Source organism: Eptatretus burgeri, chromosome 14 (assembly GCF_056783735.1).
Source record: "Eptatretus burgeri isolate ZD-2024b chromosome 14, Ebu_testis_v1, whole genome shotgun sequence".
Lineage (NCBI taxonomy): Eukaryota > Metazoa > Chordata > Myxini > Myxiniformes > Myxinidae > Eptatretus > Eptatretus burgeri.
The window spans coordinates 54,407,405-54,467,994 of NC_140974.1; the positions used below are offsets into that span (position 1 = coordinate 54,407,405).

General features: G+C 42.5%; 2 protein-coding genes across 13 annotated transcripts; both read right to left on the minus strand.

Annotated features, from left to right (window-relative positions):
• Positions 1–3,912: 3,912 nt before the first annotated feature.
• On the minus strand, positions 3,913–24,890 carry LOC147013232 (stathmin-2-like). Of its 5 annotated transcripts, XR_015051239.1 has the most exons (6): positions 24,699–24,890; positions 10,366–10,461; positions 7,136–7,305; positions 5,645–5,836; positions 4,755–4,872; positions 3,913–4,462 (listed from the first exon to the last, which is right to left on the minus strand). XR_015051239.1 is itself a non-coding variant. In XM_085854890.1 (5 exons), the coding sequence occupies exons 1-5, from the start codon at positions 24,724–24,726 to the stop codon at positions 4,816–4,818; spliced, it is 543 nt and encodes a 180-aa protein (XP_085711016.1). In that variant the 5' UTR covers positions 24,727–24,889; the 3' UTR covers positions 3,913–4,815. The 5 variants fall into 5 exon arrangements, 4 of the variants coding, with proteins under 4 accessions (XP_085711016.1, XP_085711019.1, XP_085711018.1 ...); XM_085854890.1 differs by having other exon boundaries at positions 3,913–4,872; positions 24,699–24,889; XM_085854893.1 differs by lacking the exon at positions 10,366–10,461 and having other exon boundaries at positions 3,913–4,872; positions 24,699–24,853.
• Positions 24,891–44,617: 19,727 nt separating this feature from the next.
• On the minus strand, positions 44,618–58,544 carry LOC147013233 (uncharacterized). Of its 8 annotated transcripts, none has more exons than XM_085854898.1 (8): positions 58,324–58,531; positions 54,218–54,369; positions 52,730–52,919; positions 46,316–46,381; positions 46,148–46,198; positions 45,912–45,929; positions 45,613–45,789; positions 44,618–45,006 (listed from the first exon to the last, which is right to left on the minus strand). In XM_085854898.1, the coding sequence occupies exons 3-7, from the start codon at positions 52,917–52,919 to the stop codon at positions 45,671–45,673; spliced, it is 444 nt and encodes a 147-aa protein (XP_085711024.1). In that variant the 5' UTR covers positions 54,218–54,369; positions 58,324–58,531; the 3' UTR covers positions 44,618–45,006; positions 45,613–45,670. The 8 variants fall into 8 exon arrangements, 7 of the variants coding, with proteins under 7 accessions (XP_085711024.1, XP_085711020.1, XP_085711026.1 ...); XM_085854894.1 differs by having other exon boundaries at positions 45,613–45,810; positions 58,324–58,525; XM_085854896.1 differs by lacking the exon at positions 44,618–45,006 and adding an exon at positions 45,020–45,425 and having other exon boundaries at positions 45,613–45,810; positions 58,324–58,544.
• Between the last annotated feature and the right edge of the window lie 2,046 nt (positions 58,545–60,590).

A 60,590-nucleotide genomic window follows, 5' to 3' on the forward strand; every position in this document is an offset into this window, starting at 1 on the left:
TGGTTGGTATGAGCTGCTGGGCGAGGGTGATTTCCATGATGTATTGCGTGTAATTTAGAAAAAAAAAAAACATCATAGCGTTTTTTTCACCTTTTGTGCGATCGGTTTTCAAGAGTAAACTTATCATTGTAACTACAACACTTTCCTTTATCTCTTCCTTTTCACAATAAAGTTCAAGAACAAATATTGTTCATTTGAAAGCGTGAATAACTTGGACCATGTAAATGAAAGTTACAAAGACCAAGTCTGCTCTGTTTATTTCACAGTTTTGTTTTTGATCAAAATTGAAAACATCAATTACCTGTCATTTTTTTTTATTACATACCAAAATGATGCAAACCGAAGTGATTTGTATCTGTTAGGGTAAGCTGTTAGATGAAAACAAAAGGAACAGTAAAAAGAGAGGGAACACACCCACAGCAGGGTTGAGGGACAAAATAGAGGAAGACTCAGAGAAATAAGGGGTGTGGGGACGAATGAGGGCAAAGGGAGGACACAGGGAGTAAACAAGATGGATTGTGACACAGGGACACAGGGAGTAAACAAGATGGCAAGGTTGAGAAACAAGATGAACCCTAACAGACCATGGTCACTGCAAACTTTCATGAACGATTGAAAAGTCGTTTTTAAAATTACTTAGTAAATTATACTGGCATGTACAAACATGTGAAGATACTTTATGACATCACAGCTATTAGATGCATTTCTTTGCATTTAACAGTGACTGTTTTATTAAATCAATTTTCAAAAAACACTTGAAGGAAGCCCCAAATAGAGAAAATTAGAATTTTTCAGGGCCATTTTGCACCCTGCAGATTTTCATGTTGACCTAAACTGGTGAATGAATACTCGAGCTAGAAATGGTTGCAATTTGGGCCCCACTGGTGGATCCGTTTGTGTGACATCCCAATTTGTGGACACTGGCTGTATTTGTGGATGGACAAATGTTTCAACATGACGCAAATGCCCTCTAGTGGCACAAACTCCATGTAACGCACAAAAACAGGTTATTTGTTACTTGCTAAACTCAAAACTTCTCAAATGATGCACCTGCCCTCTGCCGGATCATGTGTACATCGACTGCTGATCATCTCTCTCCTGGTGCGAACCTGTGGAAGTTTCAATTTCGATCAGAGTTAATGTCAGTGTTCCAATAGGGGGGGGGGGGGTTATAATCAATTCCAAGAATAACAATTCACATCACAATCAAAATCATTATCTGTCTAAAAAAATAAATAATAGTAATAATAATAATAATAATAATAATAATAATGGACTGCATGAACATTTTCAAACGGTCTCTCGTGGCCAACAGCAGATGTGCGGTACCCCACACCACGACCACTCCATCCCACCGACCCATCCCTTGAAGGGTACTTAAGATCACATGCCTACAGAATCAATCACCTGCTGACCAAGACCATATCAATTTCCTGGTTAACTTCACCGATTATTCTGAACACATCTGAAATGAAATTTTATTACATAGGTCAATTTATTACATACGCATATTCAAACTCTTAATATCTCACAACTCAATCCATTTATCTGAAGAAGAAAAATAATCTACACTTTGTTGCATCTTTTACCCTGACGATGTAGATGTAACGATGAAGGAAAGTGGTTTCAGGGCGTTTTCCTTCACATCAATATTGAGATTCCAATGAGAATCACCAGGCACAGCAAGTCATGTCCAGCCCATATTACTTCAATACACCATCACAAATCACTGCGATCTCACGAACCAAGCATGAAAATTGAGCTCAATTGAGATGAACAAGACTTGCATACAAGTAGCGCAGGCCCAGATGAAGACACCATCGACTTGTGCAGGTAGGGAGGTAGGCCCATTTTAAGAATGTAGCACAATCCCATGTACTTTGGTATCGTCTTTCGAGACATTCACATAACAGGGAAAGAATTAATAATAAAAAAACATCTCCAGCTTCTTAGGACGATTTTTACATTGGGTATAGGTGAGAAGAATCCTGAACTGATTTCACACGTGCAACTGAAAACATTCATTAAAAGCAAATCAACTTTGAAATAAACCAATGTCACCCGCAGGGTGACCCGCATCTTGCCAAAAGGTGACCACGTGTGACTTCTTTAAGGTCACACTGAGGTGAACAGAGCTGCTATCCACCAGGAGCGACTCCTTGAGGAATATCTGCCTACGAGAGATTCCGATGAGAATCGTTCTACAGAGTAACCATGAAAAATATGCTTTTGCCTCATAACGTCACCAAATGACGTCATAATGTCTCAAACTTGACATATCTAGAAAGCACTCATCGAGGTGTTCAATTTGAGGTACTACACGATATGGTTCCTAAAACTTGAAAATTTGACCTTGGGGTCAAATATGTTTGACCTTCGGCGCTAACCATGAAGGTCAAGGCCAATCGCCACCAAAAATTAATCAGCTGAGCGCCAGACCATGAACTATATTCCCATGAAGTTTGAAGACGATCCGATCAAAATTACTCAAAAAATAAGGGTTTCGTCGACTCCCCTGATTTGCAACAAAGTGACCTTGACCTTCAAAATTTTGTGTACTGAAAGGGACCTCTATAGGCCTCTGATATGCGAAGTTACAAAAATTTCCAATGATAACTGTGCTCTGCAGAATTTTTTATACATGATTACAGACAAACAAACAAATAAACAAACAAAAAAAATTAAAATAAAAAACATACAAGCTGACTAACATATCTTGCAAAAACTTCGTTTTGGCAAGATAACCAGCCCTACTCATGGAAACGAACAGGTTATGATCAATATAAAACCCAGTTGGCACACTAACGACCCTTTCGGGAAAAGAGAAATAATCTTCACACGTCATACTATTCAAGGTTTGACTTTAAGAACAAATCGATTTGGGTTTGGAGCAAGATCGCCATTTTCAAAAGTCAACAACCACTTGATATTCAGCAATTTCGATTGAAACAAAATCGTCGTTTCTTGATTTCCTAAGCAGAGATCGATTTGGAACAAGAGCATTTTGACAGCCATTTCAGTTTAGATATAATCAGTCCAGGGTACTGGAAAAACCGATTGGCAAAAAAGAAAATCATTTCATCAAAATGGATAAAACGATACCATGTACCGAGGCCTCAACCCCTCAAGTTGCATTATTAAACACCTACGGCGGAGCAGCAGCGTACAAGCCGAACAACTTGACAGGACCGAACTACAAAGGCACGCAGTAGAGTGCATACCTCTGCCAGGCTGAACAATTTACGTTTTGTAACCCACTCAGGCCGGATCTGAACCAAAATCTCATTGGTTTGTTCTCGTCACCGAAGCAACTCATCCAAGTTTTGTCACAACTCCTTTGGAAATATCGAGCTATATATCGTTTTTAAGCAACTTTCTCAATAGTGAGGCATCACAATTTTTTTTTTTTAATTCTTGCATCCAGAATTGGATCTTTACCAAAATCGAATCAATTTGTCCTCATCACACACCGAACCTGTCCACACGTTTTTGAGATATCCTGCGAACTGTCATGGGTGAAATCATAACATACATCCACCTTCGGTGGCATAATAATAATACTCTGTTGTTGTGGTAGTATAGCCCGACAGTTCTCTCGAGCAGGCCTGTGGCACAAATACAGCCGATCAATCTCTCAGGAGCAATCCTGAGATACTCCACATCCAAGGTGGTGCACCCCCACCTTTGTGAAGCCAGGGTCACGAGAGTTAGATACAAGAGGGAGTGATTTGTGCTGGCAAATCCAGGCAGCAGGGAAGACGTGGCTCCAACTTGTGTTAAGGGGGGGGGAGGGGGAGGAAGGCAGGGTTGAGCTATTGCTGAAAGGTATCTTCACTGACGACATATTACTGTTTATTCCAAAGGTATAAAGGCTTTAATAACTCAGGCCAGGCCTGAAATGAATAAAGAGGAAACAACTTCAAAAATTTTATTAACCCATGGAAGGAATAAATAAATAAATAAATAAAAACAGCAGCAATAACATCAACATCAACAACAACAACAACAACAACAAATTAACAACAGGGCAGTTGGAAAACGGTGAGACCAGAACCCAAAATTAACAAGCCCAATGGTTACTGCATACGTTCAAGACCAAGGACCACCAACCGACCCAGACACCCCCGAGGCGGTACATCTCAGGTCTTATGGAACACATGGCCAGTTTTCTCTGCAAGGAGAGATCGAGCATTTTCAAAATGGCTTCTGTTAAAACTTCAGCAGTTCGTGGGCCGAGGATCCTGTTCAGCAGAGAAAATGGTAAATACCACTGCAGGATATGGTGGCCGAAGGTCCATGCTCTCCTCGGGAGTTTGTGCCAAGTCATCACGGTTCAACTAGTGACTATAATGATAGTCTCAACTCAGGGCCTTCACTGTGATGCTCCAACCAACAGTACAAAGCACGACATTTCAGAAAGGATCAACGACCCGATCACATACTTGAGCCAACAGTTTGCATTCTGGGCGAAATGTGACAACATGCAGGCAAACGGAGGGAAGAAGTGATTAGAGCACCGACTTGGTGGAAATGGGATTAACCACTGCTGTACGATATATGTGGACATTCTGATTGCATGTCATGTTTTGACAAAAACAAATACAGCATTGCAAAGCCATTTAGTTTGTAACAAAACAAACCGCTTATCATAGCGACGCTAAATCAGCCACGTCGGTTTCAAAATTACCAACAACCACAAAACCCTTGGGTTCATAACAATTGGTGCAACAACCCCCCCTCTGAAGGAAACCAACCATTTAAACGGTAATCCAAACACAAAAAGGTTGATTAGGAGCCCAAGCCAGTCCGTTTGGCTCACTCCAAAATATCCTTCTGTCCTTTGTTCTTGCGTACCTCTTCAGCATGTTTCTCCTGCAAGAAAAAATTTTGGTTTTTCACAGATCATCAGAATCGTACCAAAGTGGCTCAAGATAAATAAATAATAAATAAATAAATCAGGGGGCAGTGGGTGGAGGGCATACTTGTTTAGCTTTAGGGTAAATAAGTACTTGCACTACTACTTTAACCAGCCCAATTAATCCCATATTCTCGTGGGTCCAGTTGAGGGAAGTTTTTGACTTCCCCAGCTGGACCTCCAAGAACTAGCAGGTTAGGCCTCATGTTCAGTGATTTGAGCAGCAATTTGTAATTTGTTCTCGGGTGCCGGCGATAAATTGCCTACTCTTCCCGAGAGACAGTGGGATATTTAAAGTCAACCAACTAATGCTAGCAAATGATAAAGCCAACAATGTCCCTCCATTCGAGGGACGGCACACACTCTGGGATTTCTCACTGCCTGTGAAGCACAAATCCTGCAGTTTAAAGTCGGGTGGAGGATTTAAACCCAGACTAGACAGCTCGAAGGTAAGTGCTCCACATCCGCACCACGATGATAGATAAACTAAGCGACGCATAGCAGGAAGACACAACAAAAGGTGAGGGGTAGGGGAGATTAGGCACCAACATTTAAAGGATCAAAGCAGATCACACTTTGCTCAGGTCAGGACAAGGTGCAGAGCATCGTCAAATTAAATATTTGACGTTTAAGCAAGTACAATTTAAGGTTGCCAAAGTTACACAAGGTATTTAAACAATCCCTTCAATGACAGCCAGGCACAGATATCTGACAAGTTAGATTTCTCACTTTCTCATGAAGGCGATTACGCAATGCAGCCAAATGTGCCTCACGGTTCTCTTTAATTATCTGCATCTTCATATTGAGCTTCTCCTCAGCCATTCGACTGAAGTTGTTGTTCTCTTCCTGCACCTTCTGGATCACCTCACGCTCGTGCTCACGTCGCTCAGCCATGCCCTGCAGCACCACAGCTTCCTGACTCTGAGGGAGAGTGTCACAGCAGTTCGGATTATTACTGCAACAAAAATCAACCATGAGTCAAAGCTGAAGCAATCTGAAAATAATAAAATAAAACGCACAACCACATTACATCAGACAATGTACAATGTTTCATCCCCACAAACTTCCAAACAAATAATTAACATTAAAAAAAAATAATAAAGCAAACAATAATTCAAATGAGAGTGAGTCCAGGAGGAAATTTATCAATCGAGACGTGACAAAATAAATAATTGTAATAGTAAAGCAAATACACTTTCAAGGGATTTCCATGAACTCTTAACCCTTGGAGTACAGTCAAAACAATCATTACAAAGTGGAAGGAGTATTGTAACACCAAGACCTAGCCAAGATCTGGCCATCCTGCAAAACATGATGACCAAACATTCCCCATGAGGAGTACTTGCTATGTGCCAAGTTTCAATTTTTCTTCCTTGGTGCAGTTTCGGAGATAGAGGTCCACAGTTTTTCCAATATGGCTTCCACACATGACCGACAACGTCATAATTATAATCAAAACATTCTGCATGAGTCGCCACTCCTAATGGTAAAATTTTTGCCTCAATCTGACAAGCGGTTGCGAAGAAAAACACAAGAGTTGTGTGTGGACAAAGACAAATAAACAAAACAAGCAGTCATGGACTGGTACTTACGAAATCGTCAACTTGACCTCTGACCTTGTCTAATAAAAGCTGCCTCTAGAGAAGGTAGCGATGCAAACCAGAAGTTCCTACGATGATTCTGTACCAAACCATCAAAAATAGAATGTTTGACCTCACTGTGACCTTGACCTTTGACCGATTTTGACCAAAATCTAATCAGCACTAGCCATCACCCTCCTGAATCACGTGGTGTAATTTGACATTGGTATCTTCCTCCGTTCGAGTTATCGTGCCTACAAACAAACAAACAAACACACACACACACACACACACACACACACACACACACACACACACACACACACACACACACACACACACATATATACACACACACACACACACACACACACACACACACACACACACACACACACACACACACACACACACACACACACACACACACACACACACACGACAGAAGTCATCAATATACTTACAAAATCTTTAGATTTCGTAAGTAATAAAACGGACCCAAAAGCAATACCCTCTCCTTTGGCGAGGGTAACAAAGTACTTCTCTTTTTAAAAAGAGAAACAAACAAATGGATTTGTACAACGCAACAAATAAGGAAGCATTAGACGCCTTTAAAAATGGACACACAACCCAATCACACCTTGCGTCTCTCCTCGGCAGCTTCCAATTTGTTATTTATCTCTTCCAGAGACAACAACTTGCGTGGGGGTGAAAAGGGGATGTCGGAGGTCACATCACCAGTTGGACCCTTGAGTATGACCTCAAACGCATGCCCCGATGTCCGCTTGTTCAGTTCTTTCACCTCAATGTCTGAGATACATTACACAAGAACATGTCATGCCTTGCATTTCCAGTTACATTCACAGTCTCATGCAAACAATGAGGTTTTAAAGAGGCAGGCAGGAAGTCTCATGCAAACAATGAGGTTTTAAAATGAGCATATAATAGGCAACTGAGTGCTGTGCAGGATGGCAGGCAGATACCATTCCGATATTCGAGAAGTGAGGGGAGGAGGGTTAAGCTTTCATGCTCTATCCTGTTATGAAACAAGTTATTAATTAAAAACATGAAGCTACAGCTTATATAACCATTGCAATCGCCATAATGGGGTCTTCACAACCAGTAGTTTGTAAATAATCATGATAATCTCACATCAAGCCTAAAGCAAAGTCTGAAAAATGATCAAATGTTATTTGCCATGGTGCTGATGGTTTTGGATATCATGTCATGGCAATTTGCATCCCAACATGCTTTTTACTCAGAAGTCTCAAACCACAGTCGTAAGTGTCCAAAGGTCCTCAAAGTGAGCATTTCGGCCTTTTTAAAGGAGTCGTAAAATTGTTCAATTTATAGAATTGCAATTAAATTGAAACAATAGTGAAAATAAAAATATAAGAACTCACTTTGCTTTTCAATTCTGTGGTGTGTGTTCATTCCACAAAAGGTTCCATACAGTACAACCTGCCATGCAATGCCTCTGCATGCAGCTGCTTTGTCGTGTAAAAAGTCTCCCAGTCTTTCCAAAAAAAAGTTGTGCGAGTGGTCTTGGTGTGGTCAGTAAATCCATCGTTGAGGGCCCTAGTGATGCACTCAAGGATAGCATCTCATTTCCTTTCCACTTCAAATGATTAGACTCAAAGTATTGCGCAAAGATCCAAAACGTGCCACCAGTCTCCAACATCCTTGTCTGACACAGCATTCCTCCAAGCTCCTCCATAAACCTTAAATCCCTTACAATCACCATTTTACATCAATATTGTACTATTTATGCTCATTTTGGAAGAATGATAATACCACCCCTACCCACACAACCCAGAGTAAGAAAGGAAAATTTGATAAAAAAAAAAAATACATCGAGCCACAAGCGTTGCGGCCACTTTGCAGGTCAGTCATCACCAACCCCAGAAAGCAAGGTTCCCCCACGATCACCGCCCCCCCCCCCACCAAAGGAACAACAGCAGATCAAATCACCAGTAAAAGCACAATCAATGTGAACTTCGGTCAAACACCATCATGCTGTTTGATCAAATTGAATCACAGTGTTCAAGCCATTTTATTTTCCCAGCCAATCAATTAAACCCCATCACTAATATTAGAGACAATCAGGGTCATTGTTAACATTTAACCATTCAATGGTATGCTCGTATTAACGAGCTATTAAACATGCACACTATTCCATGCACTTATTTCACCATTTTCCAATCCTGTAAGCAGACATCGGCTTTTTCGTTCAACTCGTGCTGCCTCAGAATTAACTGCCACAAAACATCACCAGATGCATCAAGAATACCACAAACAATGAACTTTTCAATTGTGGTAGTAACATGTTTCAATGTTGGGAAATCCTATTCAATCATTGCACCTCCATTAAGACCAAAACACCTGCCCTAAAAATGATAGATATTTTTTCTGTAAGAAACAATATCATCAAGTGCACTTTGTGGAACTCCTCAGGCTAACCTTCAGTCACCTGTCCTCATGGGTCAACCATATCTCCAAATTGGCCTCAAAAAATTGACACACCCTTGGAATATTCTGTCAAGTCAAGAAATTCCTGGAAAAGAGCTCATCTCATCATGGTGTACAAGGCATTTATCTGCAGCAATACAGAGTATTTCTCCCAACTATTCACTGGTGCTGCTGCATCCTACTTGGACCCCAACAGGCAATCTAATCCAAGGTCCTCAGGCGAAATGCTATTCCCTAACAAGACATCTGTGCTGGAATCACATTTTGTTTGTCGATATATTCTCAGTGGTCGTCAATGAAGCCTAGCTCCAAACATCATGCCCACCCTTCGGCTCTCACAATCTCTGCTAGGTTGCACAGGTTCATCGTCCCAAAGCACGTTTCGAGTTTCCATCTGCACACGCAATTTGTGATTCAGGCACACCATGTTCAAATCCTCGACAACATGTCAATTTGTCCACAGTTTATGGAAGACAAAAAAGACCTCCTTTCGTGTCTTCAGACGCATAGGGCCATTACGATTTTGGATGGGTAGCCATTACAACGCAGGATACTCAAATGGAACATTCTTCCCATTAAGCTGTTACTCATTTTGGAGACCTCAGAAGGATGACAAGCTGAGCCAACCCACTTGGTGTTATCTTAATGGCACGACAAGGGTTCAAATTCAGGACCCTAAGATATTAAGCCAGAGAGGTGCGCATATGCACACACAATTTAAAAAATTAAAATCTTGAAGCTCACCCACCCTCCTTTATTCCTATTTTCTTTCACCTACGGAATCATCTTCCTGATTATCCAGTGTTGTTTTTCCCTTCCCTCCCATTAGTCAAGAGTACAATTCTGCACTACCTCCTGCTGTTCCCCAAGCAAGTCTATGATCTCTTCCATTTCCAAAAACTCTGTCATGCCATCTCCCTCTCCTCCATTGTGGAGATTATTTTTCTTGATCTCCTCAGTTAGTGCTTTGTCCACATTTCTCTCTGCCTTACCAGTACGTTGACCTGCTGCCCTCCAACTACTGACTAGACTTGTTATCACTGAAGAATCAGGCAAAAAATTTACAAAATTCACAATACCCCCCTGGGTCTTTTTAAAACTGAGTACAATGCATGGAACATCAAAAACATCATTTCATCCAAACATCCAATGGAACGAACTGGAGGCATACTGGTGTGTATGGACGCGAGTAAGAATGAGACCGATCGAAAACTGCGTATTGCCAAACTACAACCTCTTCCCAATCGTTAGGCCACATCATCATGACCAGCATTGGACATTTGGTGGCAGGGCTTGAAATATGGGAATTGTATAATAATGTTCAGGAAAGCAAAAAGATCATGCAGGAGTAACAAGAAATGACACAGCCAGCCTCTCAGGCAACAATGAAGGGTTACCAACCACCATATTTGTACAAAGGTCCGTGTCGAGGCTCGGCATTAAAACACGAGCAGATGATGGAGAGGAGAGACAGCTCCTTCACTTTTTCCTTGTAAGCTTTGCGTGGAGAAAAGGGAGACAGTCAGAGAACACAACAGTAGAATGAATTGTGCAGGTGATGAGCATGAGGGATTTGCTCAAAGTGCTCAGGTTGACGAAAAGTTACAATTACAAAAAAAAAAAGTTATTGAACTGGAGCTTGCACCATCACACCACTTCCTTTCCAGATAAAAATAAATTGTTAACAACAATCAGCGACAACACCCCTCTGTATTTTGAGTTACAACAGGAAGTTCAACCGTGTACTGTCCACATCACTATTCGTTTTCAACAACAAAGGCCATACACCAAACCTGCAAAGGGTTTTCATATAAAACTCTCATTATATACAAGCGCCAAGGCTCATGGGGGAGCAAGAAGACAGAGTGCAGGAAGTTCAAACTACAAAAGGGTATGGGAGAAAGAAAAAGGTTATGACATGTCACAAATCAAAGGTTGGAAGAAATATGTTAAAAAAACAACAACAAATGAATTATTATAGTCAATTAATTGATGTTAAGAGGCTTCCCAAAAAATTCCATTGCTTTGAAATGCAATCATACCATTTTTACATCACAAGTCCATACCTTGTACAGGGCAAAGTTTAGGTGGCAATAACTTTTAAAACTAGAACGGGCACTCATAGAGCGCATACCTTCGCCGCCACTACTTTTTTTGTTCTTGGTATGAGTGTGGGGAACTGGTTTCATATGAATGGTCTTATGACACAAACCACATATCTATAATGTCGTGACCCCCCCTCCCGACTTTCGGGGGCTACGGACTAAACAACAATCAACTCACGTCATTTTGGCGAGTCTTCACTCGCAAGCTCGGTGAATACAACGTTTCAACAAGAGAAGGTAATCTCGTTTGATGCTGGTTTCATGCAAATCGAATAACAATTGACTGAGTTATGCCGAAAACCGCATATTTTTCAAGGGCGTGACCCCCCCCCCCGACATTTTTCCCCAACCGGTGACATGTTACGACGTCATTGTGTCACAAGATTGGGCATTAAATTCTGAACATTTTGGTGCTGGGTTCATGTAAAGCGGACAAGAATTGACTGCGTTATGACAAAAACCGCATATTTTTCAAGGTCGTGACCCCCCTGACCTTTGACCCCTAACCGGTAACAAGAGTATGGGCGTCATTGTGTCATATTGCATATCACAAGATGAGGCGTTGAATTCTGAACATTTTGGCGTTAGTTGCATGCAAATTGAATAAAAATTGACCGTGTTATCATAAAAAGACGATTTTGACCTTTTCGTGACCTTGACCTTTGACCCGAACGATCCCAAAATCTAATCGAATGCTTCCTGGCTAATAACCAATCATCCCACCAAATTTCATGCAATTCGGTTTAATACTTTTTGAGTTATACGAATCACAAGATTACAAATAAATAAATAAATAAATAAATACACGCCGACCAAAACATAACCTTTCGCAGAATGCGAAGGTAACAACAACAGCAAGAATAGCTTTGCAATACGTCCCCTACCAATCCCAAATTAATGTTCGAGAGACAAAAATATGAAGCTCGACCCAATTCCAGAACATAAAAGAAGAAGAAGAAACCCCCCAACTCACCATGTTTCGGTCTATTCAGCAAAATAAAAGAAAAAGCTATTTTCCATCTTGTCGACGAGAAACCAAAAAAAACAACTAGGACAACAAACCGGGGATAAAATTAGTTTACTTCAACGCACATATGAGCCGATACCAGAACAAAAAAGAAGAAACTGAAACCCACATTGTTTCGTTAGTTTCTAGGTCAGGTCAGGTTAGGTATGGTTGCATGTGCCAGAGCAGTGCATCACTGCATCCATTTTCAGCTGGTACTCCAGGGGCCTCCATTTGGCCATCCCCCAGTCAAATGCCTGGCCCATCCCCATCTCTTTGAGATGATGGTCAACCTGCTGCAACCACGAGGCACGTGGTCGGCCCACTGGCCTCCTCCACTCATGAGACTCCCTCGCTGAGAGAATCTGGTGAACAGGATCAGCATCAGGAAAACGAGCCACATGTCCATACAGCCGCAGCTGATGGTCATGGACTATGCAGGTAACAAATCTCATTTGAGTCTCTCTCAGCAACCGCTCGTTGGACACAAAGTCTGACCAGCGATTGCAAAGGATTCTCCGAAGAGACCTGGTACCAGAGGAATTAAGTCTCCATCTCAGATCCCTGGTCAGAGTCAAAATCTCACATCCATAGAGCAAGACTGGGAACACCAAGGACGAGAAGACAGACTTTCATTTTCATTCTCATTCTCCTGCACAAGTACCAACAGCGCCCCACCCCATGATCCAGTGAATCCATGACTCCCCAGGCATCCATTAAATTCTGGCTCACAGCCAGCAGAGACATGAATATCACTGCCAAGGTAAGTGAATCCCTCTGTGACCTCAACATCCTCACCACAAACAGGTACAGACAACATAGCAGTATCCAATATGTCATTGAAAGCCTGGATCTTAGTTTTGACCCAGGAAACCCATAATCCCAACGGTTCTGACTCCTCATTCAGCTCCTCACGGCCCTCCAAAAGGATATCCAGAGTCTCCGCAAAGATGACTCCATCATGTGCAAAACCAAGGTCAGAAATCTTGACATTCTCAAACGATGCACTGCAGCTTGATCTCGTCGACATCCTTCCCAGAATCTAGTCCATACAAGCGCTGAAAAGTGGGGGTCAGTACACACCCCTGACGCTCTCCAGGAAACTGCAAATAAGTTGGAGATGGTTTCACCACATCTCACAGCACTCTCAGTACCAGAGTATAGTTCAGACATCACAATGATCAATTTTGGTGGCATCCCATGAACACCAATAATTCTCCAGAGGGCATCCCGATTCACTGAATCGAATGCTTTGCAGAGATCAACATAGGCTGCTTGCAGCCTCTGCCAAAACTCTTGTCTGTGTGAGGTGAGGACCTGAAGGGCAAGGATACGGTCAATCATTGACATCTTTGGTATAAAGCCTGACTGGTCTGGACGCTGATGCTCAAGCAGATGGTGGTGAACCCTATCAATAATTTTCCGAGCAAAGACCTTGACCAGCACTGAGAGCAGCGTCACCCCTCGGTTAAGTCCTGGCAATCACCCTTCCCTTTCCAGAGAGGGACAACCAGGCTCGTCGCTGGGGGGGGGGGGCATTTGGGTGCAATGCCTCCCATGGCGCATTTGGGTGAAATGCCCCCCATGGCGCATCTGGTGCCACCCCACCCCACCCCACTTGTACGCCACCCATTTATGCCATGTTGCATAACTTTGTGTTTAACGACGATCGCCCACTGCGAACTCCTTGCTGTTCAAGAGTTCACCTGTGTGAACTAAAACCCTTATTCCAGATGTTCAACGTGGTGACTAATAAGGCCTTCTTGGATAAACTGTTCTTTAATAATATCCTTCTTTGAATAACAGTCAAGAGGCAAGTGTGCGCTTGCCAGCGCATCTCCAAAAGCAATTGGCAAGACAATACGGTCCAAGCCCACAAGATAAAAGATAATAACGCAAGCACCAACGCCAGCAGCCAAGACGACAGACAGCCACAAGACCTCGTGTCGAATGTCGATGTTGTGGGTGGTTATATTTATCGTGGATCATTTAGTTTTAAGGAATAGCCAATCAGCATCTTCGATATGGAGGCCCTATTAAGCAGGTTACCTGATTGGTTGTAAGTTAGGTATAAATGTAATATATTCATAATATGATAATATGAATAAGGAAAAGATATACATTTACATAATTAAAGATGAAGTGCACCGCGTGACCTTCACAACCCTCCATTTTACAAACGTAATTTTCTAATTAGAATTAAAAATGTGTGTTTGCAATCGTGCTTATATTTGAAATTATGCAGATAAAACATGTTTTTGGTGCATGCATCATTTAATAAATAAAACCGTCAAATGTCGCGAGTCGCGACATTAGTGGCACGAGTCATGGAGTGCGCTCGCGAGCAGCAGTAGAAAAAGACATGGATATACGAAAATAGCTAAGAAAAGGAAAAAGGTTGCGGTTGTGGGTGTGGTCAGCACCCGCCGTGGTCGGCTGCTTTGTACTTCTGATGTTCAAGTTAAATGTTGTGTTTGGTGCTTTGTGCATAACCTTACCTCTGTGTAATTGACTGCTTTAAATGCGGACCTTGTGGTATCTTCAGGCTAGTCGTATTTGCTGTTGATAGTTTAACGTGATGATCACAGGTCATAGCCTACTGTATCTTATTTGAAAGTGCACTGATTCTGGTGCCAACCTCCCCCCGTTTAGTCATTGTATCTCTGGTATATTAATTTTCTAATGCCAATTCTTGACAACACCTTGTGTAAGTGCACCTGAATTGGTGCCAATTGTCTAATCATTGAATATCTGCATTGTGAATGTGCCAGTTTGTTGCGGCTCTCCAGCATTCGAATGCTCTCCAGCAGCATTCGAATAATTTTAGGCCAAAAACATCGGAACATATTAAATCTAGCATTTGGTTAGTATGCAACGGTTTGATCAATTTGGTTAGTATGCAACGGCAACCTCGGTATAGATGCGTCAATGCTGCATGAATACAATAGCATACGAGTTATCAAAAAATTAAATATTATAATTGTGCCCCCCCCCCCATAACACTGAGCCCTGGCGACGGGCCTGGGGACAACAAAGGCACCTCTTCCAGTCAGTTGCGATGATGCCTGTTCCAGGCAGAGCACAGCACTGCATGCAACAACATGAGCAGAGCATTTCCACCAGCAATGAGAAGTTCAGCATGGATGCCACAGATGCCAGGAGCTTTACCCCATTTCAACCAGTTCACCGCAGCATGTGTTTCCACAAGCAAAGGTGGATCACAGTTGATTGTAGGGTCAGCAATTGGGACAGCAACACCCCTGACATCCAACTCAACAGCTGGTGGATCACCCTGGTACAGCTGCTCAAAGTAACCAGCCCAGCAGGCCTTCACTTCAGACTCCTCCGTCAAGAGCCCACCACCCTCTGCTCTAAATGCAGGGACGGGCTTGGAGGAACGCAATGTGCAAATTCCCCTGTAAAGGCCCAGTCACACCTTGACGTTTTAGCCAGCAATAGCAACGTATCAAAATGTATGTAAAACGCTGGCTTACGTTGAACTTTTGATGTTTTTTTTAAAGATTCGGACGTATTCATAACGAGTTGGTCGGATGCATCACATATTGTTACGGCTGTGGAAATTCGCATTACACCATAAAGGGTCCTCAGGTGAGATATATCGGTAAGTTCATGTGTAGTTTGCCCAAACCCGTTGTTTAGAGCGAATATATGTGATCCATTCGGGCTGCGATTCTTCAGTTAGCCGTTTTTCTTTTGCTGTCGTTACTTTGGTGCAAGAACAACAACGAACATCACCACAACCAACATCTCAACGATCATGCCATTCACTACACGACACCCACAATCACACCATTCACACCACGACGCCACCTTCCACAACTACGCTACCACCATCTTCGCCACTTCAACGAGCACTGTGCAGTCACGATCTCCGCGGGACGGATGAAAGGAGCGGAGAGGCAGCAGCAACAAGGGTGCGAAGGGGCATCTCCCGCCCAAATATCTCCCGCCGGATTTTCCCTCCTGCTTTTCCCACACTTTGGCATGGGGGAGGTGCGATTTGAGCCAGACGTCAAAGGTGAAAAAAGGTGGGGGCCTGATTTTGGGGGAATAATTCCCTGGCCCCGAGCCAAAACTGACTTTCCTCGTCCCCCGCACAGCGCGGGGAGGGGGGGAAACGAGAGGGCACGCCCCTTTTTGGGAAGCTTCCAGAAGGGAGGTGGAGCCAGAAACGGGGCAGGGCAAAGGGCGGAGCCCAACCCTACAAAAGGCGTGGGCATAAAGGTCGACAAAAACGTCGTTCCCTTGTTCCTGTTCCCTTGTCCCTGAAGGGGAATTGTCGAGAGTTGTGGTGATTGCTCCTGGTCGGAGGTTCTGTTCGTTCGTCCCTGTCGGGCGGACGACACGTGCAGGAGCGAGGCACGAGCCTAGTGGACCACGCCGGAGGGACTCGGAGTTATCGTCGCCAAGGGCTAGACGACGCGCTAAGGGAAGTCGCGACTTCCATTTCTTTTGGGTTCTGTGTAAACGTGTGTGTGTGTGTGTGGCGCCAGTCTTGAGAAGTAGAACTGTTATAAGTGTTGCCGTGTGAATTGCATTATTCGGTTGTAGATCTGCGTGTGTCTCTTCGCTTGCTTTTATTGTGTTTCTTGCTTGACTGTAATATACGTGCCTTCAGTGCTGCTGTGTAATAAATGTGCTGGTTCAATTGTTCCCCGTTTCGCTGCGTCCTTTCCTTCGTTTGAAACTCCATCTTGCATCACGTAAGTGATTAATAGTGGGTTGAAAACACCTGGTAACTAATCTGAACAGTCAAGGTCGACGATAACTCCGCTTGGTTATCCCTGTAGCACGGAACGAGCCGCTTAAGCGGTTCGTGTCCGGAGTCGACCTGTGGTGTGGTACAACTCCTCGGTACGCTATCCGCACGGGTACTTAGGTAAATCGACCATCAGACCCTATTTCGCGCGGGTAGAATGCGGACTGAGTTGTGGTGAGGTTAAACCACCACCCGTGACTAGCTCCCAGCGTTGTTCCGAGAGGGTCACAACTGAATTGCACGTCGGTGGGCGAAGCGGCCGCTATTGGTTAAACGCGGTCGTTCGCACGCCGGCGGGGCGTGAATTCGTAACAATATCAGTAACGAACACAGAACGTTTCGTTGTCTTATAGATAACTTGTACCAAAGAATGCTTAGCCTGTTGTTGGCGTTCACAACCTATGCCCAACGATAGTCTAACTTATACATAGCGCGCTGAACATATTGCCGACGATCACGTGGCGTAGCCTATTAAAAGGCTGCCGCACAATGATTCAAATCATAACCGCCAGAGAAATGGAAGTGTTAACATCGCAGTAACACCTTGGTGATCTTGCCAGCGTATGCCGACCTCTGAAAAATGCAACTGAAACGCTGGCGCACGTCAACTACGGTATGGGTAAGTTTGGTATACGTGAATAGAACGCTAAAGTACACTATCATACGTCGTAGTAAGTGGAGTAAGTCTTGAAATTTTAAACGTGTTAAAAATTTTACGATGTACTTGCCGTATGCCTCACACGTTCCGCATGCGATGGGAATAAGTTGTACGCACGATATGCAATCGTTGGCACACGTCGACAAAAGTTACTTGTAAGTTAATCATAAGTCGAAACATGTCGAGGTAATGGTTAGCTTCAGTGTTCCAGACTCCCTGGTTTTTTTTATTTTTATTTTTCTTCGGTATGACAAGATGTTGACACTTCGATTTCTAGTGTGGTTGTGATTTAAATCGTTGAGCGGCAGCCTATTAATTATATTATATTATTGACGTGTTTCGACTTATGAGTAACTTACAAGTAATGTGTGTGGACGTGTGTCAACGATCGTGTAACGTGCCTACAACACGTTACTCGTAGGTTAGAAATAAGTTTCGGGTACGCTAAACATTACCTCGACGCGTTTCGACTTATGAGTAACTTGCAAGTAACGTGTGTCAACGATCGCATAACGTGCCTACAACTTATGGCCAGCATAGCGGAACTTGTGAGTCACGCTGGCATAAGTCGTAAAATTTCAAGCATGCTAAAATTTGAGGACAACCGCAAAGTACGATGAAAGCCAGTGTACTACGACGTATGGCAGTATTTTTCAGCGTGCTCTCAATGCTTCCAAAACTTACCCATAACGTATTTGACGCGTGCCAGCGTTTTAGACAAATTTTTCAAAAATCGGCCGAAGCTGGCTAAAACGTCAAGGTGTGACTGGGCCTTAAGCAGGATGAGAATCACCTGACCACAGGTGATGCTCTAACCCCCTCACAGATTCCTTTCACATAGGCCTCCTTGTTCACCCTCAGCACACGTACAGTTTTACGCCTCAACTCCCTGAACAGCTCAGTTGTGCCATAAGCCTGGCCCTGCGACTCTGGTCAATGGTATTGTTACGGGCCGGGTGTCAGCCGCCAACCGACCGCTCTGAATGGAGCCGCAATTCGAGTCGGCCCGACCGATCACCCGGAATATAGATCGCCGCCCGGATAACTCCGAGCGACGGGTCCTTGTACAAGAACCGAAATACGCCAATCGGCAGATCACGTGGGGTAGGGTCGATTGCCAATCTTCAATTTACCTAAATACCCACGTGATCCAACTACCAGGATATTCCACCCTCGACGGATCTCGTACGGAACAAACCGCCGAGGCGAGCTTGTCCGTGCGCGATTCCGAGCAGCGTAATCGCCGAGAACCGTCGGTCCAAATGTCCCCCTATTACGGCAAACCAACGGCTTTCTAACTCCCAACACACAAAAATGTTCAATCAATGAGGGAATGGATGCAACGAGCAGGTTTACATTCACACAAGGACATTTATTATAATGAAACACGTATGCAATTAAATAAGGCAAAACACGTATGCAATTATACAAGCAACAAAAGAACTACAACCGTCTACTTATTATGTACAGTCATTTACACTTAACAGCAGTTCCTACTTATTAGACGGACCCACGGACACACGTACGCACACACACAAAGAAGTGGTGGCTGAGGCCTTTAATCACGAGCTCCAGCTCGGAGGACAGGTGAGCTGAAATCAGAGCCTAACTCGAACCTTTCCACCTCGTGTGGTCTTCAACTTGTCCAGACCTGGGCTCCAGCGAGAGCGAGCTGGATCCAATCGCCGCGATCCTTCCCGAGCTCCCGCGAATCCTCCCGCGCCTCAACACGTGCCGATGAGACGAGGCGCCGATCCTTCCTGTCTATCGTCGCTTCCCCGAGGATCCAACTCCAAGAAGAGGCCGATGCGTCGCACCAAGCCGGGAAACAAAATGGAGAACGAAAAGCTCCACGAACCAAGAAGAAGAGGAAGAAGAGGAAGAAGAGGAAGAAGCCTCCACTCGCAGCTCGGGCCAAACAACTGGCTCAAGTTCCTTCCAAAACAAAGCAGCAGCCGAAGCAAAAAGCTTCCGAAGGCCTCAATCAAGCCAAGCAAGCCAAGCAGGACCCGATGGCTGAACGACTGCTCTCTCCGAAGCAAAAAAGCTTACTCCTCCCACGGGACTCCCACGGGACTATTTTTGAACAAAGAAAAGATGTCCTCTTTATCCTTTGCACCCCTCCCCCGCACCCCGCGTGCCTCATGCCATCGTGATCCACCCCCCGCTCAACCACGGGTGGGAGGGAGTTGTTGACGTCACCGCAGGGTTCTTCTTCCTCTTCGCAGAAGAGGGGGAGGGACGTCTCCATTGTTCGCTCCCTAACTATTAAATCGATCCGCAGCGCATCTAATCGATTTCAAAACATTTAAACAAACAATGGAAGGTGAGCTATCTAGGGAACTAAACATGCACTTATCGACATAGCTGACTAAGGGAACCTGTATGTTGTGTGCGATTGAATTCCAAATTCGTAACAGTATCTAGTGTCCCTCGAGACACAAAATTCTTCTTCACCCTACGGTGAGTTCCAAGACATCCACCGGCAACATCAAGGAAGGTGGCCTTGAAGGCGCTCCACAATTCTTCAGGATTCCCCAAAGCACCCAGACCCGAAATCCAGACTCGGCCTGTTCGCAAACTCCTCAGCTGCCCTCTCATCCTTGAGCTTACCAACATCCACCCTCGGCTTTGATGGTACTGTTCTCCCAGATTTAAGCTGCAACTTCAGAGTTGCTACCACCATCCTGTGGTCGGTATTGAGGAACTCAGCACTCCGGTCGACCCTACAGTTTTGGATCATCCTCCAGTGACCATCAATGTGCACATGGTCAATCTCCTTTGCACCACCACCAGAGTTGGAATACCAAGTCCAGCGATGAGTTGGTGGGTTCTGAAACCATGAACCAGCCACCCTGATGCTCCATGAATTCTTGCAAAGTCAAGTAACTTAGTGCTATTCTGGTTCACAGTTCCAGACCCATGGAGACTAACACATGTCTCATAACCATTCCTATCAGTTCCAGTCGATGTAATTAAAATCCCCCAAGACAAGAAGAGTATTTTGCCTGGGGTACTGATCAACCACAGACTTGAGCATGGGATAGAATGCATCCTTCACAGTGAGATCACTCACCTCAGAGCATATACAGAGACCAGGAAAACGACACCCAAGAAGCGATGAATCTTGAGGCTCATAAAATGCTCATTGACCGGTGTTACCCCAATTATCGTTGGAGTCAACTTATTGGACAGCTACAGCAACTCCTTGGGTATGGTAACCAGAGCGACCAAACCAATAGTAGGTGGAATCACCCGCTATGATCTCACCATTCTTTCAGTCTCTGAACCTCAGTGCTGCAATACCGATGTTAAATGCTTGAGCTCAGATGATAAGAGACAGGTGATCATCCTCTCTTAGGGATAGGACATTCCAGGCACTCACCCGAAGGGACCACCTCAAGATAACCCAAGGAGACCACCATCTGGTGGACCACACCTCAACACACACCACCACAACCTGACCTGGGAAGGTTACCCCATGGTTTTCCTTCTATCAAAGATTGTGAGTCACAAAGGCTTTGCCCCAATCCCATTATCTGGTGAGCTGCCCCACAGAGGCAGCTCCCATAGAGTGGGTTTACAGATTTTTTTGAGTTTTTGTGTTTTGCGGAGTAAAGTGTTTTATGGTGGCTGGAGCCTGCCAACAACCTCTTTTGAAAAAAAAAGTAACCCAACTGCAGGAGAACATCCGCAGACAGTTGGGCACTAGATATGGATGGCCGCTGGTTCACAAGGAGCTCCTCCACCCTTTGACAGGTTTTGTTTTTAATCTTGCTGGGTGTCCATATCGTACACCCTCCTCACCAGGAAACGTTGTATAAAGTGATATTTTCGAAGTCTAAAAGAGCATAACTGAAAAATGACGAAACGCCCTGAAACTTATCACAATGAAGCCATGTACCAAGTTTCAGTTGAATATGTTAAGGGGAAGAGAAAGAAACAAAGAAAGAAACCGGTGGGGGACAACAAGGAAATGAATGATCAAATGAAATAATGAACTCTCCATTCCCTTAGAATGCTCTTGAGCTTTATGAACTGTACTTGTGCACAGTTCATCAATTCATCACACGATTGGTGTGTTCACCTGTTTTATGATGTCATCTGCACATACATTTACCTTTCAATGCAAACAAATAAATGACGCAACTTTACCCTACATGGCATTACAATCCTCATTTGTTCATTCTTCATGTTACCCAAACGTGAAGAAGTGACAAGAACAAATACATCCACAAGCTTCAGTGGATTAAATGATTATTATTGAATCTTTCATCCTCGTAAAAGGACAAACCCATTCGCCTGAGGAGTTCAGAGTACAAAACAAACTCAGCGGAAAGGTGGAAAAGACTATGCACGTATAGCTGTTAATTGTAAATAAAATAAAACAATATTTGGCTCTGCACCCCCACCCCCACCACATTTTGAATGTGACATCATACACACCATACTAAATGTTTATTTTATCACTCTTGTTCACTTGATTGTCACACCCAAAGTCCACATTTTGCTCAACATTGTCAATACATTACCTTGATTCAGGTATGGGGGGTGCACGAATGTGTGCTTACACACCTATTAAAAAGTAAATAAATAGTCACCACCTCAATTCTTCAACAGAACCTGACGAAGGAAAATCCATTTTTGTACAAAACACCAATCAGCATCCTCAGGCATATCGTTTAACATCCAGGTTCTTACCTTTCAGGTCACGCAATATGGAGGCGTTAATCAAACATAGTACATGCATTAAGGGATAAGAAGTTAGCAAAAAAGCAGTGCTAAAGTTAGCAAAGGAAGTGATGTAGTCTCTGCCGAAGGGACAGAAGCCCATTTGCATGTTATCCAACGGATACAGAATGCTTTAATCCCGGTTGCATTATCGATGCCTTAAAGGTTACATTTGTAGCCTGAGTGTGATCAAGCAAAGAGAAAGCAAATATAATTACAAACACACAAAACACTCTTTTGGAAAGTTTATTCAAGTACCTGGTGAGATGTGGTGGAGCTGAACCAATTCCCTCAACCCTAAGGATTTTCAAAAGAGGTAAGTTCACTGGTTGGATGTTGGTAGGAATGATGGATTCCCCAACTTTGCATATAATTGAGTGTTAGCTTACAAACTTGTAGTCAATAGGACCTGTTTTTTTCACCCTTCATATAGATGGGAGTTATGCATACAGACTTCCAGGCTGAAGGGAGGAGGGTCGGATGAAGAGTGCAGACAGAGGAGGAGCAATCAGCGGCAAAGCATCATTTGAGAATATGGGCACCAGTGCCATCCGAGCAGGTCGCTGAGGCTGGACAGAAGTGTCTCCATTCTCGGGTGAGAAAGACAAGTTACAGAAGCAGCGAGTATAAGAGGCAGCAACATGGGGACCCTGATGGGTACATGAGATTTTAACACGAAACGGGGTTGAGATATTGTGCATCGTCATAAGCAGAGACTGTGAAGAGGGAGGATATTGAGAGAGGAGAGAGACCTTACGACAGAGACTTGCTCGATGAGGCACCACCAGGACTTTGAGTAAGGATTTCATTTAAGAGTGTGGCCTTGAGATTGGCAAGAAGCTTTTGTTGCTTGCCTGAGGATGGACACTTATTGCACACCGTACAGTGACCCTCGAAGTTGAGAAAGCCAATGTTCGATCCCAACTGCATGCTGGAGACAGGATGCGATAAAACGGTGCACGGAAGGCAGATTAAAGGTTTGTGAAATTATCTGGAGTGCAACCAGGATTTTCTTTTTGGGGGGGGGGGGAGTGGGCTGAGGTTCCCTGCTAAGTGAGTAAGCAGCAGAGGTCCATCTATACATTACTCAAACTCTCATCTTGTATGCATGCATGTATGTATGTATGTTCCCAAAATACAGCCAAAACGGTACATGATAGCACAAAAATTTTAGGGCCACCTTACTCACCATTCGCCTGCAGTGTGCAGTTTCAAGTTTCGTTAAAATTGGGCAACGAAAAATTTAAAAATATATATATATTCGATTCAATCAAGTTCTCTTCAGGAGTATTTGATCAATGCAAACAAACCTCAGTGGTATATTTCACTGGAGCTCTCTTTTTTTTCTTGAAATTAGTTTTTTTTCCCCATCAACCGCTGTCACAACAGGAACCCAACGGGTTCACGGGTCGTCTAGTAAACTATTAAAGTGCAACATCAAGGAGAGAATGTCAATGACAGTCTCTACTGAGATGCACTGCCAATCCAATCAGACGAATTTCTCCCATACTTGGGCTAAGGAGGGGGCTTGTGCATCCTGACACACCCCCCCCAAACCCCACTCCTTCCAAGTTATGCCAATGGAAAGTACTCCCAAGTGGAATCAAGAGAAGAGGACATGGTTGTAGAGATGGTAGCACAAGGATTTTGTGAGGCTTCAGGGTAGGGTGCAGTCCATGCTAACTAACCAGTGCGCACACACACACACACACACACACACACACACACACACACACACACACACACACACACACACACACACACACACACACACACACACACACACACACACACACACACACACACACACACACACACACACAGGCAACACCCCGAGGTTACCTCCATCCTCTCTGCAAGGTATCATGGGTTGAAGTACTCGATGACGCTTCCATCACGTTCGTGTAAAGCAATTCATTCTCTCGATCGCAATAAATCTTATCCATCTTGTCCTCGATGACCGTGCAGCTCAAAATCGACAATCGACATCGTCACAAATGGATACAATAACGCAGCACAATGGATGGGTCCTGGACCCAGGATGGGTATGGAGCCCCTTCCAATCATCCCACGGCCATCCAAAGCATCCAGACTGGGTGTGGCTGGTCGTGCTGTCCGGATCAGACGGTGCTGAACTCCTTCACGCACGCCGCACCCGGTCTGGTTTCGTTCCTCGAATAAAGCACGTTTCACTGCACCATAACTACCACAACTAGCACATAATCATAGTCTCTTGTCGTTCAATCCCACCACTTCACGGATATTTCAATCAGTATTTAATGTTGTGCCCCCCATTAGTCAATTGCCACAACCATTCAACCACAATGTGCTCAATCACCACCACCACCGTTCAACCACAGCGCACTCATCAGCACAACAACCACCTTCAACCACAGGTCGATCAACGCGCTGCCATGACCGCCAAAAAAACATTAAAAACGGAATTTTTCTCACCAGACGCGGTCTTGGAAATGGACGCCATGGAGTGTTGCACCGGAATCGGGTATCACCGATGAGGCGAGACTGCAGGTGATGGGAAGATGGCGCCTTTGACGAGGAGAGCGACGCCGACAGAGCGCTGAGGCGATTTCCCGATGAAAAAAAGAAAACCCGTTGCGGAACAAAAAGGGGCACGCGCTTATTAATATTCATGAGGCGCAGCGTCTTCTCATTGGTTCGTCGTCCCCCTAAGATTATATATTATTCATGATCTGCGGAGCGTCTCTCGATGAGTCACAGGAGTCACATTCCTGGAAGAACGACCATTATTCGGAACCCAATGATGCTATTCCGCGGAATCGCCGCCGCACTAAAGCACAACGATGGGGGAGCAGCGCATAAAATGAACAATTGGCGGGACGGGGGTTGAAAGCACGTGACTTCCGGTTCGAACTGACACTTTGAAGGAACCGACCAACGAGATAACAATTGGGGAAGCTAAGTACGTCGTGAAGAATAAGAAGAAGAAGAAGAATAACATGCTGTTTGTAAAAACTATATATTTATATTTGTCATGGGCTAGCGCTGGCAGGACACCCGCCTCGAAGCTGCTACAAACTGCCATCCTGGTGCTCGCAGCCTCAGTGAGGAATCAATGTGTGTGTGTGTGTGTGTGTGTGTGTGTGTGTGTGTGTGTGTGTGTGTGTGTGTGTGTGTGTGTGTGTGTGTGTGTGTGTGTGTGTGTGTGTGTGTGTGTGTGTGTGTGTGTGTGTGTGCTATCCCTGATAGACGTTAAATTGGGCATCCCGTCTGTCATTATTAGTTGGTGGACGTTAAAAAATCCCATGGTGTCCTTCATGAAGATTAGACGAGCTATCGCCGGCACTCTGAACAAATGCCAGCTCCAACCTTCAGGTGAAGGGGGGGGGGCACTGCAGCAGAGGGACAGCTGCGTTTTCAGCAAACAATGCTGTTCACAGCTGTGAAGCATAAAAGAGAAGAAGAGGCTGTTACCTTTTGTTCATTGCGCCCTGTAAATATGTCAATCATAGCACATGGGAAAGGAAATAAATTTAATTATACAAGTAGAAGGGCACTCGGTAGAGCGCATACCTCTGCCACACAATGCCTCTTCCACAACATATCGGGCCCAATACATTTTTGAAACATCTCGCAATATATCGTTTTTGGCCATATCTCTCAATGGTGAAGAATCACTGAAAAAAAAAAAATCAAAATTCTCATATCCAGATCCGGATTCGGATCTTCACCAAAATCGAATCAATTCCTCCTTGTCACACACCCAACCTGTCCACCAAGTTTCATCCAAATCAGTCCTCAACTTTTTGAGGTATCGTTCAATATCGTTTTTAGCCCCATCTCTCAATGGTGAAGAATCAGTTAAAAATTAAATAATTCTTGTATCCAGATCTGGATTGGGATCTTCACCAACATTGAATCAGTTCTTCCTAGTGTCACTCCCAACCTCTCCACCGAGTTTTGTGTGAATCCATCCATATACATTTTGAGATATTGTGCTATATATTGCTTTTGGCCCCATCTCTCAACAGTGAACAATCACTTGAAAAATTCTCAAATCAGGATCCGGATTCGGATCTTCACCAAAATTTAGCATTGCCATCCGTGGCTGATCACTTTACATCCATAAAAAAATTCAAAACGATTGCTTCAAAACTGTAGCCAAAAATCGTGTAACAGACAGACAGACAAACACAACAGACCAACAAACTTGACAAAAAAATTTTTTTCGCCAAGTAACAACAAACAAACAAACAGACAAATAGACAGATAGACAGAAAGCGGTGAAAACAACCTCCTTCACCTTTGGTGGTGGAGGTAATAATGAGTGAAACAACCTTTGCAGAGCATTCACATCTCTGTATGAAACAGGTGTGGTGGATGGTCCAAAAGAAGTACTAAAAGTTGGAGGGAGGGATAAAAGGTCAAGAGAAATACCCTTTCCCCACCACGATGTCTTGCACTAAACTGCTAAAGCAATCCAATATTCTCCTGAGCGTGATGCCAGGCACAAACAGAGCCATTAACCTCACTTGTCACCTCTCAATATAGCCATAAAAAATAGAGGCAATACTCCAATAATGATACTGAATGGGGAAGTCAATGTGGGACTGAGTCAACAAAATGCAACAATGAACCAATGTTATAGCAAACACATTTTTTGGGGGAGGGCAACCCCCCACCCCCTGTAATTCTCCTTCGACCCCAATTCTTAAAATAGCATGAACAAACCTCAGTACATCACGGGTGATGAAGGTTGTGGTGAAGTTTCATTGAAATTATGTGTGTAATTTTGGAGAAGAAAGCAAATACTTTGGGGGGGGCAACCCCCCCCCCCCACCCACACAGACCCCGATATTTTTTAATGCAATGAACAATCTGGGACATCATGACTGATGAAGGTTGTCATGAAGTTTCATTGGAATTGTGTGTCGTTTCTGAGAAGAAAGCAAATGCTTATTTTGCAGGAACCCACCCCCACCGCCCCCTAAACTCCATCCATAGATCCCCCTCAAACCCCGATCTTATTAATGCTATGGACAGACTTTGTTACATCATGGGTGATGACGATTGCGGTCACGTTTCATCGGAATGCATGTGCAGTTTCTGAGAGGAAAGCAAACACCAATTTTGGGGGGAAACCCTCGTAAACTCCTTCAGGGCCCAATTTTTTTCAATACCATGAACAAACTTTGGTACTGTGGTGCAATTTCTCCGAAATTAGCCTAATGGGTTTGAGGGTGATAAAAACAATTGTATAATGTTATTAAATTAAACTTGATATTGAAATAAATGTATTAAATCTGAAATGGAAAATGTACTCAAATATGTTATGATTTTGTGCTTAAACCTGTATCCAGTTTTAATTCTAATTAACATAATCATATCTTTCCTCTGTATTGAAAGATGTAGACCTGTGTAGTAAAGACATAAGCAGGCCAGCCTTTCAAATAAGCTTTAATTCAGTATAAAAGAGTTGCCTATCATTTAAAAGCTATCTTGTTTTCTTACGGATATTTATGAAAGGCACCAACAAGTCGGACAGGGAGTATGATTTCAGTATACTGTAATTGGAATGTGGGTCGAAGAAAATGTCCAGATGTATTCACTAAGCTCTAATTGCTTCAAGATAGTATATTTCCCCAGTCTGCTAGAAGCAGACTGACTTTTAACCTACACACTCTAGAAATCTATCAAATACCCAAAAGTATTTGTTGCAGTTTGATGTCATTCTATCATTCTGTACGTCATTCTGTGCTGGGAGAGAATCTACACATATGGGTTTGAAACATATGCTGCAATTCTACAACCAAATCAAGCTGACGACTGCATGAAGGCTGAAGATGAGCTCCACCTGGGAGTATCAAGACCTGATAAAATGTGGTGCCAGCATTTGGAAATAATAAAATACTATGTCTCACTGAATTCTGTATAAAGGACTTAACTTTATCATGTATTTGAGATCTGGAGCAAGTCTGTGTTCAGATCCTCCATATGCGCATATGTATTTGTCTGTTTATATTTCTTTATGTGTTTGTTAAATAAATGACTGAAATGTGCAGGATGACTTAGAATTTCTTCTACAGTACATACAGGGTGATGAAGGTTGTGGTAAAGGTTCATCTAAGTCAGATGTGTAGTTTCAGAGAAGAAGTTGCAAGTATTTGTGGACGGATGGACGGACGGACGGACGGCCAAAGTGCCATCCCATAAACTCCCTGGAGCTACGTTCCAGGTGAGCGAACAAAAAAAAAATAGGGCAATACCCCAGGGCCCTCTCCTTTGTAGCGGCTGGATAACAAAACCAGGGAACCATTGTTAGGCATTGATGATCCATAAAATATGTAATGGAGAAGAAAGTAAAAACCTTCGGATTGTTTTTTTTTAATGCCATAAACAAGCTTTGGTGCATACACGGTGATGAAGGTTGTGGTGAAGTTTCATCAAAATTGTATGTGTAGTTTCAGAGAAGAAGTTGCAAGTGTTTGTGGACAGACAGACGGACAGACGCACCATCCCATAAGCTCACCAGAACTACGTTTCTCCAGAAGGGCTTGACAGGCGAGGGGAAACTCCATACGTGTTCCCAGGGTATTCATGAATAATAATCGATAGGTCACATGGGAAGGCAGCTATATTGGATTGAAGGAATTTTTTTTTAATTCTCTCTCTTGAACCACTGCATCAATCGACATGAAATTTCAAAACTACGATCGAGTAGTGATCGGGAAAATATGTTTTAAATTTCAACCTCATTGGACGCATGGTCTGGCAGCCAGAATTTAATTTTTTGAATCTGGGTTCTTTTTGATTTTTAAGCGGTGAAACTTTTTCAACATTTGACCATTTCCATCCATCGGTTCATCAAAAATGAAAAAGAAGAACTGAACATGGTGCTTCTATGATAAATGGACCCTTTTGACCATTTAGTCTACCGAGACCCCTTCTTCCTTTGAAGACACTTTGGAATCCAAAGATCCTAAAGACCTTGGAGACCCAGAAGTTCCTGAGGAACAAAATGACCCAAAAGTTCCCAAAGACCCAGAAGACTCCACTATAAATGGATGAGGTGTGTGTGTGTGTGTGTGCGTGTGTGCGTGTGTGCGTGTGTGCGTGTGTGCGTGTGTGCGTGTGTGCGTGTGTGCGTGTGTGTGCGTGTGTGCGTGTGTGTGCGTGTGTGTGTGTGTGTCATGTATTTTGTGGAGTTGTGCCAAACTGAACTGCTTCCTGTCTCGGCTTTGACTATTTCATAATAAAATGCCAAAATGAAGTGCTTCCTTTAGACACAAGTGAGATCTGTTTTTTTTTTTTTTGAATAAGGCTCACTTGACTGTGCCTGGATGGGTTTGATGATAGAGGAGTAGCAGTTAAAATTCGACTCCAATCCAGGTTCCTTCTGATAACCCCAATGCAGGACTGCACCTATTTGGTCTTCCATTTGATTTGAATTGAATATTTCTTTAGATCCTCGTGGAGGATCTCGAAGTCTAACTCACGTTGTTGTTCTTGTGGACTTTTTTGTTTCACAACCTAGTTTTCATCGAAACTTCCTGGAGCTTGGGGTATATATGTAAAAATACCCTGCGCAGACTGTAGCGATCTCAGATTTTGAAAATTCCTCCAAGAAAAATAGTTATGATGTCAAAATATCTCCGCTAATGGAAATCGCCGAAAAAAACTATCTCTGAAACAAGACAAGCTTTTTGAATTCTGTTTGCTGGAATCGAACAGGGCATTAGCAGAGATGAATTACCGCACATATTCGTCATATCACTATGACGTCATTCCTATTTTTTGTTTCACAACCCAGAGTTTTCATCGGATCTTCGTGAAACTTAACATGTATATGCAGAAAGCCCATGCGCAGGCAGTAACCATCTCCGATTTTGGAAAATCTTCCCAGAAAAAAAGTTGACGTCATACTATCGCCGCTAATGGAAATCGCCTATACCATTATCTCTGAAACTCGGCAAGCTTTTTGAATTTTGTTTGCGGGAATCAAGCCGCGCATTAGCACAGATAATTTACCGCAAACCTGATACATCACAATGACGTCATATTCGTTTTTATGACGTCATCATTAAGAGGACGAGGATCTTGGCTCATTCGAGCTTGTTTGTTTCACAGCCGACAGTTTTCATCGAAACTTCCTGAAACTTGGCATATACCGTATATGTAGAAATACCCTGCGCAGACAGTAGTCATCTCCGATTTTGAAAATTCCTCCCAGAAAAAAAGTTATGACGTCAAAATATCTCCGCTAATGGAAGTCGCCTAAAGAATTATCTCCGAAACTAGGCAAGCTTTTTGAATTGTTTGCAGGAATCAAATAGGTTATTAGCAGAGATGAATTACCACACATATGATACATCACTGTGACGTCATATCAATTTTTATGATGTCATTCCTATTTTTTGACATTTTTTGTTTCACAACCCAGAGTTTTCATCTGATCTTCGTGAAACTTGCCGTGTATATGCAGAAAGGCCATGCGCCGGCAGTCACCATCTCCGATTTTGGAAATTCCTCCAAGAAAAAAAGTTGACGTCATAATATCGCCGCTAATGGAAATCGCTGATACCATTATCTCCGAAACTAGGCAAGCTGTTTGAATGTTGTATACGGGAATCAAGCTGGGCATTAGCACAGATAATTTATCGCAAACCTGATATATCAGAATGATGTCATATTCGTTTTTTGACGTCATCATTAAGAGGATGAGGATCTTAGCTCATTTGAGCTTGGTGAATCTAATTTTGAATTCAAATGAATAAAGACGACGTGATGGGTAAGGTGTCCAATCAAAGCAGGGTTGCATCAAAGCGGAACATCTTGGTACCCGGTCATCACTGCCAGAGGTTATAAAGTGTCAGTTGTAGTGTTAAGAGCGTTCATCGAAAACCAGTGAACAGAGGAATTTAAATTTTACCACATGTTACATGATCCTTTGATATACATATATTACTTGGATGAGGCCCACCCCTCAGAACTTGCGGAGTGAATTAAACAAAGCCTAATGCCCAGAGACAATATCACTTCCCCACGTCAATGTATATATACATATATATATATATATATATATATATATATATATATATATATATATATATATATATATATATGTATATCCATACCTACACACAAACGTATATACATACATACATACATATACATATACATATACATATATATATATATATATATATATATATATATATATATATATATATCTTCTTCTTCTTTCGGATGCTCCCGTTAGGGGTCGCCACAGCGGATCATCCTTATAATCCGCATAGTGATTTGGCACATGTTTTACACCGGATGCCCTTCCTGACGCAACCCTGGTCGCCTCTTACGACACAAGGATATGGTACACCTATTTTAACCGGGGTATACACCGGCCCAGTACACTGGTACTCACTTCGCCGACCTCGGAAGGATGACAGGCTGAGTCAACCCCCTGGTGTATTAATTCAGTGGCCCAACGGGCTTGAACTCAGGACCTTTTGGATCCCAAGCCGCTGCCCTAACCACTGTGCCAACACCAGGACATTATATATATATATATATATATATATATATATATATATATATATATATATATATATATATATATATATATATATATATATATATATATATATATATATATATATATATATATATATATATATATATACACATATACGTATACATATAATGCCTGGTGTTGGCTTCTTGGTTAGGGTGATGGGCTTGGGATCCTAGGATCCTGAGTTCAAATCCCACTGGCTGTTGAATTAATACCAAGTGGGGTTAACTCTGCCTATCATCCTTCTGAGGTCAGCAAAATGAGTGCCAGCTTGGTGGTATCCTGTGTTGGAATGGTGACTCATCCAGGATTGTACCCAATAGCCAAGGAGACTGCTTAGGCAGCACCAATGCTCTGCACAGAGTCTGGTCCCAATGGATGGGTGGCCATCTCATGTGTTTCTTCTATGTATCTTCTTTGAATTTTTTTTTCATCTCAATCCAAACAGTTAAACATTGGGAATATTATGATGAACAATTTCATCTTTTGCGAAGAGTTTAACTGGCTTTCTTCTGTGGTGTCCATTGCTTGTGGAGGTCATTAGCATAACAATCCACCTTGTCTCTGAGTGGTATATGAGTGGCAGCAAAACAATGTGTTCCTCAGGAGGTGCTCAGACAAGAGCATTCAGAGAGGTTTGTCATTTTTCCTCTCTGCTCAACAAAGATACTTAAACCAAGAACGAAGTTCAGGTATACTCGATGGTGATGAGTGTTGTGAGAAAATTAAGTTATTCCTTTAAATAAAACATAAACAAATATTTTTAGGATCTCTATTTGACTACTCAATTTGGTTAAAGAAATGATCATCTGGCCCAGCCTCACAGGGTGGTCATGTCAAAAGGAAAGTCTTTGACGAAGTGATGTGTTCCAGTTTGAAAAGGAAAAATATGAGTGAGCGTAAGAGAGCGAATATTGCGACTTTGAGAAATGGGACACATTACTGCGTCCAACCCTTCCTTTTGACACTACTCATCACTGTTTCTTCCAAATCTGTAACTTTATGAAAATTAAGTCATTAATCGAAAAATGAATAAGTAATCGATTAATTGATTAATCAATAAATCAAAAATAGTTTCTAGCTAAATCACTTGTTCACTTTCATGTCCATATATCAGCTTCCTAGCTCAAAAGGTACCTGAGATATTTCCCAGATGAGAAAGAAAATGTATAAGAAATTAATAAATCGATTATAATTAAGTAATTAATTAAGTGATTGATGAATTTAAAAAAAACTTTTTTGCCAAAGCACATCTTTGCTTTTGTCTCCAAATTTCAGATTCCTCGCTCAAAGGATGGCTTAGATATTACCTAGACAATAAAGCAAGAAAGAAAGAATGAAAGAAAAAGAAGAAAGGAAACAAGAAAACAAATGGAGCAAAAACTGAGTACTCCCTTTGGTGCCCGGCGATGACGTCATGCATCGCCTGGATGTGGAATTGGGACGGAGCGGTGTACAACAACTTAATAACATACTGTAGATGGATTTAATCCATCACAAAATGTAGAACACATATAGCATTTTTTTTTTAAACAATAATCGCATCGGTTCACAAATGTGGTAATCCACATGGTGAACTGAACCAAAAGCCAGGAGTGGGGGTGGGTGGGCGGAGGGAGGTGTAGAATGTACCACAAGTTGAATTTAATAACGTAGATTGAGATAATCCATACCAAAATAACAAAATCTAGACCACATTAAGCATTTTATTACTTTAAAAAAACATTTAAAAAAAATATAAAAGCGAGAGGGATGAAATCTCAAAAAAAAAAAAAACCGAACAATGTCGGAATGACGCCAATCTCTCCCCACAGTATGACACCACAATCCTTATGGATTACCATCACATCTTTTGACATTTTACTTTTATTGTGGGATTGTGATGAATGAAGAAGAATAACAATGAAGAATGATACCACATTACAATGCCACAAAATGACCCCACAATCCTCTTGGTTTAGCATCATGATATGTTTTGATGTTGTTGCATCACAATCCCACAACAGTAAAATGGCAAAAGATGTCATGATGGTAATCCATGAGGATTGTGGTGTCATATTGTGGCATTGTAATGTGGTGTAATTCTTACTTTAAAAAAAAATTAATTTTTTTGAGATTTCATCCCTCTGTTTTTAGATTTCTTTTCAATGTTCTTTTTTTTTTCTTGTATATATGTATGTATATATATATATATATATATATATATATATATATATATATATATATATATATATATATATATATCCAACCTAAGAAACACATTCATCACATACCTGCATTCATCAGCGCTAATTGGCAAAAGAAAAACAATTTCGCCAAGTATGGTGGTCTGTAGCATCTGTCTGCATCTGAGAATTTTTAAGTGATTCTTCATTATTGAGAGATAGGGCTGAAAACGCTATATAGCACAATATTTCAAAAGGTTATGGATGGATTCGGATGAAACTTGGTGGACATGTTGGGTGTGTGACAATTACTAAATTCCATTTTGGTGAAGATGCGAATGTGGATACAAGTATTTTTCAAGTGATTTTTCACTCTTGAGAAATGGTCAAAAATACATATGTACAGCATGATATCTCAAAAAGTTGTAGACGAGTTATGATATAACCAGGTGGATGAATTGGTAATGGTGACAAGAACAAGTCAATTCGATTTTGGTTAAGGTCCGGATTCAGATCCGACCGAGTAGTGGGATACAAAATGTAAACTCTTCAGCCGAGCGGAGGTATGTGCTCTCCCGAGTGCCATTCCGTTTCGCCAAGTGTCGGGATACGAGTGATTTCTTTTCATTATTTTTTGTCACTTTGACTTCATTAAACGAGATCGCGATCGAGATGTGGACAAAATAAAATATACAACCTAAAATCCTGTCTGGAAGTCCATTGGAAGAGGTGTATTGGGGGAATGTCTGCTCTGTAAGGCTGGCAGTTTGACTTTCCCATCCAGTTTTTGATTTGTGTTGACCTTCCCTTCCAGGTCTAACTGATAAGTTAAAATAAATATAAATTTGTGTTGAGTTCTATTTTATTTATACATGTTGGGTTCTGACTTCTGATTACAGCACATATTCAGGCAGAGCACAAAATATATTTGGCTGACCTTCCCCACCATCCCCCCCACCAACACCATCCACCCCATTCCCCATCAGGCATTCCCCCATCTTTTCACAAGCCTCAATCCACCATCAACCCCACTAACACATACCCATCATTCCCCCCTCCCCCCGCCTTCCCTCCCTCCCAGAGAAACCAGGCATGGTCAAAGAAGTCTATGCTTCTGGAGTGACGTGTGGTGAGGCACGCAAAGCGAGTCGATCCAAATCTGGTTTAAATAACAAATGATGGTCGATCAAGCAAATTTCGCTGTCTTGTCTTAAATTGATTTCATTGTCGATTATTTTTTAAATGTAACGATTTTTTCATTGAAATATTCTTGTTTATTTCACAGGGTTTCGTTTTTATAAACATCATGAAATATTAAATGAGCCTCATCATCACAACAATAAGAACATATCCTGAGATGAAGACCTGACCTGACTGAGCTTATTGCAGGGTTTATTTTAACGTGCAGTGGACCCCTACTTGTGCAGTTCTAAATCAATTTGTGCAGCACTAAAATTTATAATAACTCCAATGTCGTATAAAGAAACAATAAGTCAATGCATGACCATGATACTGAAAAGCAACAGTACTTTTATCTACTGTTTATATGGCAAGAAATATATTTTTAATTTTACATACACAAATGTATGTTGATTAGTACTTTGTTTTAAATTTTTTGTCAAATACCAAGATGGTTAAAACTCAAAACACTGTGTTTATATGACTATATATATTTTTTTAGTCTTACAGATGCTGAATTCTACTTTGATTTACATTTTGTGTCAAACAGTACATGGTAAAAGATGGCTAAAACAGAGAAACTTTCATAAATACAAGATTTGCAAAGTTGTATCTAGCATATAATCTAAAAACATCTTTTTTTCAATGGCAGTTCAGCTGTATCTGATTCTGCATCAAGACTGTCATCAGCATTTATTTTCTGCGGTTCAGAGAATACACCTTCAATTAATTTTGTTCCTTTGCTTTGGTTACTTCTCTTGTTTGATGTGCCTTTGTGGAAAGCCAGGTGAGAACAGCAGGCCGTGGATCCTACAAGTCAATTGCAGGCATATTGTAATGGACGTATAAATAATAATTCTCTGTCTCTAATGACATTCTTGAGCGGTCTATGCTTTTCAGTGCATTGCTGGAGCTGATAATTCTCTCTACATCTGCTGAATGTGGCTTTGCTGCTAAAATTCTGGCATAAACTCTGGCCAAAGTATCTTAGTGCCCACCTGCAGCTAAAAGCTAGCTAATTATTTTTGACAGGGTTAGGTTAGAGAATTGCCCCGACTCTGTGAAATCGTTGTACTCCATGCCCAAAGCCATAAGATCTAAATCTGGACACATAAGTTTGTGGACTGCCTCTAGGTTTGCATCCTTTTTAAATTTGAGAAAAGAAGCCAAAGTTTCCAAACACTCATTGTCACTGCCAAACCGTTGAGTTAAAAATTATTTTAGTGCTTCTGTGACCTCAACCTTGATTGCCGATAAATTGCGTCTGTCTGTAACAAAAACATAATGACCTCTTCTCTGCCTTGGTTCATCACTAGTTAGCTTAATTTCTTTCAACATATAGAAGGATCTCTCATCACTTTTGACGAGCTGTGACTGTGCTTGAAGACTAGACACCCAACCCCCTAAAAGAGGTGTCTTCTGGAGGCTGCTAATACTCGTCTTCACAAGTGTCACCTCTCGTTGAATGTCGAGCAGTGTGACATTATCAGATTGTATTTTCTTCTGAAATCTTGAAAACACTGCCATCACATCAGCTATAAATACAAGCAATTCTAGGTTTGTTTTGTTTGTCAGGTTAAAATCTATAAAATGTTTAAAAAATAGCCATTACAAATGCTTCTCAGACTCAGATAATCTCAAACACTGGGCCATGGCACCTGCCTCAAAGATTTGTGCAGTTCTAAAATTTCCTTAAAATAAACCCTGGCTTATTGATACTTAACATAGTGCACTGATATATATTACTGCAGGAAGGGAAGGGGAGTCGGAGGGTCAATGGTTGGGTTACGACCCAGGCTCAAGGCACCCTTAATCCGTTCCTGCTTGTTGGGGTTCAATGAAAAGCTGGGCTGGTTGGTCAGAAGATCCACTGTAGTGCCATGGTCCCCAATCAACACTGGATAATTGAAGTCCCCAGCAATGAGTACATCGCTATTGTGGAAGAAATTAAGTTCTTCTCTTTCGGAGTCTGAAACCAATTATGAACAGCACACATCAAATACAAAATAACCACAAACATGCACATGGGGAAAAGGATAAGACAAGCAATAACAAACATGATCCTCGTTCTGCTCAAAATGCACATAGCGATTCTCTTTATACAACTCTGGACAGAAAATGACAGTGAAGGGTGAGACATGAAGTCATGTGAACACCAGTTCAGCCTTGAGGAGAGGGTGATAACAGGGTTCAGACAAAATATGAAGAGGAAATGTGTGAATGGAAACCAAGCCTCTAATACTTTGATCATACCTTCCGTTCACCATTGAGTAACTAGATTCTCAAAACACTACATTCCGTTTTATGCTGTCATATAATTGTCCTTGGACAACAAAGCGTCTGTTGGAATTGCTTTCTGGGAGTTATTTAATTACCATCAGACAATAGGTGCCAGCAGCAAAGTGTCCTTCTCTTGAGCAGCTGAGCAGGATCATTTAAACATTAACATATATGTATATGTCAATGAGATAAAACACATTTCTCTACAACACCATGGACATCAAGACTGTAAAAAGAGATTATACTGACAGTCGATTTGTTTCCAGTCCAAAAGTAACACCTTCATTTATAACGTCAATGGCAAGTTAAACAACTACAAGTTAGCAAATGAATACAATTGAAAACAAGTCTGAAGACGACGGTGGTTCACGAGCGGTATTTGACGATGTAGATTGTTTCAGAAGTCAAGGATGAGACAATGTGATAATGTTTGACCAAGTTATAAAAATGATCAACATGATGTGGTACGAGTGACAGGTTATTAGCTGCAAAATGTCGAAAACCCGGTTTCGTTCAACAACTTTAAAAATTTGACCTTTGCATAACCTTTAAAGGTCACAAAACAATGTTGTGGACATTAAAATAAGGAAACAGGATACGTGCTATAGCTTAATGGAGTTAGTTCGTCGAAGGTCAAAAACCCGGTTCGAGTCCCACAACTTTGAAAATTTGACCTTTGTGAACTTTAAAGGTCAAAGGTCAAGGATTATGACCTTTGGTGCAAAACTTCCTCTGGAACATTCCAGGAACAATACAACGTCATATAGGTTATACGGCATTTTGCACTCCTCGGATTATCCATACTTTTATGAAATCAGCGTAAAAACAAATTGAAGGGGGCGCCACGGGCAAGGTGTTCGAGATAGAGCAAAATGGTTTCAAGACTTAAGGTGGGGAATGACCTCAAGATTATGCATAAAAAAATATTGTCATCCTAGCTCTCAAAGTTTGGGTGGTCGTATGATTTTACGTCAAAATTCGAAATTTTCTAAGTTCGTGACCTTGTGACCTTGAGACGAAAATGAAAAATCAAGCTCTGTGGGGCTATGCACGTGCCATTGGGCTAACCAAATACCGAAACCCCTGCCAGATTCGACAAACCACTCGGAGGAGATGGATTTTTATGTCAAAATTCGCAATTTTCTAAGTTCGTGACCTTGACCTTGGGACAAAAATGAAAAAAAAATCGAGCTCAGTGGGGCTATGCAGGTGCCATTGGGCTAACCAAATACAACAAACCCCCTAGGAGAAGATGCAAATTGAAATTGGCTACCCCCTAAAAACACAATTCGCAATTTTCTAAGTTCGTGACCTTGTGGCCTTGACCTTGGGACAAAAATGAAAAAAAATAAAAATAAAAATAAAAAATTGAGCTCTATGGGGCTATGCAGGTGTCATTGGGCTAACCAAATACCGAAACCCCTGTCAGATTCGACAAACCCCCTAGGAGAAGAAGAAGCAAATTGAAATCTGCAACACCCTAAAAACACGTTTTTTGGGCGTGGCTCCGCCCATAATGGGCGCACCACGCCCATTTTCAGGAAAACACAACTGGATCATGATATAAACCTCCCACCAAAATTTTATCAGGATCGGATCAAAACCCACGGAGCTATGCTTGGGACAGACAGACAGACAGACAGACAGACAGACAGACAGACATACAGATACACAACAATAACGAATATCGTGGTCACTTATTTTTTTCGTGAAAATATATGAATATAATTAATTTTATTTCTTCCACAGTGATCTTGTCAATCACTCATTTTGTATCTCAGCTCATTCAGCAATTCGTTCTCACAGCCGCCTGATGGACTGCGACACGTGCAGCCAATAAGAAGGCTGTCCTTTCTCCGAAGAAAGAGAAACGGAGCATGCGTGGGATGGCAGCGGATGACATCACGTCCTAAGAAATAAAACAACAAGAAGCAATACTGGTGCTGAAACATGCTTCCCTCTAGCACTAAATCTCCATTTCCGTGGTTGTCTTCATTGCCATCTCGTCACTGCTGATCAAGAATCCCAGCTGGGATGCTGGGAGACCCAATGTTTCCCAATATATCAGGGCCAGATTTAGGCATGGGCAAGCTGGGCAGTTGCCCAGAGGACTCCACAACCAGGGGGCCTCCATATATTTCATGAAAAAAAAATTGAAAGGAAAAATGTATTTGTGAGTGCCTGAATGGTCATTGGTAGTGAGTGGAACAGACATAAGATATTCATCTTATCTCATTCTCTATTTTATATAGAAGTTCAGATTCTTTGTTCTTGAAAAATATAACTTATGGATGACTGTAAATATGTCTTGTCACCTTTTTAGTATTCTAAGGTAGGGTGGGCCTCCATTACTGAAGGGTGCCCTGGGGCCACCACATGTCTAAATCCAGCCCTGCAATATGTATTCAAAAACCCCCTGGAGAGCATGCCCTGGCCAACCCAGAAGTAGTGATGGTGATTGGGGGGGGGGGGGGGTGGGATGGTATACCCTGTTTTTGTTTATCCTAAGAAAAACATTTGCATTTCATCCTCTGTTTTGAATTTTGAATTGCATTATTGGATTTGCATACGATACTGTGTTGAAGAGTGGGGTGTGTGAATGTGCATCAGCCTTAGGATGTTGTCGTCGCTCGGACACATCTGACTGCTGATACAACGCGACCGCACATGGGGTACGTATTGGTCTCCTGAGAACATCAATCAGGACCTCCAGAACAAGACAGGACCCCGAGCCTTCCACCCGAGAGCTAGGTCGTAACATCTGTACTTTCAACCCGTTTCCCCCACCATGAGGGTTCGATATCGTGACATCACTCGCGGTGTGTTCGTCATCACCTGGAGCGGGACACTGAGCGGACTGCCTTGGAGGCAGAATTTGGATCGACATTGGACCTCCTTGTTGGCAAGACGAAGCGCTGTTATTAGCCAGTCGAGCCACATGGTCGTGTCTCGCTTGTCATTGGTCGCACCGAGAGTCGAGACCCGTGTGTGGGAGGGGAGATGAGAGGGCAAATGAACGTCTCGCAGAGAACTTGCATTCTTCGTTTTGCCGGCATTTGATCCTCAGCAACTGTTTTCTTTTTTGCCCGGACCGGCTCTTCTTTGTGGACGCTGGACCGCACGCACGCTGCTCCCTTTCGGTCCAAAGTAAATTGAAGCTCCTTCCCAGCAGGCACATGTTGTTGCTACGTCATTTGCCGGCTCTATCCCGACATCAGAATTGGATCAGTGGGAAGTTGTATTTGCAACACCCATGACGTCAGATTTCAATTATGTGACAACGTTGAAATCTGACGTTGTTGCAGCGTCGTGTTCTGAATTGGGTCATTGGGAAGACAGGCAGTGACAGGTCAGTGGGAAGACGCACGCTGCTCCCTGTCAGTCCAAAGTAAATTGAAGCTCCTTCCCAGCAGGCACATGTTGTTGCAACGTCATTTGCTGGTTCTATCCCGACGTCAGAATTGGGTCAGTGGGAAGTTGTATTTGCAACACCCATGACATCAGATTTAAATGATGTGACAACGTTGAAATCTGACATTGTTGCAGCGTCGTGTTCTGGTTGTATCCTGACGTCAGATTAAAACGTTGTCACAACATTGTAGCATGACGTTTTTCAACTTTATCACAACGTTCATAAAATGGAGTTTTTGTTTTTACCCTTTTTGTGCACGCCAAAGAAATGAACATTGCAGTGCATGACACCCTTCAGCTTCCAGCTTGATGGAGCCCTCGACCCATAGGTCTGGGGCCAGCGGAGTACCGCTGTTCCACTGGTGCCATTATCAAAATATTGAAGTTGTATTGCAACATCATTACGTTGCAAAGTAACACATAATGACCACAGCTTGAAAACAACTGCAATTCATAATCATTATCACGTATCACGCAGAGCATGATTGTGGAAAAAGTATACAAGCAGTATTAACAATAATAATACAGTAGACTTTCGTTATAATGGACTTCAGGGGACCGCTCAAAAAAGTCCATTATAAAGAAAGTCCATTATACGGAGGTGCTGTCATTTAATGACCCAAAATAACCAAAAACAAGTGAATTGCTTTCTCTTTCTTACAGAATTGCTTTCTCAAGTTTACTGTCTGCTTTCTCAAATTCAGCAGTTCTGCAAAGGCTTTTGCCTTTTACACGAGAAGAGGACCGTTAAGAGGTATTCCTTTCGCTCGTATCTGCGTATACCATTTCAGTAGCGACTCATCAAGTTCGCCGTGTGCAGCAGTGCGGATCTTTTTTCTTTTTGTTCGTCACATTATTTTTTAAAGCTTCTTCAACTTTATCTTTATTTGAAACTGTTTGTTTTGACAAGGCGTAGTCAAGACATACCTTTGCCTGCTTCTACCTTTTCTATTATCTCCACTTTCGTCAATCGCTTTTCTTTTCCCCATTACTGTATCACGATGCACAGTGTAGGGAATGTAGATATGCTGTGGCCGCACGAGAGAGTCTGGACCCAACCTCTAAGCAGGCCCTTGTATTCCAAATGTACGAGCGATCATCAACCGATCAATAGGTTAGACTGGCTGACATTTGGGAATCCCCAGTTTCTCTTTCGCGCACACGCTGAGGGATTTCCCAGTTTTTCTTTGCGGACAGCTGAGTGCATTCGGCTGTTTAAATGTAAATAATTGCCCGATATGATCCTTTTTGTTGACGAAATCTCGCTCGAAGTCAGTCCATTATAAGGACAGTATTTTTGCTCTCGGGACCTCGGAAAAAGTTCATTATAGAGAAAAATCTATTATAGAGAAGTCCATTATAAGGAGAGTTTTTTTTGTACATAAAGTATATTGAATGATCACGGGATTGGCGAAAAAGTCCATTATAGAGAGATGTCCATTATACAGGGGGTCCATTATAACGAGAGTCTACTGTATGTTTATTCGTACCAAAAAAGCACACTCAAATACAAACGTACAATAAATAAAAGTAGATAGCATTGCAATTGAGAAACGTATACCTAAAATTACCCCCGGTTGGGGGTGACGGTCATCTCTGAAGCTCTGTAGATGTGGATCTCTGATCGGCTTAGAATGGCTTCGATGTCGTCTTGTTATATAACCCCATCAACATTGTATCGATCTCTCAAAAAAAATATAATCGCGGAAAACATAATCGGAATTTCCCATAAATATATAATTGCTTGATTGCGTTGCATATATGGTCTCCCATTCATTTGTTGGTTCTGTCCGTTACTGAAACTTTGTTCTTTTTTGCAGGTAAAGTGACATATTTAAGTATTTTCCACATAAAATGGCGATATAAAAATCACAGGTGAAACCGACTTGACATGCCCTATACTATCCATATTTACAATACAGATATAAGGATATCGGGTCACTTTAAGTACAGTCGAAACTTTGTGGAAGCCGAAACTTCGTGGAAGCTGAAGATTATTACAAACTGAAGTTTGGAGAAATCCGAAGATTATTGGAAATGGAAGCTTGCTTATTCAGTCGAATCTGAAGCTTAAGAATTGGTAAAAGCCGAAGCTTGGTAGGGAGCCGAAGCTCAGTTTCGGTAAGTTGTAAGTTGTGAGACCAAGGTCTCCGGTTTATCGGTTTCAGATCAAACCCTGGCAGAGACCACAAGTTTGAACAAGAAGAGAAGGGAACGGCCAACTCAGACTGTGTTTCAGCCCGGCTGACCAATAGTAACTCAATGGGAGTGTGTTTCAAGCCCACTGAATGGAGAGAGTCAGTAGATCACTGGGAATAAGAATGAAGAAGTGGTAAAGACTGCAGGCGGTAATTTGGGACAAACACCGCAAAGTTTTGTAGTTTAGATCACCGGAGATCTTGAATTTCATGGCAGTTTTCTTAGGTACTGCACAGATTGGCCACATGACAATTTGCCAACTATGAAGTCACGCGACTCGAAAACGAGGACAAATTCGAAAAATAGGACCCGACCAGATTCAGATATTGTACCCTACTATCATAATCCGTTGGAAATTCTGCCGAGATCGGATAATAAATGGTGGAGATAATGTTGAAATTAGCTGATTTTTCAACTTTGGAGTGACCTTGACACTTACCTTCAATCGTGTCTAAAGTCATACCATCGTGCATCACTCATCGACCCCTCCCTACATACCAAGTTTCATCAAGATCGGGCAAAAACTGTTTTGACCGTATCACATCGACGATTTTTCGAACTTTGAAGACGCGCGACTCGATAACCAGGACGAATTTCAAAAAACCACCCTGACCAAATTTAGATATTGTTCCATTTTATCAGAATCCGAAGGAATTTCGAAGATCGAATCACAAATGGCGGAGGAGATAGATTTTGAAAATGGACGATTTTGCAACTTTGGAGTGACCTTGACGTTGACCTTCAATCGGGTGAAAGGTCATACCGTCGTGCATCCCTCGTCGACATCTACCCACATACCATATATTAAGAAAATCGGAAGAAAAAAAATGGGGACGTACGTACATCGAGACTGGTTGTATTAGGTCATCTCTAACGATTTGACCTAAAAATGGGAAGTAAAAAGAAATACCACATGGGTAAAAGTCGTACATACATTTTTGACAAATTAACTTTGTGAAAGCACAGTAATATAAACAATTCAAATTCAGAAAGTTCTGCTCCAGAGAGGAACTGTAGAGCTTCTCTCTCAAATATAATTAATTGATGCACAAAGGCACCTTTAAGTACAACAATATCATCATCATGCAGTGTTAGTAAAACTGCTGATAATTCTATGCTTGCATACATTATGGCCATTAGAAGCATAAAAGGTATTGACCGATAACTTGCATCTATCTATAATTCCAGCAATCTGTGTGTGTGTGTGTGTCTGTCTGTCTGTCTGTAGGCGACCGCCGATCCGATCTGATTGAAACTTGCCAGGAATATTGCCGGGGACCCGCGGATGTGCCTTTGAGGTTTGATAATCGGACAAGCGGTTCCCAAGTTACGGCCATTTATCTGTCGACCAATGACAAGACACGGTGCAATGACATCACGAATGACGTCACAATTAATGTTAATTTATTAATGTATTTATTTTTTGCATGATTGACGTCACAATTCTTCTTCTTCTTCGTTTGGTATGACGTCACAATCGACGCTGGGGACCTGAGTATGTGCCTTTTCAAGGTTTGATATTAATCGGACAAGCAGTTCCCAAGTTACGGCCATTTATCTGTCAACCAATGACAAGACACGGTGCTATGACGTCACAATTAATGTTTATTTATTTATTTTATTTTTTTCTCATAAGGCCACAAAAGAAAAGATCCATTTCTGTTCAGCTAACACCTCGTTGTTGAACTCCAAAAAAATGATTTGTGCAGGACTGGAAAAACACTTGCATAAGTCATTTTCCTGGGAACAACTTCCTTCACCATAATTATATTTCAAGAGATTTTGAACGGGTATTTCAGCAAATACATATAAAAATACAACCCAATGCCCATGAACACATGTTTTCTTTCTGTGGCATAAATGTGTACAAGGTTTCAAGACAAAACACATATGATAAAATCAACACATGCGTATAACAAATTCAGGTACAGAAGCTTCAAAATTACCGCTTCCTTCTTGATTAAGCAGGATCACAATTCTAAAAAAAAAATCACACAAAGAGGTGATATCAAAATGTATTGATCAGCATAAACTATAGATAAACTGGAATCAAGATGTGTTGTATATTACAATTGTAAACAATCTTGATCTCAAATACAAATTGTACCCCAATGCAGCTAGATTGGATATCTGGTTGCTGTTTTTATGACAACACCACAAAATAGTGCATATCCATTGAAAGTATATCAACAGTTAAAGAAACAGCAAGCTATATGAACAGTGGTTACATCTTACCATTGCACGCCGTTCGGCTTTGTCGGATAGCTTTTCATCCAGTTATTCAAACTCATCCAATGTTTTGCACACATCTATCATTTGGAGAGGACTACTATCCTTCTCCCCTTTTCACACTGTCTCTTATTTCAACAAGAAGCTGCAGGACCCTTTTCTGAAATTCTGTTTTACAACACAGAATTTTTTTTAAATGCATCTGTCTTTGTTAAATAAGATTCCATTCTTTTCAAAAGTTTATTTTAGTGGAATAAATTAAAATTAACTAAGTGCATCTAATTGTTAATGTGCCAGTAAGTTTCCCTCATCTATATTGGGTCAAGCTTTTTATATTTTAATAAAATATACTTACTCGCTGTGGTCATTGGAAAACCAGGATATATTCTGTCTGCTACATCAACAGCAGATGCTCACGAGGTGGACGGTGTTGTTGTTTTTATTGATGATCCCAGAGACGTGCATTTATTGGCCGATCTCATTGTATGTGCTGCTGGTGATTTTGTTGCACTTGGTAGTTGCTTGAGGTATTCTGGTGGAGGAGGTACATCATCTGGAGTGTGGAATAATAAAAACATCATTTACCTGTAAAATTTTAGCAATGTGTGTCTTTGTGCAAAAAATATGCAGCCAAATATATTAAAACACACTCACCACACACATCTTCAGTATCTGCAATGAATAAAGATTATGCATATTTATAATAATTTCAATTATTGAGAAATATCAAATAAATTTCCAATCATGAAAAATTGCAACACAGAGGAACTAAAGTGTGTGAGATACAACTCTAAGGAATCATATGCACTTTAAGTCTGGACCACGTCAAACATTTAGATTTAAAAGCACAACAGAAGATTTATATGCAAAATACAACATTGAGAAGTTACCTGAATATATCACAGCCTTCTGCTTGACTTTTTTCTGTCCATGACCTTTCTCTGGAAAGACAGACATTGAACAAACATGCATAAATGGAATTTATTGTTTTCCCCACATAAATACAGTCATGATGAGCTCACAGAGAACAAGATTTAAAATACTTTTCTTGTACAAACCTATGCTGCCATGGCCCGGTGTATTACTGTTAACAGATGCAGTCTTCTTCTGCCCAAGACCTTTTTCTGCAAAGGCAAACATTGAACAAAAATGCATAAATGGTATTTCTTTTTTTTTTTTGCACACAAATACAGTCATCAAAAGCAAGATTCACAATACTTTTCTAGGATATACCTATGCTGTCATGGCCCTGTGTATCACTGTTAACAGCCGCAGTCTTCTTCATTGAACAGGCGGCATAATTGTCATCTGGAAATACAGTAATCCCCTGCTATATCGCAGTTCACCTATCGCGCCCCTGGTTCATCGCGGGTTTTCCCTTGGAACGCAACTAATTTTTTCTGTGGATTCCCCCGGTATATCGCGGTAATAATATATAAAATATAAATTATTTAAGCAATAAAATTATAACGTGTGGCGCTCGACCAGTCACACAACGCACGAGACAAAGTTTCGCTTGTGAACTTCGAATATTTTCTACGTTTTTTTCTCCAAGCCCTACGATGCCGCCCAAACGCCCTGTACCTTCTAAGGCTTCTGGAAAGGAACCAAAGCGCCAGAGGAAGGTCCTGATGCTCCAGGAGAAGGTGCTTGATATGCTTCAGGAAGGAAAAAGGTTTTCCGCAGTTGGACGCCATTACGGTTTGAATGAATCGACCATACGCTACATCAAGAAGGACCAAGCCAACATCAGAAGCCTATGAAACCCAATCGTGTTTATACACCACCCAGCGTTTAATATTCGCAATAGAGAAATCAAACCCAATCGTGTTTATACACCACCCAGCGTTTAATATTCATCGATATAAATCAAACCCAATTATGTTTACATACCACCCAGCGTTTAATAATCACTCGATATAAATCAAACCCAATCGTGTTTATACACCACCCAGCGTTAAATCAAACTCAATCGTGTTTATACACCACCCAGCGTTAAATATTCACTCGATATAAATCAAACCCAATCGTGTTTATACACCACCCAGCGTTAAATAATCACTCAATATAAATCAAACCCAATCGTGTTAATACACCGCACAGCGTTTAACATTCGCAATATAGAAATCAAACCCAATCGTGTTTATACACCACGTTTATTAAAAAAAAAATAGGCATTTTTAGGGGAGGAGTCCATTCATCGCGGATTTTCACTTCTCGCGGGGGGGGGGGGGTTGGAACGTAACCCCCGCGATAAACGGGGGATGACTGCATATAAAACATATGACCATATTGTGGTGAATTAACGTAAATTGAGGGACATGACGCGGGATCACATGTTGTGCGTCTCGCGTATAAGGGGAGGTCTCTGCGGCACGAGTGATTGTCCCCGGGGCATTGCTATTGACATCGGCTGTCCACTTGATGCTCGTTAACTGAAGGTTCTCATTGACTGGTGAGAATGGAGATTATATCGAACTCCGTGCTTACGCGGATTGTCTGCAATGGTTAACTGCACATGTATACGTTACTGCTTATGTACTCCTAGCTGAACCTGTATTCCCCGGTGTGCCCACAGAAGCGGCTCCAATCAAATGGAATAAAGCCGAAACTCTGAAGGTTCATCTCTCGCTCTCATTTCAATTTATTCCATTTGATTTTCTCGGCTCTCTCAACCAAAGATGGACAAGATCTACAAACCAGAGAGGTTCAACGCAGACCCGAACGCGACTGACGCAGAAATGAAATGGTCACATTGGTTCTGTTCCTTCTCACACTATCTGACCATCATCGCGGAGGGAGCTGACAAATTTGCCGCTCTCGTGAATCATGTCTCGCCCGGCGTGTACAGGCTCTTCTCGGGGTGCGACACTTACGAAGCAGCGATCGAGGTGCTGCAAGCGCCCACGTGAAGCCCAAGAACGAGGTATACATACGACATCTTCTCAACACACGCAAGCAAGCAGCCGGGGAGACAATCGATCAGTTCCTGCAAGCTCTGAACCAGCTGGGAAAAGACGGCAGCTTCCGGGCGGTAAGCGCCGAGGAACACCGAAAGGAAGCGACCCGGGAGGCATTCATCCAAGGACTCAGATCAGCCCACATACGGCAACGCTTACTAGAGAAAGCGCAACCCACTCTTGACAAGGTAGTCGATCAGGCTCGAGCGATGGATACGGCTCAGCAGCAATCTGAGTCATTTGGGACACCGATGCTGCTCATGAACGCTGCTACGATGGGAACCCAAGGAACCCCACTGGCACAGACACAGCCAGACATAGGGGATGGAGAAACACCCGAGGAGCCGGATACTCAGACCTCGTCAAACTCCTCAGCAACTGCTCCGGTTGGTAAATGCTTCTTTTGTGGGTACAAAAGGCATCCTCGTCAAAAATGTCCCGCCAGAGATGCCACATGCATGAATTGCGACAAGAAAGGGCATTATGCCAGGGTATGTAAATCTACTCTAAGGAGAAATAAACCCACTTCTGCGGCTCTCACTCGCAAAATAAATTGACTGCAGCCTCCCGGGGAATCTATCCAAGGCTATCATCAACGTACTAATTAACGGGCATATGGCTTGAGGCACTGATTGATACCGGTAGCTCTGAAAGTTTCGTCAACAGCTCGCTAGTGAAGGGCAGGAAATGGGTAATCCACCCGACTGACAATACGGTATGCATGGCCGCCACCTCACTACAATCCCGCGTACGAGGGTACTGCAATGTTGAATTGGACGTAAAAGGGTACACGCATCGGGATGTAAAGGTGCTGGTGCTTCGGATTTGTGCGCAGACGTACCCTGGGTCATAATGTCCTCAAGCAGCACACGAGCGTCGAAATACCCTTTGGAGGAAGCAAGCCTCGTCTAATTTTAAATGCGTTGACCACCGCGGAGGTGACGTCCCCCCAGCTGTTCGCTAACTTGTCGCCGGTCTGCAAACCGATAGCGATCAAATCGCGGCGATATACCACTGCTGACATGAATTTCATCACTTCGAAACCAAGCGATTACTGGAGGAGGGAATTATAGAACCGAGCGATTCGCCATGGCGCGCACAGGTGTTAGTAACCAGCAGTCAGAACCATAAGAAACGGATGGTTGTCGATTATTCCCAACCAGTCAATCGCTTCACCCAACTCGCCGCCTTCTACCCCCTGCCGCGCATAGATGAGATGGTCGAACGCGTGGCCAATTATAAGGTATTCAGTACCATCGACTTGCGAAGCGCCTATCATCAAATTCCCATCCGAGAGGAAGACAAACCTTACACTGCATTCCAGGCAGGGCGGCGCCTCTACCAGTTCAGAAGGATACCATTCGGTGTCACGAATGGAGTAGCTTGCTTCCAACGGGTTATGGACGACATCATCTCAGATGAAAACCTCGAAGACACTTTTGTTTACGTGGATAATGTCACAGTGTGCGGTAGGGATCAGAGGGAACATGATAGGAATCTGGACAGATTCTTGAGCATTGCTAGAAAATATAATCTGACTCTCAACTACGAGAAATGCGTATTCTCGGCAAGGTCAATTGACCTTCTCGGCTACACACATAGCCGACGGCACAATTAAGCCTGATCCTGAGCGATTGCGCCCGCCTCCGTGAGCTTCCACCACCTCAGGACTTGCAAACAATGCGCCGGGTGATCGGGATGTTCGCTTACTATGCAAGATGGATTTCGCAATACTCCGAGAAAATACATCCCCTAGTGCATTGCAAAAACTTTCCACCAGATGCCGCTGTCGTAAGAGCTTTCCACAATCTCAAGGATGATATCAGTAAGTCCGTGTTTTATCGATCGACAGCTCGGTGCCCTTCGTGGTGGAGACCGACGCTTCAAATCACGCCATAGCTGCTACACTTAATCAGTCTGGGCGGCCGGTCGCGTTCTTCTCGAGAACTCTCTCTAGAAGCGAGCAGAGACACTCAGCGATAGAGAAGGAAGCGTACGCCATTGTTGAAGCGCTGCGGAAATGGAGACATTATTTACTGGGAAACCACTTCACGCTCGTTACGGACCAACGATCCGTGGCATTCATGTTTGATGGGAAAAATAACGGGAAAATTAAGAATGAAAAAATTATGAGATGGCGGATAGACCTAGCTTGCTACAGATACGACATTGTTTACCGGCCCGGGAAAGAAAACCCTGCTGCAGATACCTTCTCTCGGGTCTACAGTTCGGCAACAATCAGTCAGGCTTTGCAAGACCTCCATGTGTCTCTGTGCCACCCAGGGGTAACCAGGATGGCACATTTCGTACGCAGACAAAATCTTCCCTATTCTGTTGAAGATATTAAACAAATGAATGCTTCATGCCCTGTTTGTGCTGAATTAAAACCCAGATTCTATGGCGCGGCATCTGGCAGACTGATCAAGGCTACTTCCCCCTTCGAGAGACTAAACATCGACTTCAAAGGGCCCCTACCGACCGAAACAGACAACAGATACATATTCACCGTTGTTGATGAATATTCAAGGTTCCTCGCGTTTCCGTGCTCGGATATGACCTCGGGCACTGTCGTAAAATGTCTCTCTCTGACCTCTTCGCTATCTTTAGCAAACCTTCCTACATACATTCACACACAGGGCCGTGTTTCATGTCGGCCGGGCTAAAACAATTCCTATTAGAGCACGGCATAGCAACTAGTCGAACGACGGGTTACAACCCACAGGGAAACGGGGCAGGTGGAAGGGTATAAGGGGGTTATTTGGAAAGGGGTAACTGTGGGGTTGAAATGGAGAGGAGTGGGCCCCGAGCGATGGGAGTGTTACTCTTCCCGACGCTCTGAATTCCATACGCTCTTTGCTCTGCACGTCCACAAATGCCACTCCTCACGAACGTATGTTTACTCACCAACGACGTTATGTTGACGGTCAAACGGTGCCCAACTGGCTGACCCACCCCGGTACAGTGTTCATGAAACGCCCGGTACGACAAAGCAAGTATGAACCGCTGGTGGAGGGGGTCAAACTCATTGACACTAATCCAGAGTATGCTCATGTCAGGCTCCCGGATGGCAGGGAGACCACTGTGTCGGTTCGCCATCTGGCTCCCTCAGGTACTCCTCCCGCCGGTACACCACCTTCTGGCACCTCCTCCTTCTGACATTTCCCCCCAGGAACTCCGCCAGGCGACGGGGCTGCCGCGTTCCACCCGAGAGCGATCGAGGAGTCATCCCCGGCACAAGTCGAGGCTCACCAAGAGGATCGGGAGTCTCCCTCAAGTGAAACTGCCGTTTACTCCCGGAGAGGTCGACGAATAAGGCCCCCTCGACGACTCAATCTGTAAAGGGGATTATCGGCATTCTCGCTGCTCATGCTCCTATATGCCCATTATATCATATATCGATGCTCATTTCCATGCTCCTACAACTCAAAATAATCACTGCTTGGCATGTATGCTTCTGTAGATCTATTAGTCCGCGTTGCTTGAAATGTATACTCCTACAGTGCTAAAGCAATCATGGTGTGTAAGATGGGCCCCTAGTTACATTTTAAAGGTGGGGAGAATGTGGTGAATTTACGTGAATTGAGGGACATGACGCGGGATCACATGTTGTGCGTCTCGCGTATAAGGGGAGGTCTCTGCGGCACGAGTGATTGTCCCCGGGGCATTGCTATTGACATCGGCTGTCCACTTGATGCTCGTTAACTGAAGGTGCTCATTGACTGGTGAGAATGGAGATTATATCGAACTCCGTGCTTACGCGGATTGTCTGCAATGGTTAACTGCACATGTATACGTTACTGCTTATGTACTCCTAGCTGAACCTGTATTCCCCGGTGTGCCCACAGAAGCGGCTCCAATCAAATGGAATAAAGCCTAAACTCTGAAGGTTCATCTCTCGCTCTCATTTCACATATGTTACACAATGACAGAAGACTGTTCAAAGTGAAAGTGATGAATCTAATTTAGGAAGCGGCTGGTAATGTGAATGTTTCAGGCGTAGCTTCATATACAAATTCAAGACTTCTTTTATTTCTTGGCTTTCTTTTTTCGAGGCCTTGATCTTCCATGTCCTCGTCCGTGGTAGTAATCACACAACTAAGACATTCTTCTTTGTTGTCTATGAAACAAGTAATGCACAAAATATATTATAAAGATTATCACTGGTAACTCTTGGTGAAATAATAACCCAGAAATACGGCAAGATTTCTTAACACAAAACCGGAATTTCATTGTAGCTGATATGTTCATCTTGTTCTCCAATTTGACATTTTGTAGCAAATGAAAAATGATAAACATACTAGTAAATGTAAAAAAAAAAAAATATCAATGAAATGGATTCCCACATTTTGTTTCAAATGGATGGACAGAAAAATATTAAATGTTAAAACAATGGGTTATTAGATTTAAAGCCATACATATGAAAAGAAACTATGTTTCTTCATGAACTTTAAAAAAAAATTGATATAACTTCTTTCAAAAACTTGGTTAATAAAGCAATCATATGGTCGGTACCTGAGCAAACTTTAATCCGCTTCAGCGGGAAGCTGTACCAGGTTTTTCCTGGCGGTCTTCTTTCATCAATCAGCCCTTTCGCATTAGCTGATAGAGGCCAAAATATGCTGCTGTCATTAACCCAATTAGATGGTAGAACTTCCTCCATCTCAATGTCGTCCTCCTCCCAAATTGCATGCACCCATGCCATCTACAAGTAATATACAGTAAATTGCATAAATTTGATAATTTACGATTATAATGTTCTGGGCATCTGGCAGTTTGGGAATAATTGCCAGGTACATATGCACCATATCTACAGTGCATCATAAATGCCAAAGGCAATATTATTACACAAATTGTAAGGATAACTTGAAATGACATTGTAAAAATAGCAACACTGATATAATATGAATGAACAACCTCATGTGTGGATGAAACAATAATAGCATTTAATAGACGACCAGCAAAGTAATACAGGTATTATTATGGTACATCTAGGTTTCATGCGAGTCATTCCACCAACTATGCAACTTGAAAACAGCTTGTGTTCTTTCTCCAATTCCATTTTAATGATTGTAATGTTGGTCAAAAAAGTTTGTATTTAGTAATAAGTGAACATGGAATGGTAACAGATTACTTATTAACATGCATGTAAAAGTATACAATATTAATAAGACTTAAGGTAATAGCAACCTGGACAGTACTTTACCCTGACAAGTTTCATGCTGCTCTTTCTGGGCCATGCAATAATGGCATCGATACAAAGCCCCCTTTGTGCGGCAGACAAACACTTTTCCTCTCAAATTCCTCCCTGCTGACCAGCCGCCGATCAGCTCTTCTCAGGTTGGGCACAAATACTACGTTAAGTAATTTTGAGGAGCAAGGGGTGTCGAAGAAGTCTCTAGTCTGTGCTATGTTTACAATGTCTGCTTCGTATGTGTCCTTGTCTGTTTTCTGACGAACAATGCAAGATGAATAATTTTTTAAGAGAAAGCAGCGATTCTTTTGAGTACTGCTAACTTTAAATGTGTCTTTTCTGTATCCAATACTGTGTCTGAATCTTTGTATCTCTTGTTGACGTTTTACAATCTGAGCAATAGGATTCTTTGATTTGCGGATAGGCTTTTTCAACAGCTGCAGATTATTCTCAAAAGGAAATGAAGAAATATCATTTAATGAACACCCAAAATGTTCTGCATCATCAGCTACATGAATCAAATTGTGAACATTGTACACATTGAATGTGTTGCCATGTATATTTTTTGCTATTGTTCACAAAGTATTTCAAAAGTTGACGAGCATAGTTGATGTTGTCATCACGTTGATCAAAATTTGCATCCTATATAATTGATATGGCAACACTTAGTGACATAAAATGGTTGTACACCTTACGACTAAGAACAGCTTTCAGAACAACAGGGCATATACACAACAGAAATTGGCAAAACTCTGTTGCCTTCCAGCGATCAAGTTCATCCAGCCCTCTTGGTTGTTGTGAAAACTCACTTGGCATCTTCCCTTGAAGAGCAATCAATCCCGTTAATATCAACAAGATTTGCACAGCTGATAGCTTCAAACACTTTGGCCCTTGTTTAAAAAATGCAACATTCTTTTTGTTACACCAAGACAAACCAAGTGTAAATAGTCCAAAGGGAAACCTGTAATACAGGAAACACCACAATCGATCAGCGGAGAAATGGAAAGTTGATGATTATCTTCATCATGTTCAGATTACTGTAAAGTGGAGAATGCTTCATCTGTGAGACACAAGATTTCTCCCTCCACATCATACCCTACCCTGCCTTCCCAGGTACCTTTTACTGTGCATCGTTCACAGGCATAATAACCTTCACAGACCTTTGGTGCACTTTAAAAAAAGCTCTCGCTGGAGCATCACAAATAAAAGAATGTAGTTTCAAAGACACATTCCTGTCTTCATATGTCACACCATGATCTTCCAAAATGTTCCACTCATCAATGAAATCGTTCAAAAAGTCTGACAGAATTTGGTTTGGTTTTTCTGTAAAATATGGCTATCATAACAGGATCCATATTACCAAAGCTTGCAAGGATTGGCCAAAGTGAATCTGTTGACGATTTGAAAATGGGCACACCATCAACATTTATTTTTATGGCAATAGAGATTGCACCAATTATTGGACTTCTTCTTAGAGCATTCTGAACAGTCTCATCGATGCCAAAATACAAGTATTGGCCACCACATTTCGCTTCAGTAATGACAGTTCTTGGAGTCTTTAATAAAGTCCTTGAATCCTGAGGTAAATCGTGCCCTTTATCTCGAAGCAATGACAGCAATTCATTTACGCAGCTTCTTGTCAGTTTATTTCTCGTGGCCCATTCTGCCAATTTTGAAAGGAAATTGCTCTCCTCTTCTGAATCATCTGCTGTAAACTCGCTCTCACTTGACGAATTACTTGAGTAAACTTCTGCTTCATTTTCATAATTGGGATCACAGAGTTCATTATTTTCATAATTGTCATCAGCTGAACAACTATTATCAGTATTGTCCACATGTAGGCCTGTATTGGCAATGACAACTTCAGCATCATCATCGCCACGTTCATTTTCAGCATCATCATCGCCACGTTCACTTTCAGCATTGCCACGTTCACTTTCTGCATAATCATCGCCACGTTCATTTTCAGCATCCTCACTGCTATGGCATGAGTTGCAGTCCTTATTTTTCTCCACTTCTGCCAGCGAGACATGTTAACAGAAACCTATGGAATTCAAAAAGGAGGCTTTGCTAATACATGTAGCCGAGTACAGGTTCATTCTCTGCACAGTAAATGAATACAGGTCATTTTGGTCTTTTGCCATTCCGGTCCCTCGTCATAATGGTCACATGGGACCCTAATTATAGACCATTTCGGACTCGCGTGGAATACTATTGATTTTGGACCCTGTTAAAATGAGTTCGGTCCTTTGCAGAATTAATACATTGTGCTCAATGTGCTTGATACTGGAATGGGAAAGGGTATTAATGTTCAAAAGAGTTTGTGATTTATGTTTCAGTCTGAAGGCGAGTAAACTTAACTACTTGAAGGCACTAATTATTACAGGTTGATCCAGGAAAATATATATAAGAAAAGCAAGTTATTTATTTATTTATTTTGGCATATAAGATTCACATATTTCACATGGAAATTTTTACCTGTCGTGTATTATTTGCAATTAACCTTGTTTTTATACATGTGGTACTTAAATTAATTTTGTATTATATTTTCAGTTCTGTAATATATGCCTTTTAACTTGTTTTTAATCTCTAATTATTTGTGATTCTTAATAAAGCCAAAACAATCATTCAATGTCTCCACTTCTGTCTTTGGATGTTGAGATCACAAGTACATGTCCACAACAAAGGAAATTTAATCGCAGCAAACAATTAGTCCATACACAGTTCGCTTATAAATACAAACTGACAAACGCAATCAAGTTAGGGGCCGAAGTGGTAATTGCATAGGGTCCGAAATGGTCATTTTCATTTGGACTGTAATGGTCATATAAGGACCAAAATGGCGAGGGACCGAAACGTTCATACACCCAGTAAATGACTGTCTTTTACTGTTTACAAAGGCACTTAAGATCTATGTTCTGGACACAAGTGACTGAAACAAAGAGGTGTTTTTGTAAAAGTTGAACTGAGGGGGGGGGCACAATGTGTGGTGGGCAAAGCCGGCAGAGGCAAAATACCACTGACTGGGGGTTCTCGCCCAGAAAATTTTGAAAAATAAATTCAATTTGGTCCACTCTGAGGTGTATTTTTGGGAAAAAAATTGAAGGTTCAGAGATCCCCAGGGCCCATACTTTTTCATATGGGCCGGGCCCCCCCCTCCAATGCACACCTGCATGAAATACAAGCATATTGGCCCTGTAGTAGTGTATATGACATACAAGGCTATCATGCCTGTATTTCAGTTGCTTGTGACTACAAGGCCTAATCGCCGAATAGTACGACTAGCCCCATATCTAAAATACATGAGCTCTAATGAGCTTTGTCAAGTGACTCTACAAATACAGTAATAACATCACAAATTACATACTTAACAAGGCCAGGATTCAGAAGCATTCGGTCCGACGAATTACCGCATTGTACTGCAATGTAACAAATCTATCTATAATTCCAGCAATCTGTGTGTGTGTGTCTGTCTGTTTGTCTGTGACCGCCGTTTCTCGACGACCGCCAGTCCGATCTCATTGAAACTTGCCAGGAATATTGCCGGGGACCCGCGGATGTGCTTTTCAAGGTTTGATATTAATCGGATGAGCGGTTCCCAAGTTACGGCCATTTATCTGTCGACCAATGACAGATCACGGTGCTATGACATCACAATTAATGTTTATTTATTTATTATTTCTTATGCACGATTGAAACTTGCCAGGAATATTGCTGGGGACCCGTGGATGTGCCTTTTCGAGGTTTGAGAGAGAGAGAGAGGCTGCACATACTGGCCCGTACTAGTGTAACAAATTTAAAGTTCCACTGCCCTGAAAAAGCATCAATTAATATCATTATTCTTTATAATATAAAGTTATTTTAATGTCTTTTGATAACCATTTTACCAAAGGAAACCAATTGTGCACCGAAAAACTTGAACAATTCCCCTCTAGTGACAAACTACCACAATGAAGGCTTCATCTTTTCAAACGGCAGTTTGTCGGTGCCAAAGGGTTAATATTTTTTTGACAAAACTTCACATTTTCCGGCGAACAATAACTGACAATTGTTTTCCTTTTGCCTTTGGTTAGGCCTAACTCGTTAAAAGAGGACATAAAAAAAATAAAATATATCATTTAAAATAATATTAATTGAGGCTTTTTTAAGGGCAGTGGAACTTTAAATTTGTTGCATTGCGGAACAATTCGGTAATTCGTCGGACCCGAACGGCCGAAGCATTATCCACACCAGAAATATATTTTAAAAGGTTCTGAACCAATTAAACTTGTCCAAAGTATTTTTTACAGAGTTCCCTTTATTTACCACAGACCGGTGTTGTTTTTTTCACCAGACCCGCGGAAAAATGAATTGATTAAATTATTTACCGTCGATTTCTCCACACGATCAGGGCCAAATCAGGGCCATATCAGGGCCAGACCAGGGCCAGACCAGGGCCATATCAGGGCCATATCAGGGCCGTATCAGGGCCAGACCAGGGCCATATCAGGGCCAGACCAGGGCCATATCAGGGCCAGACCAGGGCTAGATCAGGGCCAGACCAGGGCTAGATCAGGGCCAGACCAGGGCTAGATCAGGGCCAGACCAGGGCCGTACCAGGGCCATATCAGTGCCAGACCAGGGCTAGATCAGGGCCATATCAGGGCCAGACCAGGGCCACATCAGCGACGACTAAACGTGATAAACGAACGATGAAATCAGTGTTAGAGGATTCGATCGTCAGATGCCGTTTCCGAGTCCAACACTCGAACCACCATCGAGTGCCCCGAAGGGCCCGGGACAGTTTCCATTGAATGTAACGATATATAGATCCCAGCACACCAGTAACAGGAACACATCATGGATTCTGTGATCTTAAAAACGTCCAGAGAGAAAAGCTAAAACGCACAAAATCGATTTATCATATTATACTTACCAAAAATGATCACGGCGGAAGATAATTTTAACTAAAAAAAGCGAAAGTCTTCTACAGATGAAAGCGGATTGTCTTTGCCACACTCAGAAACAGCTGAAAGTTCACAGGTTTAACCGAACTTTACAAATGGCGGCTCGTGACGCGAAAATGGGAATTAGCCAATCAGATCTTTCCTCCGGTGAAAGGTGGACATAATCACGCGGCACGAGGTGGAAAAGCGGTCACCATGGCAACACACGAGGCAGAAAAACGAGCAGATTGAGATAATCGCGCTGCGTGCTGCGGCTGTACCGCGTCGTGATCTGGTGGTACAACCAAGCGGCCGATTCCGACGTCGTGTACGGGCTGGCTGGGCTGGCTGGGCTGGCTGGGCTGGCTGGGCTGGGCTGGCTGGTTTACGTGTTGGTAAGTGTTTATTAATTATAATCGTCTCTCTTCGTCCTTCCACATCTGTTCGTCAGGTCTCGTGTCCGTGTGTTTTTATTTATTATTTAGTTAATCCATATTGATGGGTTGTGTGTGTGTGATGCGTGACGTGCAAGACAGGCAACCCTTGGTCTTCAGGAGCCGGTTTCGAACCTCACTTCTCAAAGGACAATTCATAATTTCTGTGCACAGCGCGCTGAGCTTGATTGTTGTATTTAAAAAGGTTTTTGTTGATTTTCATGCACCGAGGAAATTAACACGATGGCGGATCAACAAAATAAAATGGCGGGAAGGGAACCCAGGGAGGAACACGAGGTCCCGGTGAGATTATACGGGGAGGGGATTAGTGTGGTATTTCCCCCACCCACGTGTCCCGCAGAGTAGCCCTTCCCCCACTGCTTCAGGAAGCATGGAGCAAACCCTGGGATGCTGGGATACCCGACGTTTCCCAATGTGTATTCAAAGACCCTGCGGGGAGCACGCCCTGGCCAACCCAGACGTGGTGATGTGGGGGGGATGTTTTTGGATGTAGAATGAACAGGGGGATTTGAAGGGGATGATGTGAAGTGGGGGTTGGAAGGTGCACGGACGAAGAGAGGGGTTTGAGATGGAGGAACGAACGTGTGGATTCGGGTGAGGGAAGCTTCCCAAGGGAATTACAGGGTTTGAACGGCAGAAAGAGCGGGATCGTGAACACTGAGGAGTTCGTGAGTTACATTTTGGAAGTTAAAGAGCGAGGGACCAGCGATGGATAAGTAGATGGAGTTAAAGAAGGGTTGATGGAGGGATTGAAAGATGGATTGGCAGACTAAGGATGGAGCGATTGAAAGATGGATTGGTGGACGAAGGATGGAGGGATTGAAAGATGGATTGGTGGACGAAGGACGGAGGAATTGAAAGATGGATTGATAGACTAAGGACGGAGGGATTGAAAGATGGATTGGCAGACTAAGGATGGAGCGATTGAAAGATGGATTGGTAGACAAAGGATGGAGGGATTGAAAGATGGATTGGTAGACGAAGGACGGAAAGATGCATTGGTATACGAAGGACTGAGCGATTGAAAGATGGATTTGTATACGAAGGACTGAGCGATTGAAAGATGGATTGGTAGACAAAGGATGGAGGGATTGAAAGATGGATTGGTAGACAAAGGATGGAGGGATTGAAAGATGGATTGGTAGACGAAGGACGGAAAGATGCATTGGTATACGAAGGACTGAGCGATTGAAAGATGGATTTGTATACGAAGGACTGAGCGATTGAAAGATGGATTGGTAGACAAAGGATGGAGGGATTGAAAGATGGATTGGTAGACAAAGGATGGAGGGATTGAAAGATGGATTGGTAGACAAAGGATGGAGGGATTGAAAGATGGATTGGTAGACGAAGGACGGAAAGATGGATTGGTATACGAAGGACTGAGCGATTGAAAGATGGATTGGTATACGAAGAACTGAGCGATTGAAAGATGGATTGATAGACTAAGGACGGAGCGATTGAAAGATGGATTGGTAGACAAAGGATGGAGGGATTGAAAGATGGATTGATGGACGAAAATATGAAAGTTGGAGATTTGAGAGTGTGGTGCGGGTACGTGATTCGGGGAATGAAACGCGCTCAACTCAATGCCATTTCCCTCCCCGTCCCTCTAAACAATGGGCGGGAACTGTAAGTCTATTCGACATTCAAATTTGAAGACGTATCTTATGATGGGAACGAGCACGAGTTCATAGTTCATGCCGGTATCGCTTCCATACCGGTATCGCTGTCGTGGATCACCGACTCGGCACAGGGTTTCGAAAGCACTCCCGATTCATGTGAATAACCAATTGGCAATT

Coding starts and splice junctions, on each gene's coding strand:
- LOC147013232 (XM_085854890.1), bottom strand. CDS start 24,726: ATGGCGTCCATTTCCAAGACCGCGTCTG. Junction 7,306..10,365: donor ACCTTTGTACAAATATGGTG/GTTGGTAACCCT, acceptor AATGTATCTCAG/ACATTGAGGTGAAAGAACTG. Junction 4,873..5,644: donor GTAATCGCCTTCATGAGAAA/GTGAGAAATCTA, acceptor TTTTTCTTGCAG/GAGAAACATGCTGAAGAGGT.
- LOC147013233 (XM_085854895.1), bottom strand. CDS start 52,919: ATGGCATGGGTGCATGCAATTTGGGAGGAGGACGACATTGAGATGGAG. Junction 46,382..52,729: donor GCGGATTAAAGTTTGCTCAG/GTACCGACCATA, acceptor TTGCCTTTGCAG/AAAAAGGTCTTGGGCAGAAG. Junction 46,199..46,315: donor ACCGGGCCATGGCAGCATAG/GTTTGTACAAGA, acceptor CTGTCTTTCCAG/AGAAAGGTCATGGACAGAAA.